Raw genomic sequence first — 72089 nt, 5'->3', positions numbered from 1 at the left:
GGCCTTGTTGGGTGTCCTGACCCACGTTTGAGCTATCATGCTGCAACATTTGGTGCTGTGGGCTTAGAAAATCCAAGATGGCCAAAAAGCCCACATGTGCGCCAGTATCCAGGAGAACCACGCAGTTTGTGCGCACACCAAAATGGTTACCTAACTTGCCACCCACGAGTGTAAAGAAAGATATTTGTTAAAAAAAATCCACTGTTACTGATGTCAAAAAGTTGCTGAAATCGTGCCTCATCGGACCACTTTAAAGATTCAACCCTTTTGTGGGGTTCCACATAACCATTTTACTGTAAGGAGCCCCATCAAAACAATGATAAGCAAGGATTATTTACTACCATGTAAGAACCATTCCTGTTTGGAATGCATTAATCCAAGAAAGATCCCAAAAATTGATGCAGTAGCAACAAAATCCTCAAGGCGGCGCTAGCGGTCTAAACTCTGACAGGGAAACTGCATGTCAGGAGTTGCAGGAGAGGCCTCTACATCAAAGGCTGGGAGTTAATTAAAATCTTAACCACATGCTGTTCCCAGAAGACAATCTGATTTAATTAACAGGCCAAAGGCTGGGAAACCTCTCACCTCCAGAGATTCACACCAGGAGTCAGAATCTCACATGACCTCTTGATTGATAGAAGGCAGACTGGCTGGCAGCCTCCTGGAGACCACACAATAGGCTCTTGCACTTGAATAGAATATGCTGATGTTGACTGTTGACTGTACAGAAAGAGCTCCCAGCAGAAGACACATGTGATCACTGACCCACCCAAGTCTTGGAGGCGGACTCCAACACTCTGAGAACTGAATTGAAAGCAAAAAATACAGTTTATAAAAATACTGATAACTCTTTGTAATCAAATGACAGGAATGTATAACTTTGAGAGCCTTAATTTAAAAAATGTACCGTCGATTGAAGCCCAAACTCCAATTTGTGTGATGTTCTGGGGCAAAACCCCGCCATTTATTGATACTACAGACTCTGTGTTTAAGCTAGAGACATGGGAATTTACACTTAGACTTCCAAGCTAAACAGAGACTACAGAACTTTGAACCAAGAAGGCCCACTGCAAGCAAAAGTATTTGTCAGCAGGCCCAAAAATAATTTGCAGACTATTCACAGCCGGACCCAGCTGTTGATTCTGGCCTAAAACCCTGCGCCAGAAAGATCCAGAAGCAGTGCTGTACCCAGAGAAAGCAGAGCAGTATCCAGAACCAGAGGCCAGAGATCCAGAGTGACCCAGACCGCTGTTAGCAGAACCAGAGAGCTGACCCAGATCACTGTGAAGTGCCGAGACCAGAACCGGAGTCCAGTCCAAAACCTGACCAGATCCGTGGCGAGGCCTATTTCAAAAATATATTGTGAGTACCTAGCAGAACCGCGCAGAACCAATCTCTTAGTTAAAATAATCTAATCCAAACTATTTTAATCTAAGTAGAACTGCCTCCTAACTGTCACTTGTCAATTCTGCAGCCGCATAGCTGTCACTTGTCATTTTCTAGCTGTAAGCTGTAACCTGTCGCTTTGAACTTTTAAAATTTCAAATCCGAAAAACAACCTTCACCAAATCGTTCATAACTCCGTAACCGTTGGTTTAACTTTCCTCTGAAAGCTTAGAATCTTACCTTTCCAACAAGCCTAGATCCGACTTCCTACTCCTTATACTTTCTCCGCAATCACGATTCACGTATTTGCGAGTTTTGCCGCGATTTGCGATTTGACCCGATTTCTTTACTTGTAAAAAGATAGCTGCTTTTGCCTGAACTGCTAAATTTCGTTTGCCTTTTAAGAACCATCCCTGAATCATTGCTACAGTGAGCCTGAACTCATATTAACTAGAAACCACTCACCCTGAACCTCCTGAAGGGAATTAAAACAATTTCCAGCATATTCCTCACTTCATTGCCAGCACATATAAAAGCATTTTGGGCCTGTGTTTCAAACTTCTGTAGTCTAAGCTTGAGGGGGAATTGAACTGAATTCTATTTGATTGCATTTCTAAGAACTGTGTGCTCTCCTCTTCATTTCCTTACATTGCATAAGGGGGGGAGTGGATTGCCAGAGAAAAGTGATTACATTGTTTTGTTGAAATCATATTGAGTATTTTCTGTATTGCATTTTCATTCAACATTGCATCCATCTGAAACTAGATAAAGCATTCTCTACCACCTTATTCTTCTGTTCCTATTCCCAAGCGTGCTACCTCATCCTTTATACTACTCCTGGGTAATCAAATCAGTTTATTAGTAGAACATTACCCATTGTTGTTAACTGCTCATGTTCTGAAGTGTGATATTAATTATTAATTTATTATAAAGTGTGATATATATATATCATTTACATTCTCAAATAAACCGTTTAAACTTGCAAAACAGAACTACTTCTTGGCTCAGTGGGGTCAGGGGGATTCCAAGAGAGGGGTGTTATATAGGGGTAGACATCCAGAACTCATGAACTGGACATAAAGATATAGCAATAAGGGTTTCCATTCAGTATCCCAGACTAGGCATTGACTTAGCTGTAGTGCTTGATTGAATCTTCTTACAGCAGTACTCTAGAGGCACTTTGTGCTGAAATCTTTCTTTTGGAAAACACCCCACCCCCACCTAAGAGAACCCTAATTAAACAACAGTTACCATTAAGGAAGAAACTGCAGAATTACCCACGTCAAGCAAGCTCAGAAACCACTGTAAAAGCAGGAGTTGATAAGGGCCCAAACAAGATAAGGGGAAAAAAAGACTGTATGAAGGCGCAGGGGGGAGGGCACAGTCAGGAGGGTACAACTACAGGGCCCCCTGGACAATTGGATGGCTCCTGCCAAAAGGAATGGTAAATCTACTCTCCCCAGTCAAGCCACCCGCCCCCCCTCCTTCGGAAGCAGTGGCATACAGCAGGTAAAGCGGGCTGCTTGGAGGCCACCTGGCATACGAAACCCTCATTTGGGGAGAGCCTTCAAAAGATAATTCATGACACAACCTCCACAGAATTGGAGTGGGGAGAGATTGGGGCTGTGACAAGCAAAATTAAATTAAATATTTGCCTGCACCACCTACAGCCAAACACAAGACAGTGGAATTGGTACCACTGGCTCGATTAGCCCAATGGATGAGAACAGTGGAGGAACTTTGTCCCTATTCGCATGATAGAATGGGAAATAGGGATAGAGCTGAATATTATAGAGAACTACACTATGTCAAATTTGCGGAGACTAACCCCACTTCCTCAAGTCCATTTCTCAATCGTTCCTGGCTTTTAGAACTATTACTTCTGGTACCAGACTTGAAAACAATCATGTCAAGGGATATTGGGAAGCTGGAGCTCCCTCAATATGACAGTATAACAAACTGGGCATTGGCCAGTTTTGATTAATCTTTTCTAGTAGAAAATGTCTGTAAAAACGCCTTTGCAATTAAGGACTTCGGGTTTGCGATCCTGTTTTTGCATCCACATGCACAAAATATCTTCCCAGCGGTACCATCCCTAAATAATCAGAAGTTGACATCATGGGAAATGAGTGGGGACAGAAAAGGAAATGGGAGCCAGTTGGGGCACTGGTCTCCAATTAAACAATCACACTTCTGACCTCTGGAGGAGGCAGACTATTGGCAGCTAATCTCCTGGAATACCAGGGGTTACCGCTCCTTCCTTAATTATCAGCCTGAACTGGAATTGATAAGGTTGATGACTCGTTTTGAAATGGATGGCTACAACACCTTATTTATTCTATCTAACCACCTGGAGCGGAGCTTCCCAAGGGGAGGATTGTGTATTGGGGCAAAAACGTATTTGAACTTAGCATAATTCCCGACTGTGATCCCCCATTAAAACCTAATATGCAGCTATTCTACAAATCTGTTGCAGGGAATTGGTCCCACATTGGTGGCCATGCTTTAGGACCCCCTGGGTGGGCAGTCAATGAAGGGTCTCAGTAATAGCTTCCCCAAGGGGGTAGTATCCTGGAAGGAGATGTTTACGTGGATTGTGTGTATGACCCCTCGGGGAACATCTGTACGGGGAGGAAGGATGGTCTGGGAAGTAAGGCATGTTTTTCGACAGAGGCACTGGACGAGTTTGAACTCTCACTGCTGGTAGTAGAAGACGGAGAGGCTCAAATGACATGGTTCAATGGGATTTACAATAGTAGTATTGATTTTATATTTGTTAACACATTAATAAGGAGACGTTCCCCTGAATTTGAAATAATTGGTGCCCCAAGTAGTGACCACGCCATGCTTAGTATGAAGTGTAGAGGGAAATTGGTGAGACCCACTATTGCTTGGATAGGTAATCCCATGGTCAATCAACAAAGCAATAGCTTATACTGGTCAAGGGTTAGGATCCAAAGCTTTGGCTATGCAGTTAGTGCGCTGGGCCAGAGAGAAGAGAAAATCTTGGGGGGTTGTGATTGGGAGCTAAAGAGGCTGGTGACTTCTTTGGTTAAGCGCCCCCCATAGATACCCATTGGTTGCCAAACAGTGGCGAGAAGTTAGACCTAGGTTTGACACAGGAATATACAATGCAAAAAGGGACCTAAACTCCCTGATATGGAAAACTAAAAGATGCCTAACCACTTCCTGGGTAGACAAGAGAGAAATACAGGTCCAAATATAAAACCCGGCTCCAGAATTACAAATATGGGTAAAATTGGGCAGGACAAGCGAACCAAAGACAATTTGGCACTTGATTTGTGGGTCCCTTGCTCGCTGCGCTATAGGGAACCAAGCTGCACCTCACTGAGGTGGCCCAACATGGCCGAAACATGTCTGGGCTTGCTTGTGTTTCTGTGCAGAGGGGACCTGGCCTAGCAGCTCGGGCTGGGCTGCTACCATTGGTGGCAGTACCTAACTGATTTGCATATGGCTGGACCCCTTTTGCAATGGTGCAGACAGGCTAAAAACGGTGGTGTGGAAGGATGCCCAGAGCAATGCCAGTGGTACAGATTCATTCAAAACCTTCCAACCATCACTTTTGTGGTCACAGTTTGTCTCACTATGTGAGAGAGGGTATGCCCAGACGTGGGCCCCTTGGTCGCTGCGCCATAGGGAACCAAGCTGCAGCTCACTGAGGAGACCCAACAAGGCCAAATCATGCCTGGGGTTGCTTGTGTTTCCTTGCAGAGGGGACCTGGCATAGCAGTTCGGGCTGGGCTGCTACCATTGGTGGCAGTACCTGACTGATTTGCATTTGGCTGGACCCCTTTTGCAATGGTGCAGACGGGCTAAAAAACGGTGGTGTGGAAGGTTGCCCAGAGCAATGCCAGTGGTACAGATTCATTCAAAACCTTCCACCCATCACTGTTGTGGTCACAGTTTGTCTCACTATTTGAGAGAGGGTATGCCCAGAAGTGGGTCCCATGCTCGCTGCGCCATAGGGAACCAAGCTGCACCTCATTGAGGAGGTCCAGCCAGGCTGAACCATGTCTGGGGTTGCTTGTGTTTCCATGCAGAGGGGACCTGGCTTAGCAGTTCGGGCTGGGCTGCTACCATTGGTGGCAGTACCTGACTGATTTGCATATGGCTGGACCCCATTGACAATTAATGTTGCTATTTAGCCTGACAAATAACATCTTTGTCAGGCTAAATAGTTGATGACACCTTCTATAGACTAAAAATACGGGTTGCTATGGGCGTTAAATACACCCCAGCATTAGCCAACCTCTTTATGGGGATGTTTGAAGATACACATATTTATACAGATGTAACTTTCAGCAACAAGGTCATCATGTGGGCAAGCTACATCGACGACGTACTTCTTATTTTGAATGGAACATCAGATGACCTTGAACAATTCATGACAAGTGTCAGGACGAGGTGGGGGGGTCTGTACTTCCGCTCTCTATATGGCAGAGGAAAGGCACAGAGGACCCCAGCCAAGATTCTCTGATATGGTAACGATGGACGAGCAATCAAGGCCTAGCTTCTCAGGAGGTGATGCAGGCTGGTTCTTAAGTACAGTGTATCCCCAAGCCCCCACAAAGGAATGTCCACACACTGTATTACTGAAAACACAGTCTTTATATAATTAATATTCAAAGGTTATGTACACTTATCACAATAATGCACTTTGTGCTCCGGAAAATCAACAATGGTAAATATCTACAATTCTAAAGTGGTACCACTAATATTCGATTAGAGTGCATCAACAAGGCTGTGAAAATGCCACACGGATCAATAGCAATGAAACCAGCAATAGAGAGAAGAGAGAAAGCAGACGGATGAAACAATAGGCAGACGACTGGTCCTTGCTACTGGACACAGCTCTGAGTGGAGATCCCCCCACCTGGGCAACCTGTAAAATAACAATATATAAAACAAGCCCAGTCCATATATTGTTCAAGAGTCTCGTTCTCTCCTACAATGTTTTACCCCCCCAATGTACCTGGTGGAGTAGATTTCGTCGGCGAGGCGTCGACCGATCCTTCTGGAGTGACTCCCTTTCAGGCAGGAGCCACGGATCGTCGAGAGGCGTCGCGGACTCGGGGTTCGGTGTCGGGGAATCGGCGGCCCTTCTTGAATGTCGCCCCTTTCAAGCGGGAGACACGGGGCGCCGAACGTCCGACCGTGAACCGGGTAGAACGACGTCGATGAGGCAGCAGGCTTTGATCCGAGCGGTGCTCGTCGACGACAGAGCGTTGGCGTCCTGCAAGGAAGAGGCGTGCGGGGCACCTCGGTGACGATAGTTCTGGACCGCAAAGAGATGAAGAAGAACTGTGGCCCAGCGAGGGCGTCGAGTCGTCGGCGTCTCTGCGGCCTTTGGGTGGCGGGAAACCCACCGGTGGATACTCCTCGGCGCGTCGACGGTCAGGCCTTCTCCCACAGGAGACGGCACGGCGATGCAGACGAGAGCGTCCGTTGATCAAGTTAAAGTTCTTAGGCAAACGGGAGCACGGCGGCTCCGGTCGGCGACGGCGGTCGTCGACAGTGGCGGACAACAGTCCGGGCGCTTCGCTTTGGGATTCCTCAGCAGTCCCCGTATCGGGTCGGCAGCCTGTCGTAGGTCTGTCTACCAGGGAGCGTTGGCAAAGGTCAGCTGGGCACGATGGTCCCTGGTAGCTCGGGAAGAGGGCGCCTTACCAGGTCCTCTCTGGGTCAGTCCTTGGAGACACAGCAGCCTTTAGATCGTGAAGGAGAGCCACGGCAATCCTTCTCTTCCAGCAGGGCCTCAAGGTCAAGCGTCAGTTACTCCAGTTACTCGTCGTAGTGGACTTCAGCTTCTGAACGCTTCTGAACAATTTCCAGTGGTGAGAGGTCCCCAGATATACTATTCGGTCTCTCATCCACACTGCTGGCACACACTCAGCAGCCAATCGTACAGAAGGGCATTCATGCAGTCGGTCAGCCAATCAGGCACGCAGGGCATTCAGGCCACTCTTCTCCCGCTCAGACACTTACAACAAGGAATGTGGATTGAGACAAGTACTCAGCCATTCAACTCTACACACTGCATTCAGTCCAGTTTCGGGCAGGGCTGTCTCAGTCTTTGTCTCTCATGGCAGAAACCAGACAGCCACAACACGGAGTGCATATTGGTCACACTCCCCATTCTCCCAGGTCCCACCCACAGGAGGTACCCACAACATACAGTCAGCGGGAAGGCTCCAGTAAGTCTAGCTGGGCCTTCACAACAACACCATATACGGAACTTCCACCCAACAGCCAGTCAGGGGGAAGGGACAGAGTCAGGGCTTCCCAGGACTTTGGGAAAACAAGGTATCAGGGGATAGAAAGCAAGAGGCCACCGGGGCCATCTTGTTTCCTATCAGGAATCAACTGACTCCAATGGCAGGGCCGGGGTACCCCAAAATGGCGGATACCCAGCGCACCTGTCAAATTCAGCATGTAGCTGCCACCAGCCCATACCCTACTCTGTGGGCCACCCACGGGTGCCCAAAAACATACACTAGGGGCTCAGGGTTGTACCCCTACCCATGGGTGCCATAAGGGTATCCCATGGGTCTGTTCACCAAACCAAAAGAGAGAGCTGCACCGCCAGGAGTCCCGCATGGACTTCTGCGCGGAAAACACGACAGAACACACGATAAGAACAGAAAAAAGGACAAGGATACGGAGGCCCTGTCCCTCCGATGCATTTCCAGCATCACAGTCGCCCCCCCCAGACTGAGGTTAGGGTGCCTAATCTCCCACGGGATAGACACCCTCATCCAGACGGTCAACATACCTTCTGGAAAGGCCATCTGCATTATCGTGACTCTTCCCTGGTCTGTGCTCTATGGTGAAGTCTAGCCCTTGCAGGCTAATGGACCACCTGAGCAGTTTCGGATTTTCACCCTTCATCTGCATAAGCCATTTCAGGGGCTTATGATCTGTTTGGACCTTGAAGGTGGACCCCGTAAGGTAGGGCCTAAAACGCCTAAGGCTCCAAACTATACTAAAACATTCCTTTTCAACAGTAGCCCACCTAAGTTCTCTACCCTTGAGTTGTCTACTGATGAATATGATAGGATGTTCTCTCCCTTTGTCATCTAACTGGGACAAGACAGCTCCAATTCCGGTGTCGCAGGCATCCGTCTGGACGATAAAGGGTCGGCTGTAGTCAGGCGCACACAACACAGGTGCCCTACACAGACTTTCTTTCAAGCCATCAAAGGCCCTCTGACAGTCTTCAGTCCAATTAACCTTCCTAGGCTGTTTGGGTGAAGTCAGAGCTGTCAGTGGTGCGGCTATGGTCCCATAGTCCGCCATGAAATTGCGATAATACCCAGTGAGGCCCAAAAAGGCTCTCACCTTGGTTTGAGTAGTGGGAGTCTCCCAGTTCTGTACGTCCTGTACCTTACTGTAAAGAGGCTGGATTTGACCCCCTCCTACCTCATGACCAAGATAGGTAACTTTCCCCTGAGCTATCTGGCACTTGGTAGCCTTGATAGTGAGGTTAGCCCTTTTCAAGGCCTGCAACACTTTATCCAGGTGTGTCAAATGCGCTTCCCAGGTGGAACTGTAGACGGCAATGTCATCTAGGTAGGCCACACAAAAGGCCTCCAGCCCACTGAGCGCATGATTGACCAACCTCTGGAAAGTGGCAGGGGCATTCTTCAACCCAAAAGGCATGACCCTAAACTGGTAGAGTCCCTCTGGTGTGGAGAATGCCGTCTTTTCCTTGGCATGGTCCGTCAGAGCTATTTGCCAATAGCCTGAGGTAAGGTCAAAGGTGCTCACAAATTTGGCAGCACCTATGGTGTCCACGAGCTCATCAGCCCTGGGCAATGGGTGCGCGTCAGTTTTGGTGACGGCATTGACTCCTCGGTAGTCCACACAGAACCTCCAATCTTTGGTACCCGCCTGGGAACTTGCCTTGGGGACAAGGACCACTGGACTGGACCAGGGACTGGTTGAGGGTTCAATTACACCCAGATCCAACATCTTGGCGACCTCAGCCTGGATGTGGTTCTTAACGGTATCTGACATACGGTAGCACCTGCTCTTGACAGGCACGCTGTCACCAGTGTCAATTTCATGCCTACACCAAGGTGTAAGGCCCGGTGTCAGCGAAAACAGAGAGGCATACTGCTGGAGCAAAGCCCGGCAGGCCCTCTGCTGCTCTGTTGTCAAATCGGGAGAGAGCTGTACTCCCTCCACTGAGCCGTCCTGAGGGTTGCTATGCAGCAAATCAGGAAGGGGCTCACTCTCATCCTCTTCTTGCCCTGAAGCTAGCAAGAGACATGAGACCTCTGCTCGCCTGTGGAAAGGCTTGAGCCTGTTGACATGGAATACCTGAGGGGCTACCCCGGAGGCACCCAGGTCAACCAGATAATTGACTTCGCCCATCTTGGAGATTATCCTGAAGGGTCCAGTCCATTTGTCTGCCAACGCTCTAGGCTTGGTAGGCTCCATCACGAGGACTTCCTGTCCCGGAGTCCAATCGACCTGCGAAGCTTTAAGGTCATGCCAATACTTATTCAATTCTTGGCTGGCCTTGAGATTTGCTGTTGCCTGACCCATCATCTGTGTCATCCTCCGTCTGAGGCCTAACACATAGTCCCCCACTTGCTTGGCGGGACCGGGAGGGGTGGCTTCCAAGCCTTCTCGGATCAAGGCGAGGGGCCCCCTCACGGGATGTCCAAAGAGTAACTCAAAGGGGCTGAAACCAACACCCTCTTGAGGTACCTCTCTGTAAGCAAACAGCAGGCATGGCAGGAGGAGATCCCATTTCCTCCTTAGGGGTTCTTCCAAGGCCCCTAACATGCCCTTGAGAGTTTTATTAAATCTCTCAACCAGACCATTGGTCTGGGGGTGGTAAGAGGTGGAGAACTTGTAGGTTACCCCGCACTCTTTCCACATGGTTTTCATGTAACTAGACATGAAGTTGGATCCTCGGTCAGAGACAACCTCCTTGGGGAATCCAACACGGGTGAAAATGCCTAGGAGAGCCCTGGCAACCACCTTGGCAGTAACAGTCCGAAGGGGTATTGCCTCAGGGTACCTGGTGGCATGATCTACCAAGACCAGGATGAACCGATGTCCACCTGAAGTGGGAGGGTCAAGGGGACCGACGATGTCGATGCCCACCCTCTCAAATGGTGTGCCAACCACTGGTAATGGCTGCAGTGGGGCAATGACCCTGCCTCCAGTCTTGCCAGATAACTGACAAGTGGGGCAGGTCCGGCAGTGGGACTCCACTTCCACTCCCATCCGAGGCCAGTAGAAGTGGGCAGAGAGCCTCTGCTTAGTCTTCTTGGTACCAAGATGACCAGCCAAGGGCACCTCATGCGCCAACTGCAGTAGGAAGGGCCTGTAAACCTGGGGTACCACCAACCTCTTGAGGGCACCAGGTTCAGGCTTAGTGGGCTCACTAACAAGGAGCTCACCCTCCCAATAAATCTTGAATGTCCTAGGCACTTCACCTTGTGCCTGGGACAGGGCCTGCGTCCGCAGACCCTCGAGAGAGGGACACTCTCTGTGCCCTTTACAGAAGTCCGCCCGGGAGGGTCCCCCTTCAGCTAACAAGCATTGAAGGTCGGGATGATCCTCCGGGTTGAGAACCTCTCCCACAGGAGAGTCTTCTGTCTCTTCTCCCACAGGAGTTGAGTCCGGGTTTTCCACTGGACCCAGCCCGTCCGGAGCATGGATCCCAATGGGTGCAGCAGGAAGAGAAGGTGCTCCCTCCACAGAGGTGGCCTTCTTGGTCTTCCGCCTTCTTGCCTTAGGCCTCGCCTTTGGCTCGGGTACCTGACTCACAGCCAGACCCGGTGTCACCTGTGACCTAGTGACCGCAGCAGCAGTCATGGGAAGACCATCCGAGATCAACCCCAATTCTACTAGATCATTACCTAACAGAATGTTAGCAGGGACATTGTCCTGAACCAGGACAGGAAGCTTCGCTGTCTTGTCTCCAATCATGAGTGTGACTAAGGCTACAGGCGATAATTTGGGAGGCCCACCAGCTAACCTGGTGGTTCTCAGAGGAGCACTTACATAGTCCTCTGGCTTGAGCAGGGTCCTGTCCACCACTGTCAGGCTTGCCCCAGTGTCTCTCAAACCAGTAGAAGGCTGGCCATTCAAGAGGACACTTCTCAAAAACCTACGGGTGTTCTGCGGGATAGTCGCCAGTACTTCTGCGTACTGGTCCCAGGCCCCAAGGGACACTAAGGAAATCTCTACTGGAGCACCAAATGTGATTCCGGTAGAGGAGGGGAGGACGGTGGCCTCCACCTCAGACACGGGGTAAGGGTAGGTCAGGCTGACAGCCTGTACTCCAAGTGCCTTACCTTTACACTTGGAGTCACCCCTTCGGTGATCCAGAGCCCCACAATCCCAACAAGTGCTAGGAGTGCGAGGTACGGTACTGGAACCACTGGGAGCCTGCTTTGCAGCAGGTGGACCACTACTCTTATTCCCACCCACAGAGGACTTATCCCCACTAGATTTTTGGTTCTTAGGAGAGGAAGGTTTTGTTTTATTCGACTGTGACTGCTTTTGGGACTCCTCAGCTTTCTGAGAGGTCCCCTTTTCTTTGTCCTTGTCCTTCCCACTGGAGTCCTTAGGGGACACCCGGTGGGAGACCCACTTGTCATCCAACCTAGCCAGCTTAAAGGGGTCCAAAATGTTCTGGTCAGCAACATACTGACGCAGCTCTGGCGAATAGGCTTCAGAAAAATGCTCAAAAAACAACAGGTGGGATAATTCAGCAAATGTTTTCACCTTGTACCCATCAATCCACCCCATCATGTTCATGTGCGCAGCACTCACCCAGTCAACCCAAGACACATTCTCTCGTTTCTTAAAATCCCTGAACCTTTTAAGGTATTGGGTAGGTGTCTTGCCAAACTTGGCAATTAAAGCAGACTTCATACACTCATACTGACCCCTTTCTTCCACACTCAGCTTCAGAATACAGTCATATCCAGTTTGAGGCACTCTGCTTAACAAACACTTAGCCCAATCTCTTTTATCCACATCATGAATTGCACACGCCATTTCAAACGCTTCAATCCATTGGAGGATATCTGAACCCTCCAAAAACACACCAACCAAATCCTTCATAAACTTGGTGGCTGGGGACCTGCCACTCTCAATTGGTTTAGCTGAAGTCTCCACTCGAGCTTTCTCTAACTGGATTCTCTGACATTCAGTGTCCTTATCTTTGAGCGCAAGATCCCTATTCTTGAGTTCCACTTGCTGTGCCAGCTCCTCTTTCTTAAGCTCAGCTTCTATTTCCAACTTGCGATATTCAAAGGCCAATTTCATCCTTAATAACTCAAGTTCCATGGAATTGCTGGGGTTTGGAACAGAGGCAGCAGGAATGGTGGCATTCCCAGAAACAGATTCAGCGACAACCCCAGGGGCAGAGTCCGCACTGGTTGCATCCCCCCCTTCATCAAGAGTTTCACCATCAGTCTGGTAGTCCACCAGGGCAGCTATCAGCTCAGCCCTAGACTTATCCACAAAGTCTAACTCCCTGGCTTCACAAGCACTCTGGAGAGCCTCTAAGCTCATCCGAGTCAATTTACCATTCGCAATGGTCTCCATCGCTTGTAATGCAGTTATTTGGAACACACCTAAACCTTAATTCAATAAAGTGCAGATATTTTGTAAGTGGCACGGTTATACACTGATTCTTAAAACCATAAGCATCCCACCGCTGCCACCAAGCTTGTCAGGACGAGGTGGGGGGGTCTGTACTTCTGCTCTCTATATGGCAGAGGAAAGGCACAGAGGACCCCAGCCAAGATTCTCTGATATGGTAACGATGGACGAGCAATCAAGGCCTAGCTTCTCAGGAGGTGATGCAGGCTGGTTCTTAAGTACAGTGTATCCCCAAGCCCCCACAAAGGAATGTCCACACACTGTATTACTGAAAACACAGTCTTTATATAATTAATATTCAAAGGTTATGTACACTTATCACAATAATGCACTTTGTGCTCCGGAAAATCAACAATGGTAAATATCTACAATTCTAAAGTGGTACCACTAATATTCGATTAGAGTGCATCAACAAGGCTGTGAAAATGCCACACGGATCAATAGCAATGAAACCAGCAATAGAGAGAAGAGAGAAAGCAGACGGATGAAACAATAGGCAGACGACTGGTCCTTGGTACTGGACACAGCTCTGAGTGGAGATCCCCCCACCTGGGCAACCTGTAAAATAACGATATATAAAACAAGCCCAGTCCATATATTGTTCAAGAGTCTCGTTCTCTCCTACAATGTTTTACCCCCCCAATGTACCTGGTGGAGTAGAGTTCGTCGGCGAGGCGTGGACCGATCCTTCTGGAGTGACTCCCTTTCAGGCAGGAGCCACGGATCGTCGAGAGGCGTCGCGGACTCGGGGTTCGGTGTCGGGGAATCGGCGGCCCTTCTTGAATGTCGCCCCTTTCAAGCGGGAGACACGGGGCGCCGAACGTCCGACCGTGAACCGGGTAGAACGACGTCGATGAGGCAGCAGGCTTTGATCCGAGCGGTGCTCGTCGACGACAGAGCGTTGGCGTCCTGCAAGGAAGAGGCGTGCGGGGCACCTCGGTGACGATAGTTCTGGACCGCAAAGAGATGAAGAAGAACTGTGGCCCAGCGAGGGCGTCGAGTCGTCGGCGTCTCTGCGGCCTTTGGGTGGCGGGAAACCCACCGGTGGATACTCCTCGGCGCGTCGACGGTCAGGCCTTCTCCCACAGGAGACGGCACGGCGATGCAGACGAGAGCGTCCGTTGATCAAGTTAAAGTTCTTAGGCAAACGGGAGCACGGCGGCTCCGGTCGGCGACGGCGGTCGTCGACAGTGGCGGACAACAGTCCGGGCGCTTCGCTTTGGGATTCCTCAGCAGTCCCCGTATCGGGTCGGCAGCCTGTCGTAGGTCTGTCTACCAGGGAGCGTTGGCAAAGGTCAGCTGTGCACGATGGTCCCTCGTAGCTCGGGAAGAGGGCGCCTTACCAGGTCCTCTCTGGGTCAGTCCTTGGAGACACAGCAGCCTTTAGATCGTGAAGGAGAGCCACGGCAATCCTTCTCTTCCAGCAGGGCCTCAAGGTCAAGCGTCAGTTACTCCAGTTACTCGTCGTAGTGGACTTCAGCTTCTGAACGCTTCTGAACAATTTCCAGTGGTGAGAGGTCCCCAGATATACTATTCGGTCTCTCATCCACACTGCTGGCACACACTCAGCAGCCAATCGTACAGAAGGGCATTCATGCAGTCGGTCAGCCAATCAGGCACGCAGGGCATTCAGGCCACTCTTCTCCCGCTCAGACACTCACAACAAGGAATGTGGATTGAGACAAGTACTCAGCCATTCAACTCTACACACTGCATTCAGTCCAGTTTCGGGCAGGGCTGTCTCAGTCTTTGTCTCTCATGGCAGAAACCAGACAGCCACAACACGGAGTGCATATTGGTCACACTCCCCATTCTCCCAGGTCCCACCCACAGGAGGTACCCACAACATACAGTCAGCGGGAAGGCTCCAGTAAGTCTAGCTGGGCCTTCACAACAACACCATATACGGAACTTCCACCCAACAGCCAGTCAGGGGGAAGGGACAGAGTCAGGGCTTCCCAGGACTTTGGGAAAACAAGGTATCAGGGGATAGAAAGCAAGAGGCCACCGGGGCCATCTTGTTTCCTATCAGGAATCAACTGACTCCAATGGCAGGGCCGGGGTACCCCAAAATGGCGGATACCCAGCGCACATGTCAAATTCAGCATGTAGCTGCCACCAGCCCATACCCTACTCTGTGGGCCACCCACGGGTGCCCAAAAACATACACTAGGGGCTCAGGGTTGTACCCCTACCCATGGGTGCCATAAGGGTATCCCATGGGTCTGTTCACCAAACCAAAAGAGAGAGCTGCACCGCCAGGAGTCCCGCATGGACTTCTGCGCGGAAAACACGACAGAACACACGATAAGAACAGAAAAAAGGACAAGGATACGGAGGCCCTGTCCCTCCGATGCATTTCCAGCATCACAACAAGAGCAAACAATAATAACTTTGGGATCACTTTCACATGTACACACAGCAGTACCAGTATTAACTTTTTAGACCTGACAATTTATGTGGAAAGAGACATGAGGACCGAGACCTTCTGCAAAGAAAGTGAAGTGAATTCCACATTATTAGCAACCAGTTGCCACTTAGATGCGGTTAAACGAAATATCCCCAAAGGCGTGTATATCAGAGCCCGCAGGAATTGCAGCAACAAAGACACGTTCAAAAATGAATGTAACCTACTGTTTAAAAGATTTCGAGAAAGAGGATACAATTCAAAATGCATCAAAACAGCATGCGAAAAGCAAAAAGTATGCCAAGAGAACAAACGCTAACTGTGAGACCAAAACCTGTAAATCAGGAACAAGAGAAAGTGCAATTTATCACCACATTTTGTAGTGACAATGGAATAATTAGAAAAATCCTACGTAAACATTGGCACCTACTATCTTTGGATGAACATATCAGCAAATACATAGACCTTCATCCAAAAATCACCTACAGGCGATCTCGTACTGTGAAAATGAATGTCAGCTCATCTCTACTACCAGTAGAGGATAAAAGCAGTCAGAGAACTTGGTTACAAGACGCAACACCCGGGTTTAGGAAATGTGGCACATGCACCATGTACCAATATGCACATAAACCATTTAATAAAATTAAATAAATTTAGTGATACAAATGGTACAACCATAACTATCAAGGAAAATATCAACTGCAAATCCAAATATATCATATATGCCATTATCTGTGTTTGTGGAAAAATATATATTGGAAGTACAATCCAAGAACTCAGGTTCAGAATACGCGAACACTTATCATCGATTGCCAGCCAAGATGTCACACTGCCCCTAGCAATACACTGGAAAACTTTTCACCAAATGGACGATAAGAGCGATATTAGATTTATTGGTCTGAAAAAAGTAATTTTATGAAGACGTGGAGGAAACAGAGAAAAAGCACTGAGACAAGAAGAAGCACTGACAATTTATAGATTCAGATCAACAGTGGTTAGCCTGAACACGGACAATGAAATGGGGGTTTTTCTGTGAAAAGTGAAGCATTCCCCTATGAGATACTAGTAACTTACTCAGTATGTCAAACTTAAGCCATTTAACCTCAATTTGGACAACTTTGCACATCCCCTTTTTGAACCAAGAGATACATGCTATGTCTTTTAACATGCATACGTCTCTCAATACTCTTTTGTTTTAATTTCAGGTTAGCAATTCAGTATATAATAGACATTGATTAGAACCTAATTTAGCAGTTTTACTCTCGCCATTCATGCTTTTGGAGTAGCTCAACTCCTCTAGAACCTGTGAATAGTTTCTCTTACTAACAACAAACATAGTTTGACGTTTTTTATATTTTCACTCTACCTCAATATTCACTCAGTCGGGCACCTTAGACAACATACCAATACCAGTGCACTAGACACTGCCTGCTCTTTAGGAAATACACACCTATATGTAAGGGAATTAGTCAGTAATAACTGAGAATGCTGGATACTCAACAATACTATAAGACCCTATTATCAAGTAACACGGCCAAGTATTGTGTGAATCTGCCAGAGTTGTGAAGTAAAACTAACAATACATTTGATCATGAATATTTTCAACTCGACTATACAGATTGTGTAGAGCCAGAGTCAGTATCTGGTACTGCTAACTCGAAAATACACGTACATTTTACCCTTATAAGATGGCTGCACGCACTTCTGTAACACAGTGGTGACCAAAAAAGGACTACCGTCACCTAGGGAACGGTAAATACAACAACCTAGTGCGCCCGCGGCACAACTGAAGCCGACGCGAGGAGACTGACAGCCATTCTATGTCTGTTAAGCCCCTCTTTCTCAAGTGAATGAGTTTCCATTACGAGTGGACAGTATTGCGCGTATCTCAGATTCTAAACAAGAAAGATTAGACTTTACCCTGAACTATTTGCACTGCCGATGATATTTTAGAATAAATATCGGCTGAGAGAAAAAGGTAAACTATATCAGCGGGAGTTAGCCGCATATATGACATTTGCTGTAATATGAGCTTTCTACTCACATAGCACGGACGGCGGCTACAGCTTGCGCAGTGCACAAAGAAGTTAAATATTACAGCGGGCCACAGCCGCACGTACGTTTTCATCTCTGTAATACTACTTACCCACTCACCTAACACGGGCAGAAGATGCATTCTGCACCGTGAATCAAGAATGGAAAAACAACCACATGCCATACTATGTCCTTTGTTGCTGTACTATTTACTCACCTATGTAACACGGGTCATGGATAATACACAAATGTCCTTTCCTAATTATTTTTATAGGTGGGATTTAAACCTATAAAACTATTTGTGCATGACTCTACCAAAATCAAGGAAACCTAGTTTTGCAACTATGATTGGGTAAGTCCCCCTGGCGAAGGAGACAATAACTAATACACCTCTCAGTATAATAAGAAAACAAACCCAATGACTAACTTATGTAATCACGTTTTTATTCTTCTCTTTGTTCTTTTTGAAATTTTCCTATTTGTTCCCCAAACAATCCACCCTCATCCCCCCTACTTCTCTGTGACAATGCTACCTTTTGCTCATGTTTCAATGTGATTGTTTTCTTTACTTATTGTCAATGGTCAAATTCTACATTGGACATACCTTTATAATGTTTATCATGGCATTAATATTACATGCATACCCCCTCCCCTTCCCCTTGTCCTTGAACACTGTGATGTCGCGTATGTATATAACAATGTAAAATATATTTTTTGTCTTATTAACAAAATATTTACTATTTGGTTTCTTAAGCCCTGATTGAAAAAGGCATTAGTTTGCTGAAACACGTGTCTCACAAAGGGCAACCCACCTATTTAACCAATAAACACTAAGATGCTCTAAAAAGAAATATCAGTAACGCTTGAAATTATTGTGCGGCGCTGCTTCAATAAGTGAAGGAAGAGACTCTACCTGCCTTTTGGTATTTACAACATGGAGCAAGGGGAATTCTCCGCAAACTTCACTAGCATGTGACACTGGCACCAGCGCAAGGCAGCTTTAAGTTGATAACAAAAGACCCCACCATATACCAGACGGTTCTCTACCTTGCCTTCGTGGATTACACAGCTGCCTTTGACAGTCTTATTAGAGAAAGTGTATGGGAGAAGTTAGAACGGTGGGGCATAGACCCCCTCACTGTTATTTTTTATAAAATCACTGTATTCTGAAACAGAGGTCCGTCTGTCACAGGAAGGAACTCTATCAAAACCTTTCATGACAAATAGAGGGCTTAAACTGGGGTGCCCTTTAGCGCCCATGATTTATTAACTCTATATGGTGGAATGAGCACGGGCACTGGGGAAGGCACATAACCACGCCACCCGCTATGGAACTGAAGCCATTTTCTGTTTAACATACATGGATGAAAGTCATTTTAGACCGGACGGCCATAGGCTTGCCACGTTAATTGGAGACTTTGCATACGTTTGCATCGGAGCAAGGGCTACACCCTAACCGCATAAAAACTAAGCTCCTGATGGTGGGGAGAGGAGCATATGGGGCCCCCTCATTCAGATGCAATTTAGACGGTGTCATTTTGGAGCAAATCTAAGAATAGAAATATCTCGAAATGGTGATCGAGCAAAATTGACACCGTCTCATTTGAGGGAGGGGGTTTCAACCAAGGTCTGGAAGAAATGGCTGCTACTTAAAAAGATCATTGACATACACGGTGGGCACTCGTTGGAGGCAAAGATCAGAGCATACAGGCAGTCGATAGTTCCTAGCACTTTCTATGCTTTAAAAGTGTAGAGGGTCAGCTACATGCCTCTGCAGAAAACCCTGCCCCCTTACCTCCCATAGGTTGGAAACCTGAGATCGTGCCATGTTTGACACCAGCAGTTGTGCCAATACTGCAGCGTATATTTAAAAGAAGATACCCATTGAGATAACCCTATCAAATGTATCCCCAAAGGGATGATAATCTGAGGGAGGAACTCCCTGAAGGAATATGAGAATAGAGCAAAGAAAAAGCCTGTGACATCATAAAGGAATATGAACAACGTCTCAGGATACTGGCTGAAGCAGATGTATAGATCCTACAGTAACTAATGACAAAGTAAAGAGTCAAGTGAATTTTTCAATATGAAAAAGAAGATTACATGTGCACAAAGTGCTACAGATAATCAAATGTTCAATAATTGTACAAACGCTAAAACGCAAGGTAGTCTTAGTCATAGAAGCTGACTATATGTAGTGAATAGAATGCAGCCAAAGCCACCACTGTATAGAAGCTGGACATCGGTATCATGAATTTTAGTAAATCAGTACCCATGAAGATGAAACAGAAAATTGCGTCGCAGTAAGAATAAACTGAATAGTGAAGCTGCATGGTGAGGTTGTCTGGCCTAAAGTCAAGAATGAAGCAGCCAAGGACGGCTATCTATTCTGGAAAGGAGTGAACGTGCGAAGGATGAATCATCTCTAGTTAAGGTGCAAAGAAGGAACACCCAGAGTGTCAAGATTTATTCATTTAAGACATTTAAAAACTGGAAAATGGACCAAATCGTGGTCTCCTGTCACATGAGTCAAGGATGAAAATAGAGTTGAAATTGGAGTCATAGAACAACTATAGTGACTGCCCGCACTCCCATGTATACCCAGAGACAAGGATACTTTGCAAGGCCAAGTACAATGACAATCTTCATGGCAGAAGACTTGGGTGATGAGTGATGCTGGGCTAATTGGGTGGGGAGGTAGAGTCAGTCCCCATCTCCTTGCACTTGGGTCTGAGCTAACTTGCTGCTTAATGAACCGAATGTTCCAGACATGGTACAAGCATGCCAACCAATTGTAGTGGTCCATATAACGAAGGATCTTATGATATGATATGGCATATACACAAGTGTTTCAAGGCGCAATGAGGTCTGGAAGAAGGTGAGGAAATGTAGAATACCTCTAAGGAGGTGCAGCCTGTAGTGTGACTTCTTAAAGACTTCAGAGATGTGAGGAGAGAAGGAAAGTGTGGAGTTGAAGATGACAACTAGGTTTTTTACCTCACAGGTGGGAGCGGGAAGAGGGCCAAGGGAGGCCGGCCAAAGAGTGACAGGAAAGGAGGGAGCAGGTGTGCCGATGAGGAGAATATTGGTCTTACTGGTATTAAGATGGAGATCATTGGTGGCACACCACTCCTGGATAGCAGAAAGGCAGTCAGAGATGAGAGAAGGAGAAGAGGTGGCAGAAGGGAGCCTGAAAATGAGCTGGGTGTCATTCGCATACCACTGAAAGTTGGGGCAGAGAGTGGCAATGCGGTGGGCAAAAATTGCCAGGTATTGGTTGAACAGCCAGGGAAAGTGGTTAGACCCCTGGGGAACACCACAGGTAGAGATAGAGATAGAGGACAGGAAGGAGGCAAGTTGGACCTGGGAGGGTCTATCAGAGAGGAAAGAGGTCAGCCAAGCCAGGGCCTGATCGGTGATACCCAGGTTATCACAGAGACGGTTGGGCAGGATGGCATGGTTGACCGTGTCGAAGGCAGAAGAGAGGTCAAGTATGATGAGGACACAGGGGGTGTTGGAGTGGAGGTTGGAGAGCAGGTCTTCACGGATGTTCAGAAGAGCAGTTTCCGTGCTTCTGACAGCTCTGAAGCCAGACTGATGGTCAAAGAGATAACCAACAGATTCAGTGTGGAGGTTGAGCTGAGAGATGGCCAGCCTTTCCAGGAGTTTCCCCACCAAGGAAGTGATGGAGATTAGATGATAGGTAACTGGGCAGGAAGGGTCAGCAGAATGTTTCTTAAGAAGAGGGTGCACAAGGGAGTGATTCAGGGGGGAGGAGAAGACTCCAGTGGTGAAGGAGTAGTTGCAAAAATCAGCCAGAGCAGGAGCCAGGGTGTCAATGTGGTCCTTGATGGTTTTGGAGGAACATGGGTGAACCTGTTTTGATGAGGCTTTCATAGATCGTACTTGTCTTGAAACCTTGTCAGGGGAGAACAGGGGAAAGGCAGAGAAGGAGGGAGGAGAGATGGCCGCAAAAAGGGCCAGAGGAAGAGCAGAGAGTAGATGGAGGGGGAGAGGAAGAGAGAGAGGACAGGCTGTCTTGAGTTTTAGAGATGAAATGAGAAGTCAGGGCTGTGCAGAGGGCCTCGGAGGGGGCAGGAGAGGTAGAGACTGCAGCAGGATTGGCCAGATCCTTGCAGATTTTGAAGAGTTTGGCCGAGTTGTTAGATGCCGTCGAGATGCGGGTTTGGATGTTGGCTCTCTTCTTGTTGCGGGCAGAGACCCGGTATTGCCTTTGGAATAGGCGGCAGGCCAGTTTGTCAGAGGATGTGCAGGAAGCACACCATTTCCTCTCAGCCACCCTGCACTTGCATTTAATAGTGACAAGGTCTGAGTCGTACCACAAGTTGTACTTGCTTTGGGCTTCAAGCAGATCCTCATGACAATGGCTACTACATCAAGAGTGTCAGATATAGCAAAGTGGAGCATGGAAAGGGCTGTGTCAGGATGTGAGTCAGCCAAAGGGAGAGGGGGGTGAAAGAGTGGTGGCGAAAGCCTCAACTGACACACGCTTCATGGGTCAGATAATTGAGAAGGTAGGTGGCAGTAGTGAAGTTGATTTAGCCTGAGGGGTAGAGAGGGTGAGATGGGAGGAAAGGAGAATGTGATCACTTCAGGAGAAAGGAGTGGTGAGAGGGACAGAAAGGGGGAGGAGTGAAGCGATCAGAGCATCCAGAGTGTGCCCTACAGAGTGAGTCAGGTCAGAGGGGAGAATAGTGAGAGTTGCAGAGGTCAAGAAAGAGTCCAGTGGAAGGACAGGAAGCATCCATCTGATGTTGAAGTCTCCAAGAAGGAGGAGTTGAGTGGTTGAGACCAGGAGGGAAGAGGAGAGGCACACCAATTCAAAGAGGAAGGTGATGGTAGCCACTGTAAGGGAATGGCCAGGTGAGAGAGCGAGCCTGCAGACGAGGCATTCAAAAGAGGAGTAGGCCTGCGTAGGAATGACAGAGGCAGGAATACACTCAGGGAAGATCAGGGCTCCACCCCCCCCTCCAGAACAGTTGGATCTGGGAGCGGAGAGGATCTTGTAGCCACCTGGGAAGTGAGTGTCAAAACCCATGACAGAGCTGTCCATGAATCATGTCTTAGTGAGGCCGAGGACATTGAGATCACGTTACTCCAGGAGGCAGCAGATGTCAGAGGAGTGTTTGACAGCGGAGCAAGAGTTAGTGGCAATATGGAAAAGGTTGCTGTCCTTGAAAGACTTCCGGGGAAGGGTACAGACCAGAGGTGCACCCTGTGGAGGTGTAGAAGCACCCATGGGGGGGGGGCAGAAGAAGAAAGAGGAGATGGCAAGGAAGCCAAGGAGGAGACAGCAGGAGGAGACGAGGAAGCTGTGGAAGGGAGAGTGGGGACAGCAGGAGAAGAAAGGAAATTTATGAGGTGCAGGAGGCATCTCACAAAGAGGAGAAGGTTGGCTTGAGGCCCTTGGACCAAGATGGTGCCATTCCAGTAGACATTAATAATGACCTTAGAGGAGTGAAGGGAGGCCGGGAGGGCCTCCCACCGGGTGCTACCATTAATGGGAGAGGACGAGAAGAGAGAGAGCACAGAGTCCATAGGTCTGGCGAGGGAGCAACAAAGAGGATGTCAGTAAAAGTTTGCCTGGAGGAGGCACTGGTATAGGTGTCAGTGATAGGGAGGCCTGTGTTGGAGACCAGGATGTCCTTTATAAACTTCTTCTTACCAGATTTCATGAGGAGAGCAGGATAGTCAATAGAAAAGCAATAGGAAAAGATGGGAGTGACAGAGAGCACCATAGAGTAGGTAGGGAGAGGAGAGAAGAGGAACGGAGTGGGAAGGGGAGAACACAAGGGAAGGACACAGGCCAGGGCGCAAACAGATGAGACAAGTTGACAATAGGGCAAGATGACTGGCGCTCAGATTACATTTTTTTTTCTCACAATGCAACTTTAAAACCGGAGAAAACACACCTAGGTTTGAGAGTCCTGAATAGATTGGAAAAAAGGCCTAGGGTTCACAATTCAATTTTGAACACTTTTACAATGCAACCCTAAAGCAGGAGAAAGCACACCTAAGTTTGAGAGTCCTGAATAGTGGGGAAAAAAGGCCTATGGTTCACAATGCGATTGCAAATACTTTCAAAATGAAACTTTAAAACAGGAGAACACACACCTAAGTTTGAAAGTCCTGAATATTGGGGGAAAAAAGGCCTAGCGTTTACAATGCAATTTTAAATACTTTCACAAAGCAACTTTACAACAAGAGAAAAAAAAAAACTAAGTTTGAGAGTCCTGAATGGTGGGGAAAAAGGCCTAGGGTTCACAATGCAATTTTAAACACTTTGACAATGCAACTCTAAAACAGGAAAACACACACCTACATTTGAGAGTCCGGAATAGCGGGGAAAAAGGCCTAGGGTTCGAAATGCAATTTTAAATACTTTCACAATGCAACTTTAAAATAGGAGAAAACACACCTAAGTTTGAGAGTCTGCTATATGGATAAGATAGCAGGGTAGAGTGAGGTTCTAAATCTAACCCGGGTCCCTCTTACCTTCCTTAGTCGCTGCTGGTTGACGGCTGGCCACTGGCATCCCCTGCTGACAGGTGTGGACACTAGCTGGAGCCGGCTCTGTTGGAGCTGCCCTTTGCCTGGGGGCCCTTAGCTGCATGGGCTGCTGGCCAGAGGGCTGCCCAGGATGGGCTCCTCAAGAGGGCTCAACTTGGCAACGGGAGGGCCAGGGCGGGTTTGGAGGCGGGAAGAAGGGGTAGAGGGAGAGGGGATTGGAGGACGGGAAGCAGAGGGATAAAACAAAAATAAATAAAACAGAAACAAGCACAGAAGCAGGTTGGGGGGAGGCTTTCACCTACTAATGGTACCGGAGTGCAAGGAGCCTGCAAGAGGAAGTCGAAGCTACGGCAAAGCACTACCAAAGTGCAAGGACCATGCTGGATGGAAGCAGCAATGGGTGTCACAGACCACTGCAGTGGTGTTAGCAGGGCCTACGGGCCAATGGGAGGTGCAGGGCGGGTTGGGAGGTGGGGGAAGGGGTAGAGGGAGAGGGTATTGGAGGACGGGAAGCACAGGGATAAAACAAAAATAAATAAAACAGAAACAAGCACAGAACTGGGTCAGGGGGAGGCTTTCACCTACCAATTGTGCTGGAGTGCAGGGAGCCTCCAAGCGGAAGTCAGGGCTACGTCAGCATACTACCGAAGTGCAAGGACCACGCTATATGGAAGCAGCAATGGCGGTCACAGACCACTGCAGTGGTGTTAGGAGGGCCTACGATCCAATGGGAGGTGCAGGGAGGGTTGGGAGGTGGGAGGAAGGGGAAGAGGGAGAGGGGATTTGAGGACGGGAAGCAGAGGGGTAAAATGAAAATAAGTAAAACTGAAACAATCACGGAAGCGGGTCGGGGGGGAGGCTTTCACCTAGCAATGGTGCTGGAGTGCATGGAGCCTCCAAGAGGAAGTCAGGGCTACGGCAGCGCCCTACCGAAGTGCAAGGACCACGCTGGATGGAAGCAGCAAGGACCTTGGTTTGAAGACCAATGAGAAACCGTGTACTTAATGTTTTTGAAGATTACATGTTTTAGAGGTAGGCATATGTTGTCCACCTGACTGTGGGCAGCCAATTACACTCCTAGTTCCTATAGAATATGTACTTAGATGTTCTCCTTAAGCCTATCACAATCCCCAGTAGGTTTTTCATTATTTGCCACGTAGTATTACATCACCTCTGATATATTTTGAGTATATAATCATGTTTTTATTAAAAGATCCCTGAGAGTAATTGAGCATACGTCCGTTGATGTTTGTTGTAACTTCCTGTTTTAGATAATTAAACAGTACTTGGCCATCTTCCAGAGTTGGTTCAGTTATTTGGAATCTGAGTGATTTTGTGAACCCATCCATTGCATGCACGTTCCTAAAGGGCCCTAAACTCACATGGTAAAAGAGGATGGTTCAAAAAGATCCAAACTAGTTTGTCTCCAGAGTGTTGGACGATTGGGCATCCTCCGCCATTAGCTGGAAGATCACAGAGTTTCCTGTGGAGAGCGACCCATAGAAATAAAACTTGACAGAAGAACCAAGATGGTGGGCAGGTCCCCCTTTGAAAAAATCCCTGCCCAGTTTCCACAGGCACTCTGCGGACGGAAGGCGAAGTGGTTGGATTGGAGGAGGAGTCGATACCAAAAGCCTTACATCGATTAATGATTGGTGAGTAGACTAAGGGGAATGGAAAATAAAGGGATGGGATTGTAATGATTTTGAGTAATGGGAAATAATTGTAGCGACAAGAGAGACCGCCTAGGAAAACCTGATTCAAGGGAGTGAGAAGTAGAAATTTCAAATCGCAATCGCAAATAAAACGTGTGATCAGGGTTACGTAACGTGATGTCTCAAACCCTGTAGAGGGTACACAATAAAGGCAAGGGAAGAGGTGATCACAGTGTTTGCAATGTTTAATGTTTGAACAGGCTGAATTTTGTTTGTTGAGTAAAATATCGACGAGCGATAGATTGTGAAAAATGGAAAAAGTTAAAGAGCAACACTGATTGAGTTATAACAAAGTGATTGGCGCCAATCAAGAGGATTGATACGCCAATCAAGAAAATAGATAGGCCATTGAAATAAGAGGATTGAGCAGCGATTGCTGGTGCTTGCTCATATTTCTTGTTTTAAAACATTCGAAAGTGGTGATTTAAGCCAAGGTAAAAGGTTTATTTAACAGTCTGGTAAGTATCGACAGTCAATTAAGACTTGTCATTATGGGGGATACTCCTTTTATGTACCTGTGCAAGAAACTGCCAAAACATATGCCCAAGCTCAAACAGTATAGGGCGGAATGGATAAAGGGCAAAGCAGAAAAAAGGTTCATGCCATGGCCATAAGGGTGATCATTTTCAAGAGCGGTATAGCAACTCATGACCACATACTTGCACACTGCAAACACAGGGAAGAAATTAGAGAAAAGATTGGCAATTTTGAGCTCTGCAAGATGTATCAAGAGGAAAGAGAAGACCCGCCACCTGAGGAGTGGATGCTTAACCAGCACAAGGGAGAAGGCGTTGAGCCCTCAGCTCCCCGTACTTTGCTTACGGCAAAGGGTGTAGCTACAGTAGAGATAGAAGTATATCCTTTAAAGGAATTGAAAGCAGTGGCAGGGTATAGTTATCCAATGTATGAACCCCCAGTTTACAGTAGTGATGATAGTCCGGAAGAGAATAAGAGAAAAGAAGAGATTTATAAGATTATACAAGACAAGGAAGAAAAGAGTGAGCAGTCGAATTTGTTGACAGAAATAGACAGGGAGATTAAGAGATGGAAGCGATAAAAGGATGTCTGGCGAGGTAGCGCTCGTGCAGAACAAATGGATGCGAGGACAGATATTACTCAAGATAGATGGTATCGGGGAAGATAGGCAAAGAGAAGATAAGGAACGAGAGAAGAGATTAAAATAAGATGAGCAGAAAAGGAAAAGCAGGCATCGACAAGAGCAGATATATCAGGAAGAAGAAGAGAAAATAACAGAATGAGCGGGAGAACAAAGAAAGTACGATAATAGACAAAGAGTGATAGAAGAAAGAGACAAAAAGGAAAGAAAGAGAGAGGAGGAAGAAGCACAATGACTAAGGGACAAAAGATTACAGAGACAAAGGAAAGAGGAGGAAAGAAGGGAAGGAGTAAGGAGGAGAGTAACGAAGGCAAGAGGAAGAAATAATTAGAAGGGATGCAAGAAAGCAAAAGGAAGTAGATGAAGAAATAGACGGAAAAGGAGAAAGCGAGGTCTCGATGGCAGTCTCATTTGCAAAGAACAAATAAGGCTGAGCACAGAAATACGATGGGACACAGTGGAGCAGATTCTTCCAATAAAGGAAGCAATGCCAGCAGCATCTAGAGTAGCACTAGAAGAAGAGAGATTTGATGTGGAAAGCATTGGAGAAAGGATCGATAAGGTCGATCAACAGTTAAGATGAGGTAGCGAGTATGGAACTCAAGGGAACACTGATCGATCCCCAGTACCTCAATCAACCTGTTCAGTGATGAAAGTCAAGAATTGTCTTTGAGCAGACTGAACTAAGATAAGGGAGAAGAGGATGACAGTCACACCAGTTGGGGACTAGACATGTCAGACGAGGAAAGAGAGTCCGGTCTTGGGGCAGAAGGAGGGAGCCTGTGCGCCCCTGAAGGAAGTCTGCCAATGGATAAGGAAGTGAGATGGTTGATTTAGAACAACCTAAAGATATAATGCCAGATCTTATAGCATATCCTGAGCGTCCCTCGGGACAATCACATAGGGAGAAGGGAGAGTCTCCACCATATGTAACTAGGTTAAGGTCATCACCGACAAGGAGACAGGCAGGGATGATTATTCATGCATTGGATAGACCAATAGTGGGATCTAACTCTGGGATGGGGTTTACACAGTTTCCCTTATTGGTGAAAGGGGATCAAGACTACAATACATTCCATGGCCACAGATGGACAAGTAGCATTTTAAATGCTAGCTCCCTAGTTTGACTTGGGTCGCTGGGAAATTAATATACGAATTAGAGAAAATGACAGGAGGAAATGCACTGGCCTTAGTGGACATAAAAGGTCTCCTAGCAGCCATTCTTGGAGAGATGGCTGATGACATATGGAGGAGAGCGGGATATTCAAGTGGGACTGCACAGAACACAGGCACGTGGAGCACCATTTAATAACTGTAGAGCAGACGTTCGGAGGGCTCTCAGAGTACAGTATCCCGACACATCAGATATGGGTGCAATTATTGAAGGGAGATGAAAACCCTATTGCTTACATTCAGGATATTCAGGAGAAATGACTGCTTGAAACCCTCCAACTGTGGGAAAAGACAGTGGCATTATTTATTTTCTTTTTCATTTGTTTTTATTAGAGTTTGTTGCATAAAAGATAACAGCATTACACAGAAAATGAACTGACATTTGTATTTGTATCGTCGGAAAGGACATTCTTTGATAATCCAATCGCACATTTTCAACATTAGCCTTACAAACTTTCGGCACAAAATTAACCCCACTGTGACATAGCAGTATTTTCCAACAATTCTTTTAACTTTTGGGCCAGGGGTTCGACCGATAAGGCGAAAAGAATGGCCGAGAGTGGGCATCCCTGCCGGGTACCGCGTTTGAGCTCGAACCACCTCGAGTACGCCCCGTTAACGGCTACTGATGCTTTAGGGGAGGTATAGACTGCCTGTATACCCCTTCTGAGTTTTGGTCCTATCCCCACTGTGCGCAGGACTGCGGCTAGGAAGCCCCATTCTACTATTTTCAGCGTCTATAGAGAGTAAGGCGGGGTCGTCGCACTTAGTTTGGGAGGCAGAAATTAAATGGAGCATCTTCCTCATAGTATCTGCTCCTTGTCGCCCAATTATAAATCCGACCTGGTCGGGGTGGATAAGGTGGGTCATATGGGTCTCCAATCTGGCGGCAAGTACCCTCGTGTACATTTTGGCGTCCAAATTAAGTAAGGTTATGGGGCGATAGGACCCGAATTGCTTGGGATCTCTGCCTTCCTTGGGGATGACCGTTATAAGTGCACGGACGAAAGAGTCTGGGGCAACCCCCAATTCAAGAATTTCATTGAACAACTCGGCTAGGAATGGAGTAAGGAGGGTGCTGAAAGTTTTATAGAAGCCGGCTGTGTATCCGTCTTCGCCAGGGGATTTGCCTAGCGTTAGTCTATTGATCGCTTCTTGTATTTCTTTCTCTGTTATGGGGGATTCGAGTAGGGCCGAGTCTGTGGGTGCAACCCTGGAGAGACCGATGTCGGCCAGGTAATTGTCTATCTCACTGGAGTTAGGATCATTTTCGGAGGTGTAAAGGGATTCATAAAAGTCAGCAAACAATTCAGGAATAGAGGGTTTGGGTTGTTCCTGAGTAGGGTCAGCTTGTGTTAGCTCTGTTACCCTATGGTCCGCCGGTTGAAGCCTAAGTCTAGCTGCCAGTAGTGCATCGGCTTTATCTCCTTTTTCATAACATTTTTGTTTCAGTAGATGCAGCCTGCGCACTATCTGGTCATGCTCTAAGTGACAGAGTTCTTCCCGTTTTATTTTGGCCTCCTGGATCTTACTGGGGTTCGTGGTGTTACCTTCTCTGGCCTCTTTATCTAGCCGGCATATTTCGCCCCTGAGCCTGTTTTCAATGAGCGCTCTTTCCCTTTTCTTCCTGGCTCCCTCCCGTATGACGATTCCCCTCCAAGTTGCCTTTGCTGCTTCCCATACTCCCTGTTTAGGGACTTCTCCAGTATTGTTGGTTTTAAAATATTCTCTGATCTCTGCTTCCAATTCATCCTTAAAGACCTGGTCTCTCCACAGGGCCTCATTACATCTCCACCCCCCCCCCCTAGTCGACAAATCCTCCCAGCGAATATCAGTTAAAACCATGTCGTGATCGGACCAGGTTATTGGACTGGTTTCTGAGTGTGATGTGGCGTTATACAAGTCTTGTGAGAGATAAATATAATCTATGCGAGTGAAGGTGTTGTGGGGGGCCGAATAGAAGGTGTATCCCCTATCCTCGGGGTGCAATTCTCTCCACACATCAGTCAGCACATATACTTGCATCATACGAGCATAATCATTGCGATCCCCTCTTGTTTCATCATCTGCGGTTGGGTTGCCCGCCTTTTGGTCTAAGTCCCGATTCGCCCAGAGGTTAAAGTCTCCTCCCAGTATAATGTGACCAGTAGCCTCTAGCATTATTTTTGGGATGGTTGAGGAAAGAAACCTGAGCTGTCCCAGATTGGGAGAGTAGATTGTGGCCAGCGTTACTTCAACCCCCCCCAATAGTCCCAGTCAACAACAGGGCCCAATCTTCTTCATCCGACCAGCTTTTAATGACTTGGAATTCAATCCCCTTTTTGATAAGAATCCCCACACCCCCCTTGCGCAGTACCCCCGAGCCCCAGAATTCTATTCCACAATTTTTCCCCAAGACAGGTCTCTCTTCCCCTCTCATATATTTAGTTTCTGGAAGAAACAGAATGTCAATTTTGGCCCTCTGGATTTCCCTGGAAACCAATGATCTCTTAGTCGGGGAGTTGAGTCCCTTAACATTAAGTGTCCCCACTCTCAGGGGGCCTTGTGTGTTGCCGTCAGGGTTGGCCATCTATACACAACATGAAGGCATTCGCATTAGTAAGCCACCCTACCCCAGGCATCGCTTCTTCTACCTGCACTAGTGTTTTACCCTTCCCAGCGGTGCTTAGGGAATTTGTGTCATATTTTATCTCCCTTACGTCTTAACTTGAAATGCCTCCCCCCTCGCATTCCCCCCCCTGTACAACGGCGTCCGCGCGGGTCCAGTTGTTCGCACTGAACCGGCTACGAACCACCAGCAGGAACCGTTACCTCACGGTCCCTTTACTAACAATAACTAGCACATGGGTCTGAGCCCTCATTACGTCCCCCCTCCTTTCAAACCTTAACTTACAGCAGTTGAGCATAAGTCTTGCACTGGGTGAAAAGTATGCCCCTTTTTGAAGCATTAGCATCACATAAGGTCTTTTGGTGCATCTCTGGTATATTTGGTTCATTTGCGCCCCTCCGGGGAAACATTGCCTCTCCGATATTTCCTCGATCCCTTAACTTTCTGTCTCTTGGGGCCTTGGGGCCTCCATTCTCTCCCTTCATTCGGTGATGCGTCTCCATCGTTCCTCTTTTAATTCGCCTCCACTAGTTCAAATATGCATGCCTTTATTTATCGCTCAGATCGCAGCCTGATCCTCGCACCATTGTGTTCAAAGGTGAGGGAGAAGGGGTAACCCCATCTGTACCGGGTGTCTCGTTCCTTTTGTCAGGGGGCCACACATCCTCCTCAGGGCGAGTGTCATAGCAGACAGGTCCTGATATATCGTTATTTGTGCTCCATTAAGAGTGATGACACCTCCGCGCCTCGCTTTCTCAAGGATCTTGGCCTTGTCCTGGTATCTGTGGAAGCGGGCGAGGACCGACCTCGGTCCTCCCGCTGGGCCGCCGGCCCTGTGGATCCGTTCTGTCCTTGGTTCATCGATCTCGTCGTCAGCAACCAAGATCTTAATAATATCATGGAGTGTTGATCTTAGGCCTTCCTCTGTCTCCCCGTCTTGTTCCGGGATTCCAAAGAAGCAAAGGTTGTTTCGTCGCTCCCGGTTTTCCAAGTCGTCCATCTTCAACCTGTAGTCCTCCTCCCTCCGCTCGAGTTCCGTTATCCTATGTTCCAGTTGTGTCTTCATGGTGTCTATCGAGGTTTGGTTTTTTTCCACTCCGTCCAGTCTATCCTCGATCTTGTCCATGCGTTGAGTGATCCTATCGATTTTGCTGCCTATGTTGGCCCCCATATTCTTTATCTCTGCCAATAATGCTGCAACATCGTCTTTCGTGGCGGCTGTGTCCCCCTGTGTTGCTGCTTGAGTTGCCATTTCGAGGGTAGTAATTTTGCCGGAGGAGGGTGCGTAGGCGTACGTAGCTAGTTTTTCTCTTGCTTGCATATATTCCAATGTCCCAGCCCTGTGTGTAATGGGAGTGGGGTTTGGACTCACTGGTTGCGCCGTGTGTGCACTGGTAGCTTGTTTGTGGTGCTCCCACACAGCGATTCCCGGCCTTAGGGAGCTGGCTGGATGCCCTAGTTCGGTCGTGAAAAGTTTGCTACCTGAGGTGGCACACGCCCCTGGTACGGGGGCGCAACCCTCAGTCCTGGTAGCTTTCCCATGAATTGAGAAGTTTGGTGTAAGAGCTCTCGATCTGGCTGAGTAGAGGGACCGTCTGGTCGGAGTTTTTCAGCGGGGGCAGGAGGGCCTCAGTAGTCAGTACCTGCGGCCCTGATGCGACTATGATTGCAGAGCGCGGGAACTGTGTATAAAGTGTCTACCTTACGCCATATGATGTGCCCCTATTCCACTCAGTTGTCGTGTGTAGGTTCCTCGAGGGCTCTCCTGGGGGGAAGGCAGCCGCACCTTCGGGCGCACGAACACTGAACTTCGTTCACTTTAGCGGGCACTAGGCCTTGTCACCTTGCCGGGGTGTGTCGCCCGTAGGCCTTCGGCAGTAGTATGGGGTTATGCTGGCTGCTCAAAAGGAGGCCCCGCTCCGCGTGGTATGTCCTGATTCCGTCCGGTTATCATGCACAGGTTCTTCAGGGGCGCTCCTGGGTGCGTGGGTACTCCATTTAACTCGCCCGGGTGAGTTCTGGGCCTTGGCTCCCTGCCGGAGAGTGTCGTTTGAGGGCCTGGTGCGCTACGCGGCCCTCAGCAGGAGTAGGGGGAGGGGGAGGAGTAGGCCTCGTTGCGCCAGGGTTGTTCTGGAGGCTTGAAATAATGCTGTTGCGGTTAGTGCCATAGCGCGGAACAGTTTTACGGGCTCCCGTGGTCAGAAGGAGAGGGACGGTCGCCTGCCTTGTCCAGTTGAAGGGGGCCCGTCCGGATCCAGCCCACGCGGCCGCCAGCGCCGAGGCAATTCTCAGCTCGCAGAGCCCGGCTGGTCAGACTGGTTGGGGCGAACACGAGTTCTGGAAGGGTTCTCCTGGGAGCGCAGAGCAGAGGCCCAGGGCAGTGTCTCCCGCCAGGGTCGGTGTTCGCTTCGTCGGAGGAGGCCGTGCGGGTCAGCTTTCCTCTCGAGCGTAGGCCAGCAGGGCTTCACTTCAACCACGTAGCTGCGCAGGTCATGGCCAGGGGCTCCTGACGTCTTTGCCTTTTTCTAAGCGAGGGCACCTCCGATTTTAGTCGGGTTTTTTCCTGGGTGGGGGGATCACCTTCCCACACCTTATGCTCTGTCGCCAGCTCAGGGGGGGCCGCAAAGTGTGGGCTCAGGACCACTTTCAGGACCTCGGGTGCGGAGCTCACACGGAGAGCAGGCTCATCCGTGCACCCCCTGGTGGCCGATCCAGTGGCATTATTTTATCATTTTTTATGTCAGGCGTTACCTGAGCCAGTACAGAGGCAGATGAAGAAACAAGTAGGGATGGACGTGAAGCTATGGGCTGAGATACAGTTCACAATAGTACATCATTGTCTGTTATTAGAAAAGAAAAACAAGAAGAAAGATGAGAATAGGAAAATCTAGGAAGCTAAGTGAGAATTGTCAAAATGTGCAATACAAGCGGCGGTACAAACAAGCAGAGAAGGATTCCGAATGCAGGAAGCAATGGGTGCATCGCAGGCAATGAGGCAGAGGTATGGGTTATAGAGAAAGATGAGGTGGATTTCAGAATAACTGTTAGGGAGAATTCTCCAAATGTGCTAATTTTCCTTACCTTTTGAGACCCCCAGCAACTTTGCTGGATTTCTGGGATTTAATTTTTTACCTCGGAAGAGTGTGAGCCTTTTTTTTCTCACTCTTCCACGTATTTTGTGTGCGTTTTTCTTTTGTGTTCTTTGCCAATGGAGTTTTTAAAGCAACTCCAGTGGCATCATCGTTTTCTATGTGTCACACAGCACCTTCAGTGCATTGGCACAGGGGTGTCTTTCAGACTCCCCAAGGTTAAATACCTTCCCTGAGACTGACTACTATCTCCCAGGGCAAGTAATTTAAATTGACTTTACTAGTCTCTTTAAATTTACTGACCCAGGACACCCTATCTTACTATAAAGTGCTGGGGGGTTGCTTAGCTTCCCCTGAGTCAAAACACTCATGTAACAGTAAAATGTTACATTTTCCTATTTTAAATGGCTGGTGGCAGTGGTTTAGATCAACTACCGTGATTTTTCGTGACCACTAACAACGGTAGCTAAAAATCAGGGATAGCTATGTTTTTCAATATGACGCCCCAGACCTATCTGTAAAAACTGACTCCAGTCTTCTTTTTTCGCCATTTATTTTAGGAAAAGTCCTTCTTATGTGTAACTCTGCGCACCAAACCAGGTTTGGTCCCTTTGTGTGTGCCCTTTGACGGGCTTCAGTGCTGAAGCCCTCCTCTGGTGCCAGAGTTTCTGGGGTGGACAGGATGTGAAGGAGGTGCCCGAAACTCCCTGTGCTTAGTCTCCTAGGAGACCTGAATGCACTCTAATCTGATTGGCTGGCTGACTGTCCGGCAAGGACAGCCACCCTGCTGGGTGAGTGGCAGCCAGGCTGAATGAATGGGGGGAAAACTGTTTAAAAGCAGGTCTCTGGGACTTGGAAAGCAGAGTCAACCACTGGAACGAAAGAACCAAAGAGGAGAGGAAGGAAGAGGACTGCTGCAACTCCTGGACGACCGGTGAAGCCCTGCTGCAGGTCCGAATTGCCTGAAACTCCGACAACAGAGAAGCCCTTCAAGGTTAACTTCTTCCCTTGAGTTTGGTGGGAACAACCAACTCACAAGCCACCTGGACACCGTCCTATTCTGGTCGAATTTTCTTCAGAGTTCTGTTGAAAACCAACTAGCCAGAGGGAAGGAAACCAGGGGGGACTTTAAGGCACTGACACCTTAAAGTGACGTCTTGCTACAGCTTTTGGCCTCTTCCCTGTGCAGTGCAGGAACCTCCCGACGTCCTCCTTCTTGTCCCCACGACTGAAGCACAGGAACAGCGAGATCTGCTCGAACTGCCAGGAACTGCCTCAGCTACAGCTTTCTTCATTTAAAAAGGTATTGTGCAAACGCGGTCCGTAAATCTTTTTTTGCCATAGAGAAAGTGCGTGAAACTTTCCTCAACTACGAAGGCTTGTCATTCCCTAAACATTTTGTCAAACTTTTCGCCTAGCCAAATTCTTTAAAAATCTGTGGCAAAGACTTAACTGTTAAATACCAGAATTGTGCTATCCTATGCAAAAGACTCTGAACCATTGACTTTGGCCCAGGCCTGTTGAGAAGAATTGCTGGTTGTATTTAACTGAAAACCTTTGCCCTGCGTATGAATGTATTTGGGCTGTCTATTCTCAGAACCTTGTCTTTTCCTCCCTTTTCTAAGTATCTGAAGTGCCATTTTGCTCCTACTTCATTTTTTAGCTAAACTTGTTCAGTTACTTACTGGTTGGATTTTTGTGGTGTATTAGTGTGTGATATTGAACTGCTTATGCTGGTGTAATGTTTTATAAATGATTGAGTAAATAAATGTATATTCTTTTACTAAGAAACCTTGAGTAAGTGTTTACTTGAATCACTGTATTGGTTGGTCCTTTGTGTAACTTGTTCTACTGCTCACTTAAACTCTTGAGATAAGTCTGGCTGCTCAGCCATCACCACCACTTTACTGTGTAGCACAGGCTTGTACCAAAGGTGAGATTGTGCTTACAATTGTAGTCCTAATTGCCTGTAGTGTCCCTAAAGGGTACTGCAGGTGATTCTGCCTAACAATAACCAAGGTGGGTATACAAATATACAGAATGAGAACCAGAGTACTCAGGGAGGATATAATCAATGAGGAATTAACAGAAGAGTTCCCCACATATTGGAATTGTGGAATGACAGGACATATTGTGTGCACATGTGGGAGCCAAGGGAGTGTACAAAATGGCCAAGTTTCCAGAGGGGGACAGCTTATCCTCCGCCATATAGCACACATACCAGAGAGGGCTGTCCCACAGATCACACATCTCATCAGACACAAGCACCACAAGTACAACAGGTACAGCAGCAGGGACAAATACAAATGAATCCACCACAAGGGCAGTCACAACAAGCCCCTATGCAGACACAACAGTATGCAAACACAGGACAAGTATTGACACCCAGAATAGGAGGTGTCACTGTGGTAGGAGGAAATCCTTTCACAGGGAGGGGGGATGCGGATGTATCCACAATAGGACAGCTCACAGGGTGACTTGATGCGTTCAGTACTATCTGTGACTCCAGACAGGGTATGCGAATACAGAGAAAGTTAACACCAAAGGATTACCTTTCTTTGAGGAATGCGGCGGCCTGGCAGCCAATTGCCGCAGCCCGTGCCACCATGGCACCAGCAGCAGTCAGTGACTGTACAAAACACTGGGAGGGAGCTGCAGGGCTGGGCGGGGCCATGCCTGCCTCAGTAATTTGTATTACACAGGCCAGCAGGATAACATGTGTCCTTTGTTCAGAAACAGCCCCCTGGCAGGTCCTCAGTCTGTCATTGGAGAGAGGCGTGCGGGTGAGTAGCAGTCTTTGTTTTTTAACCCTTCTTGTTGTTCACCACCCGGTGTGAGCCGTGGCAGCCGTGAGGACTGACTACTGTGACTGGGCAGAATTGTTGAATTAGATCTGTTTGGATGCACTGGCCGCATTTGATGGCTTAAATGTCCATTGTACTTTAATCACGGATTTGTGTTTCATGAACATTATCCTATATTTTTCAGGATGGCATTAAGATGTTTTGTGACCGAATCTGGTGTTAAACCATTGCTGCCCCTCTCCACAGACACACACATGCACATTGCTTTTTGCGTGCAGTTTCTCCAGAAATCTCTCCATAGATTTACTGTTGTAGTTCTGAATTTTGTTCATTCATATGTCAAAAACAACAGTTCTAATGATTGCATCGCTAAGTGCTTGAGGGTAGATTCACAAAATAGTTGTGTCCACATGTGTTAGCCCCCTTCATAGGGCCGCTTCACGCCCACCAAAGGACCACACAGGAGCCATTGTGTACTCCAACCTTCTCTTTATTCCTCCATAACGTTTCTGCCCTTTCCCTTTCCTTGCTCCTCCCTTTCCTCCTGCCTCCCGCTCCCTCCCACAGTCCTGGGCTCCCCTCTTAAAGGGGCTCTGTCCCTTTTCCCACTTACAACGCCTCCCCTTGCTTAACATGAGACTTCCAGGGTCACATTTGCTCGATGAGACGTTGGGGTCTCTTTGTGGCTTGGTGGGGCCTGCCTGGTTGCTTGTGGGTCTCTTCCACGCTCTCTCGTTGCAGTGTTTCATAAGTCTTTGCTCTCTCCTTTTCCTTCCTCTCGATCGCTTCTCCTTTGATTGGTTCCTGCTCTTCAAAGTATAGCTCGTGGAGGAGGGAGTCCTTTGGCGTCATTTTGCCGTAGTTCTCTGTCATAGTTGTCACCTGCTCTCTGTCCCTTGTTGCTAGGATGGGGTCTGCGCGGTTCGTCTGTCCTCTGGCTTTGTTTTCTTCTCCCGCATCTTGCTCGGGCACGTGGTCCCTCTTGTGGGTTACTCCGAATGACCTATAGTGAATGCTGATGAGTGCATGCTGTAGTGCTGTCCGGTGGCTGGGACGGCTGTTCCCTATGGCGGGACTCGATATCATGCGGATGGCGTCAGACACTCTGCGGCCTCCTTGGGTTGGGTCGCGTCGTGACTGACCTTTTGGCTGTATTGCCTGTGCAGTCCTCCATTGGCCGGAATGGTCCTGGGGTTTGTCTAGGGGGTGTTCTTCCGCCCCTGTCTGGTACAGTTGCCTTGTACCAACTTTTCCTGTCGCTTCCGCATTCCCCCCCCCTGTACGATATCTTGAAGGGTACTGGGTGGTTGCGAGACTCATAGTTCTCTCGCAGGACGGGTGAGGTTCGTGTGCCAAGTGCTGGTCCGTCCTCTTTTGGGTGGGTCAACCCAGGATGGAGGGGGTGTGCATGCCCGTGATGTCTAGAAGGGCTGGTGTTAACTGTCTCTGTGTTTTTCCTGGTGTCTGACCGTGCCATCAGTAAATTCAGGTATCTTTCCTGGGCAGGGAGTGTGGGTTGATATGCAGCACTTGCGGGTGCTTGTGTTCTGCATTTTGCTTGAAGGTGACCTACCTGGCCACAGCGCCAGCATGTTCATCCCAAGGCTGAATATGGTTGTCCGTGTGTGTGTTACCAGCCCCACCTGTGGCATTGCTCTTGGCTTGGGGTTTGTTGCCGGTGTCTTCTGAGTTTTTGCTGTCTCCAGGGTCGAGTGGGCTTCTACTGTTGCGGTTGCCTTTCCGTGAGGGCCGCGATGGGGTTGCGTTCAACTTGCCTCTCAATGGTGGCCTCCTGTGCGTCAACTCTCTCGTATGTTTTTGCCAGATTTAGTATTTTCGCTAGGGGTAGGGGCTTTATGAGAAGGTGTTTTCTGAATGTTGACGAGGTGCACCCTTCTATGATCCTTAGTCTTATAGCTTCTTCATCATTGAAGTTGGCGAAGTCGCAGTCTCCTATCTTCTGCTGGAGACGTATGATGAACTCTCCAATAGATTTGTGTGGACGCTGCCTGTGTTGGTTGAGTGCAAGGCGTTCGTAGTCTTTGTTGGATCCTACTATGAGTTTGTCGTTGACTGCCTCGAGGAGACGTTGGTACGTGGTTTTGTCTGTAGCTGGGATTGTCTTGATGATGTCCTTTACCTCTATTCCTACCAAGTTTCTAAATATGCTGAGTTTGTTTGGCGGGTCTTTGTTCCCAATTGCACCTAGAAAGTCCTCAAATTCTTTGACCCATTCCTCCCAACGTGTTCCTTGGTTGTGGTGCGGGATCAAGGCAAATGGGTTGGGCCTTCTCATGACGGTGGCATATGATGTGGGGCCCAAGTCTGCTAGGGCTTGCGCACTTGCGTCGGCATCTGCTTGCGGTAGGTCAGTCACGGTGGCCGGTGTTTAGTTTGGGTATGGAGTCGTGGTGCACTTGCGTGCGGTCTTTGGCAGCAGGTTGATGTGTTTTGGTGCTCTGGTTTGTATGGGTGGCGTTGCTTTTACTTTTGCTGTTGCCGGTCCTGTCTGGTATGGGTCTTCTCTGCTGCTGGTACGCATGAGTTTGGGCAGCTTTCCATGTCTGTCTTCTCTTTATTTCCTGTGCGTGTCCTTGTGGTGGTGTTGGTGCGGCTGGGCACGGGTGCCACTGTGTTTTCGTGTCCCTCTCGTTGCTTTCCCCGTCTCGTATTGCGTTGGTCAGGGTGGCTTGGTGTTGGCAGGGTGGGTGCACTTTCGTGCTGGCTCTGGTAGTGGTGCTGCCCTCGTTATGCTAGTGCCAGATGGGACAACTGGCAATTTGGCAGGCTCTTGTGTATACCAAGAGCGTTCAATGCCAGTTTGGGCGCTGTGGTCACTTGTTTGGTGTGCTAGGATGTGGCTCTCCTTCTAAGCAGCTTCAGCTGGCTAGTTTGGTAGGGTGAGACAACTTTGAGGTTTGTAGTTGCCTTTATCAGTGGCGTTCTGGCACCGTTTGTTTTGTACCACCGTGCCTTGTTTTCACTTTTTTTTTGTTTTTAGTGGGTGTCACTGGTGGGAGCTGCGGGGTTAATTCTGGTGGGTTAGAACTTCGCTGCTTTGTAATGTCACGTTGTGGGAGAAACGGGGTTTCCCTCCTTTTATTTTGAGTGTCACTGGGTGAGAGATGCGGGGTTAACCTCGTTCGGTTTTACTGTGTTCCTTTCAATTGTCACGATGTGGAGACACAGGGTTCCCTTCACTTCCAGCCCCCGACCCAGCTCCTTACTTCAGGTGTTATGACCGCAGAGGTCGGGTGATTCCTCTCGTCCTCCGCGGGTGGGATGGATCAGCTGGGCAGCCGGGTCTGCAGCGCGGTCACAGGCGTCGCAGCCGCGGTCTTCTCCTCACTTCCCTGGAGGCTCCGCAGCTGCTGGGCTTCCTTCATGGGCACACGGGCCGCACTCTGGATGTTGGGCGCACGGGCCCACTGGCGGTCCCCTTCAGGTCGTTGCGCTGCTGTAGGGCACACGGGCCTCTACCCCCTCGCAGGGCACATGGGCCTCTCCTAAGGTGTGGGGTGCACGGACCCTCCGGCAGGGCGCACAGGCCGCTGCACTATTGCAGGGCACACAGGCCCACTGAAGCTGCTGGGTGCATGGGCCCACTCACTCTGGGCGCACAGCCCGCTGCAGGGCTCACGGGCCCACCTCCTACTGCCGGGCGCGCTGGCCCACCGACGTTTCGAGCTCACAGGCTCAGTACAGGGCACACCGTCTTCTGCCGGGTCGGGTCCACCGCACCCTCCTTTTTTGCTGGGCTCCTTCATACTTCTGGGCTCACCTTTGCCATGGCACTGCTGGGGCTCGTTTCCCTTCGTCGCCAGTTGTTAGCCCCCTTCATAGGGCCGCTTCACGCCCACCAAAGGACCACACAGCAGCCATTGTGTACTCCAACCTTCTCTTTATTCCTCCATAACGTTTTTGGCCTTTCCCTTTCCTTGCTCCTCCCTTTCCTCCTGCCTCCCGCTCCCTCCCATAGTCCTGGGCTCCCCTCTTAAAGGGGCTCTGTCCCTTTTCCCACTTACAACAACATGTATGATGAGCTAAGAGCACACGCAAGTGGAGAAAACTCTAGCATTCTGCAGCGAGACTATCTAAAGTGAATCGGCATGCACACAGTGCTGTCTGCACACAAAGATTGACTGATGTCAATTAGGGTGCTTGTGGCATGTGGGCCGGGGACGTGCTGGGGTCTGGCACTGGCACAGCTCACGCTCCAATCCTGTGTTTACTGAGGGAATGCATTGCAACTGTCACAGTGCCTGTTGCCTTTCCCTGGCGCCTGATCTGACCTGTTGCTGACCAGGCCTGGGAATGTTCCACACTGGCAGACTTATTTACAGGTTACAGGAAACATTACCCTACCCAAAATGAAATCCCTCATGCTTTCCATGAGGGGAACTTCTGATACACTTGAGCCGATTAACATTACCCGACGTCGGCAGAGACTGATTTAAGCCCCATAATTACCTGGGCCCAGTGACTGTTCCAATGTTGGGAACGTCCTGTCACATGAACATACAGAATAACAACAATGATAATAGTTTGCTCATATATAGCGATTCATCCCAAAACAATTCAGCTTCTCAGCACTGTCGGAACAGGTGCAATTATTAGTACCCCATTTTGAGGGGTGCTTGACTTATTAACCTCGGAATGGTGGAAGGTTATTCGGCCCTGCCACATGTCCAATCTTGAGTTCCGGCTGTTTTCATGAACAGGGACACTGCTTTACTTGTGTAGCTCTCCACACCAATGCTATGGCTGTCCGGTCACATGCCAACCCTTCCTTTATCTATGAAGTCACCTTTGTGAATCTCGGACTTCTGAAGTTGAATTCGGGCTAAGTTTTCGTGAAGGGACTCTTTACTAATACTATTCAATGTTATATGCTGTTAAGAGATGGCATGTGCTTTCTATTTTGCTACCTCGAGTTGGGTGCACAGAAAACTTGTCACAGTTTCTGAATGGTACCCTCAGAGCAGTCACGAGGGTGAGGACGCCCCTTCACCGTCACCAAGTGCTGTTTGCAATGATTTGCTGGTTGTTGTCCTCCTCCAAATCATTGTTGACACTCACAACAGTCCTTTGTCTTTGTCCCTGCGTGCTCTTTGTTGTGATCTTTGGAAAAGTAAGACCTGCACATGTTTTCAAAGATGACATTACAAGTGCCCGTTCACGCAGCCCCAGCACACTTTGCACAAGCAGTTCAGGAGACAGGCAAACATTCATGCATTTTCAAATGTGAAAAGTACTGCCGGACCGCAATCTCCAGTGGACATTCCCCATACAGAAAAGAAAGACATGTGCCAGAAAGCTAATTGCATTGCACACTAGCGGAACTTTGTGAAAGAATTTCAAATTCTGCTTTTTGTAATGTGCATTTTAAAAAAAAATGCAATTTTCCATGCCAACCTTTTTTTTTTCCTTTTATGGAGCATCCCCCCCACCCACTCCAAGTGCTTTTTGGCTTACCGATCTCCCCCGTCCTGGCCTTTTCCCACTGACCCCATCCCTCTAGATGTTTTGGGGTATTGGATTAAGAAATCCAGTTTTGTAATCGGGGAGTTTTTTCAATTGCAGCCAAATATGTCGCACAATTGTGCTGCCCTCTTAAACTGAACCTCTCTCCGGAACATAATTGAAGACTTTGGGGTGCATTGCAGTTTCCCCTTTAGACTTTCGACACTCGATTCCAGCTACAGGCTAGGCTGTATAAGCTTTCCGTTACGTGTACAGTTCACAAGTCACGAAATAAACATTGTGCTAGTCAAGTGCAGTCACGGACCATTAACTTAACAACTGCTTTATCAACAGGCTTTATTCAATTGATTATTTGTGTTTTGTATTTCACATGAATACAGCGGTTAAAAAAACAAAATGGCATTCCAGAGAATGAAGGCCATTTGACGACTTTGGAAGCATAACACAACCAATCGCAGTGCGGACTGTCTTTAAATATGGCTCACATATCAATTTTCCATTATGCGTATGAGGTGCTTTTTTTAACTAGAATATGATTATTTATTTATTTATTTGTTGGGGGCGTGTTGCGAGGCCATATGCCCAAAAACAGTTGCACCATTTCAAAGACAGTTTTCCTTTGGTAGGTCTGCAGCTGCAGCGCTGCAAGATGCCTGTTGTCTAATAACCACAATGCATTGGTGTGTGTTTTGCTTTTTCTGTTATTTCACTCGGTAATAGACTGCGCCGTTCTGAAGACTGCTGCATTACAGGTCAACAGACTATTGCAGTTTCATGTGGCAGTGGCTGTCTCGTCGTTAACCTTAGAAAGCTGCAAATGCATGCGTGTGGAATACCAAAAGCATGCATCCATTTAATTCATCTGAGCAGGGGGATTTGTAATTATGGGGATAGGTTCAAGTGTTTGACTTGTGAGCCCATGAGTGTATACAAATATATAGATTTGGGAACTTTCACTGGCTACAAAAGTAAAAGACAAATGGACAGTAGTAAGCTAAAACCTGGATGAATGGAGTCAAGACATTGACATTTTAATATCATGCCTCTCTATGCATTACTGCTGCCTGTATCACATTGCATGCAGCGGGCAGATACTTTATTGGCTGTGCAGCCCTGGGCTCAGTGAACTAAACAGCAGGCATTCTTGGCATCACATTAAGAGTGTTTGGCTAAAGCACATTTTCTATTTCTGAGAATTTATGCTACTTGCAGTCGCTGGAGATAACAAGCACAGCAGTGTGATTTTGATCAATATCACGTTCTATTCATGTTATAATGCCATGCAATATAGTAATTGTAATGGGTTATTTATAACGCACTTAATACCCAGAGGTTTCTAAACATGGACCTGAGTATAGAACCTGTGTTTCTCCGCCTGGTCTTGCATTCAAGACGAGCACATTGCCCCTGAGCTATCCTCCCGAGACAGTATTTATAGATCATGCAATAAACCAGTGGTGTACAAGTCTGGCTCCTGACCCTGAAAACATATCAGGATTTGAGGATAGCCACGTAATGTGTAAAAGATTTTCCATTTGGATGCATTGGTTGCAAATTTATCTCATGAATATTAATTAACCATTTAAACACGGGATTCACTGATATTCATAGAGAACATACTTACATACTAACATACTTCACGAACTGGCCCCATAACATACAGATCTTTTGCGGCCCCGCTGGACCACGCAGATGCAGAGAAAGATAACACCAAAGTGTTACCTTTCTTTGATGAATGCAGCTGGCCGACGGCCAACTGCCTTGGCCCGCAACACCATGGCACCAGCAGTACAGTAGCATTTTCTGTAAAGTCGTGAATGGGCGCGATTCACGGATGTTGGTTTGAGGGCCACTTTTTTGAGGCGAGGGGTGGCCCACTTTTTTGATGTGAGGGGTGAGGCACTTTTTCTTGGGTGTCCGGGTCTATTTCTTGTCCCAGTCCGACCCTGACACCAGACCCCCAAGAGGAATCAAGGGTCAATGTGACAATAGGAGACAAATCCTTTTACTTTCTTGTAGACACTGGAGCAACTTGTTTGTGTATACGAGAAGGACAATATACAATGTCAGGTATTGCCATGAATGCTCAAGGGTTCTCTAGACCTATGAGTTGAGTTCCTTTTACTGATAAATTACCAGTCTCCATAGGAGAATGTGACATGTCCATTCCTTTGTTATATTCGCGACAGACACCGGTTAATGTTTTGGGAAGAGATTTAAAGACGAAACTTAACATCTACTGATCAAGGAATAGTGTGTTCCACTCCAAGAATACACTATTTAAACGTGGGAACGTTCATACCAGCGTTTACAAGGCAAGTGGCTCTGCAAAGCATTACAGTAGATCCAGAGATTTTTCTATATGTAGTAAGCATCTTCTTGACATGGTTACCCAACCTGTTAGGAAAGATTGTGAGGATACCTGATGATTTTTTGTTTAGACTACAAATACCAAAGGCTGAAATGGGTGGACACGGTTGTAAGTCAAAGGATCGACTACAAAGGATCGAATGGTCAAAGGATCGACACAAAAGGACCGAAAACAAAAGGATCGAATTTTATTTTATTTTTTTTACATTTTTTTTTGGGGGGGTTCCCTCCACCAACCCCCGTTTTTGTGGTAAAACCCACTTTTATTCCCTAAACGAAAACCCCCAAAAAATATATAATTTTTAAAAAAATTGGATCCTTTTGTTTTCGGCCCTTTGTAGTCGATCCTTTGTCTTTCGATCCTTTGACTGTCGATCCTTTAACTGGACACCGGTGGACACACTATCCCTATAGAGTTGGAAGTAGCCATAGTACGAAGGGAAATGGCAGTGCTCAAAGGTGTAGACGATGAGTGTAAACCATGCAGAATAGTGATAGCCCTTGAGGAAGAGTACAGGTTGACTGACATAACTGATGATGATATGTTCGGGGAAGACCAAAGTGATGATGAAGTGGTGTTCTTCAAGAGCATTACATAATGCATATGGATAGAGAAAAGGGAAGTCCCACAGCAAAGGGCGATAATGTGTCAAAAACCAGCTTTTTTTCAGGAGGCTCTTGAAAAGGTGCCAAGTGCCTAATGTACCACAGACGTAGGTTTATTGAAGGGGATAGGAGAGGTTAAAATAAAGCTTAAACCAGGAGCGATTTTACCTCGAGCAAAACAGTACCCAATGTCTCGAGAAGCTGATGAAGGCATATTTCAGACAATTTCAGCACTAATGGATAAGGGGATCCTGGTGCCATCAGAATCATCGAGTAATACTGTGGTGTATCTGATAAAAAAAATCTAAAGAGGCGTTGTGGAGATTTATCCAGGATATGAGACCTCTTAACCAGATTGTAGATGCTGAGTTTCCTTTAGTTCCCAATCTGGCGACAATATTGTGAGGTATCCGAGTGGAAGCTCGATATTTCACTGTGATCGATTTCAAAAATGTGTTTTTCTCAATCCCATTGCACATGGATTACATTTCGCCAAAAGAGAGTAAAAAGTACTAGGCTGCCTCAAGGGTACTGTGAGTCCCCATTGATCTTTAACAGAGTCCTACAGATGGATTTAGGCAATACTGATCTCAAAAGCACAGTGATACAGTACGTAGATGACATATTGATTTGCAGCACCACAGAAGATGAGTGCAGACAGGACTCTATCCGATTAATTACTATTCTAGCAGACAAGGGATACAAGGTAAACAAGGAGAAGTCACAATACTGCCAAGAAGAGGTGTTATACATAGGTCAGTTGATTTCGCATAAAGGATAGAAAGTGACACCTGAGATAGCTGAGGCAATTATGAAAACCTCAAAACCAAACACAGTGAGACAGATGCAATAGTTTTTGGGTTTGTGCAACTGTGTAAGAGCCTGGGTGTTTTATTATAGCACATACACAAGACCACTTCTGCAAGCATTAAAGAAGGCGCAAGTTAGTAAAACAAAACTAGTATGGACTGAAGAAATATAGTAAGGATTTGAAGAGTTGAAAAAAGCAATTTGCACAGCCTTTGTTTTAGGAATTCCCAATTATGCTGGATAATTCTATTAGTTTTCGCACACAAGTAAGACAGTCATGACAGCAATGCGTACACAAAGAACCACATTTGGGTACAAACCTTTGGCATATTACAGTGGGATTTTAGACCCAGTTATGAGAGGACACTTCCCTTGCGAACAATCTTTGGCAGCTGACGTGTTCCCAATCAAGTGGTCCAAAAGTATTGGTATGGGCTGCTCTGTGACCCTCTTCGTGGAGCATGCTCTATTTGCTATCCTAGAGAAACCCAAGGCACATTGACATCCCAAAGAGCTTCAGTTTATAAGGTAATGATTTTTAACCCAGCAATTAAAATCGTAAGATGTAAAATAGTGAACCCTGCTACGTTCATAGCTGAGAAAGGAGAAGAAGGTGATCATGTGCATGAATCTGCTCTAATTAGGTTGAATTTTATGATGATATACCCTGTGTGAAGGAGAATGCTTTATTGATGGTTCTTTGAAAATTGATCAGATTATTCGAGAAAAAGCATTCAGGCGTATAAGTAGTAAGACACAGATGAAATATGAGAGTTTGAAGTAGTAGCAGGTGCAAGGCTGCCATCGCATTTTTCAGCGAATGCAGCAGAAACATGAAGGGCAGGAAGTGATGGTGTACAGTGACTCTGCCTGCATGACGTCAACCGTACACGCAGGGTTTTCATGCTGGAAAAGGAGGGGCTACCTCTGTGCGGATGACTCTACAGCACAGCATGCATCCTTATTGCATAGGCTCATTAAGGCACTACAACTCCCAGTAGTCATAGCAGTCATTAAATGCGTAGCACATACTAAGCAAACAGATTTTTTTCTCTTGCAGGAACAAAGCCACAGATGTTGAAGCCAAAAGGGTTGCATATTCTACTGAAATGTTGTGTTTTGGTACTGAAAGTATTAAAGAAAATTCAGTTACAATGATGTTAGTACAAGAAGGGTTTACAAAGTTGTCAACAACCCAATTAATAGAGATTCAAGGAAGTGCACCACATGAAGATAAAGAATTATGGAAATGAAGGGGGTGTTCTTTATCCTCCATGTAAGCATTATGGTGACAAGAGAGCACTGGAAAGCCAGTGATGCCAGTAACCTCATTAAAAGTCACACTTGAGCAGATGCATTACCCTGCGCATGCAACTAGAGAAAGTCTTGCTTCTAATATTGCAGAAGACTGGTTCCTTCCTAATTTGTTGGACTGTGAATGGTGAATTGCATCGTGTGTCAAAGTTTACTGCTGGGCATACACTGAGAATGATTAGAGGAGTAATACCTCAACCAAATGGTCCATTTCAGCATTTACATATTGACTATGTCGATATGCTGCAGACATGCAATAGATAAAGGCATCCATTAGTGGTGGTGTATCCCTTTTCTAGGTGGATCAAAGCAAGTCAGTGTACACAACCTAATGCCACTTGCGCAGCAATGTTTTAAGTGTGTGATGTGTTCCTAAGGTGGGGTGTGTGTGAAGTGCTAGATCTGATAATGAGCCGCATTTTGTCAATGAGTTATTTGAACAGATAGGGCTTTTATTAAACATAAAGCACACATTTTCTTCTGCTTATCACCCGCAAGAGTACAGACTATGTGAGAGACTCAATGGCCTCCTCAAAGAAAGGATTGCCAAGATTCAATTGACTTTGAAAAAGGGATGGCTGTATTGCCTACCCCTAGCCTTATATGCCCTTCGGAATCAGACAGGATCAGACCAACACCTCACCCCGCACAAACTAGTGACAGGGCATTGAATGAGAACCCCCCTTAAACCTCCATCTAGGAATAAAAGTTATGCCCAGAGTGTAGCTAAAATATTAGGTGATGAGATCCATGATTATTTGACATGTATGACCTCTAGTATTTCTTTAATTTCAGATCAAGCCAAGCGCCATGGGGGTCGGTCTAAGAACACAGAAGAAGACCATTCGGCAACCAATTCAAGTGAACTATTACCACCACCTAAGTTATATGTTGAGGGCCTAGTGTTGATAAACTGTTTTACCAGGAAGTGGCATGTGCCACGTTTTCATGGCCCTTTTATTATCAAAGAAGAGTCCCCTTCTGCTGCCAAGGTAAAAGGTAGAAGAGCTTGGCTGCACATGGGTGATGTGAAGATTTATAAAGGCAAGACCTTCCCTCCTACTGTTACTGATCCAGAAGCAAGGCAAGAAGAAGAATTCCTGCCTGTGTGGACCGATTATTTTACTAAAAATAAGGATGATAATGCAACAAGTGATTAACATATACTTTGTTTGGACTGGAATTCAATAGACACTCCTTATAGATATTTTAGCAGAGAGTGCAAAGACTTGCAGAGAATCCCAGGAATTTTGAAATGAAGTTTTAGAAACACATATTGAAGCAGAAAATAATTCATCAGAGTTATGCCTAAACCTCAGTTCTTGATCAGAAATTTGAAACAATATCTGTATCCAGATTCATTTCATGGAGAATATTTGTTTTAAGTGATCAGACATATGGTACCTGCCGATAGTGACAATCATCGGCTTGAGCTTGCTGTCTTTGTGTTCATACTTCAGTCCTACCCTGCTCTTCTTAGAAGAGATGTTAATATTCACACTGTCTTGCAGGATCCTAAAAATGGTCCAGTGATAAGAAGGCTCCTTATTGCTATAATTGAACAAATGTTACAGTTGCAAATATAAAAGAAGATTGATTGTATTAAAAATTATTAATTAAGAAAATGGCATGGTTGTAGAGAATGAACAAATTCAACAAAAAGTAGGGTGGTGCGAGAGATGGATGCCCATATTCTTATGTATAATTTATATTTGCATGATTGTTCTCATTGTCTTTCTGGTCCTCATCTTCCACAGTCTCTATCATCTTAGTACTTCTGCTGAATGAATGGTCCCTCTGGTTCACCCAACTATGAAAACAATACATGACAAGATTCATGATTACTATAAGTATTTTGGGAGAAAGAAAAGAGATGCAGAGAAGATAAATAAATAGATTTCTTTATGAACTACGCCTATGACACACAGCTGGTGATGGAGTCGTAATCATGAAATTGATGCCCGTAAACTTGAAACATTTATAACATCATAGAGGCTTGGATGGCATCCAGCTGGATGTGTCTAAATGGGAATAAAACAGAGTTAATTAATTTTGGATCACGACAGGCCCGCGTCAAATTAAGTAAAGAATACAAGACTTTACAGATCAGAAACTCTTCCATAAGGGTCATTGAAAAATTGAAGACCCTGGGTATCCTCCTTGAAGCATCCATGGGGGCAGTTGGATGTGTCTAAATGGGAACAAAACAGAGTTAATGAATTTTGGATCACGACAGGTCCGCGTCAAATTAAGTAAAGAATACAAGACTTTACAGATCAGAAACTCTTCCATATGGATCCTTGAAAAAGTAAAGACCCTGGGTATCCTCCTTGAAGCATCCAGAGGGGCAGAATCACATGTAAGTAATATGAACAAAACTGCCAATACTACTTACGACTGCTAAGTAACATTAGGCCTTTGTTGAATGAGGAAAATAGTGCCACCATAGCCAGGTCTACGATTCTGTCTAGGCTGGACTATGGGAACACTCTACTGCTGGGAGCAAAACAAAGGGTGCATTGCTAGGTGTACGAATATTCTGAACAGTGCAGTAAGGATTGTCAAGAAGAAAACCAAGAGGGAGCATTTTAATGTAGACAGAAAATCACAAATTACCTTCAAGGCCAGGACCATAGTCCACCGATGCCTTCATGGCAGGTCCCCTGCCTATTTGAGAGAACAGATAACCCACTACTACCCAGGTTGATCACTGAGATCTGAATCTGATGGCCAAATTGTCTGCCCTCCCTTTAAGTGTTCAAGCTGGCTCGGCAGGTCATTTCCAGTAAGAGCCACCCAAATATGGAATGGATTATTAAAGGCAATCAGACCTGAGAGCAACTATATACATGTTAGGAAAGTGCTAAAGACAGCTATCTTTAGATAATCTCAGCAGATTCCTTGGAGAGTCAATGAATTAGTCAATTGTCCTGTCATCGTTTTGTCATCCTTGTCTAAATGTGTGCACCCTGATGCCTGTGGGCTTCATTGCAATATAAATAAATAAATGAATAAACCAATACCTATCTAGATAACACAGTTCACCTGGGTAATAACATGTGGTACCAACACATGAAAAAAGTGGGGGGAAAAGCATCTAAGGAGGGTTGCAACTTCTGCTCCCTCATCCCCTATTCCATGAACACAGTAAGGACTTTCATTGGAAGAGAGGTTCCAGAGCACAATGCAAAGTGCCTCTGTCAACTTGCAACATTTACTACTCGAGGACAATTTCAAGGAAGTTGGCCGACTTTGCTATGGAGATCAAAAAGGTTGTTTCCATACCAGGATGACTACATCAAGACACTGCAAATGGAAAAAGAACCTGGATGAACGAGCAAGATGCTTGTGTATCCTGCTGCAGGACAGAATGAAGTGATCATTGAAGAAATAAAGAGAATGAATTGCCCTGATGTGACAGAAATAGCCAGATCACCTGAATGTTGGGAACAAACTCAATTATTGATCTATGGACGAGTGAATTCCAAGAAGGGATGGGAAGAAGGAATGATGTCCTGTGCGGCGCATCTGTTGAAAACAGATTACATACAAGAAGTATAGAAGGTGACTGATGGATGCTTAAAGTCATGGGCCAAGCACTCCAAACTGTTGACATGTGTAGAAGACGAACCTGGTCCAGTAGTTGTAATCCCATTGGTTAATGCAACACTAGGCTTCCGAAGACACAGAAAGAATCATGTGGGATATAACAAAGAATACAAAATCACAATTGATGATCCTAGGATCGGAGAAGGGACAGCCGTCTAATGGATCGATATTGGGCTTGTGGATCTAGAGCCTATATGAGGTTACCCAAGGATTGGGGTGGAGTATGTTCCTTGGTGTTCATACATGTTCCAGCATTAGTGATTTCTCAAAGCAAACTGAACATTGGTGAATTCCCAAAGGTGGTTGCCCATTTGAGAAAAAGAAGATTGCTTGAACTGCTCCGACGGACAAAAAGAGAACATTATTTCTCTGCCAACTCGATAACAGCTTATGACTCCATTCCTGTGGAGCACAGGTTGTTTAACAATAGAGCTGGAATACTGACGACTATATTCATGCCAGGGATCCAAACAGTTGCAGATGCTAAGTGGTTACAGATCACTAGGTGGGACCTTTTACAGACAAACAATGCTACCATAAATGGATTGAACACCATTAAGGAAGAGCTGAGGGCCATATAACTGGTGACCCTCCAGAACCAACATGTCCTTGATATGATCACAGCGATGGAAGGAGGAGTTTGTGTAAAAATTGGGGCCATCATGTTGCACATTTCATACCTTCTCACAATGAGCAAATGGAAACTTGACAGAGGCCATAATCGTGTTGACAGACCTGCATAACAAGATGAAAGACGAGACAGATGACAGTTGGTTTGCCTCCTTGTTCTCATCGATTCCCCAGTGGTTGGCGAATATATTCAAAATTCTTGGAGTAATATTGGTGCTGGTGATGTTTGGATTCTGTGTCATCTGGATAGTGGTTGCCCAATGCAAGACAAATGGCAAAGAAAGTGGTGGGAATGAAGATCATGATCGATATCAAACCTGAACCTAACGCCAAGGAGCTGAATGATGAAGCTGTCAGGAAGCACACACAGGCCAGCATTGTAGCATCTGAAGGAACAAAGTTTCTGTATCCGAAGAATCATAAGAAGTACATGGGAGAATGGGTTTATTGTACCCTCAATGGACAATGTAACTACATGACCTGGAGTGTAGATGAACATGTAAATTCAGCCGGCAGCCTGAGGGGGGTGATGAAGATATGTACACCAAAGAAAAATGTCTTCAAGAGAAAATATCAGGATGTGGAAACAATTGAGGAGGTGGGGGGAATGTAGAGGAACAGTTGCATGCCTCTGCAGGAAACCCTGCCCTCTTACCTCCCATATGTTGGAAGCCTGAGATTGTGCCGTGTTTTACACCAGTAGTTGTGCCGATACCGCAGCTCATTTCCGAAAGAAGATACCCATTGAGAAAACCCTATAGAATTTATCCCCAAACGGACGATAATCTAAGTGAGGAACTCCCTGTAGGCATATAAGAAAAGAGCAAACAAAAAAGCCTGCGATATCATCAGAGAATATGAACAACGTCACAGGATAATGGCCGAAGTTGATGTATGGATACTACAGAAACTAATGATGAAGTATAGAGTCAAGCAAACTTTTTAAATATGAAAAAGAAGATTACACGTGCACAAAGTGCTACAGATAATCAACTGTTTAATTGTACAGACGCTGAAACGAAGGTAGACTAAGTCATCATAGAAGCTGGCTATGTGTAGTGAATTGAATGTAGGCAAAGCCGCCACGTTATAGAAGCTGGACATGGTATCATGAATTTTAGTAAGCCAGGAACCATGAAGAAGAAAGGGAAAATTTTGTTGCAGTAAGAATAAACTGAATAGTTAAGCTGCACAGCGAGGTTATCTAACCTGAAGTTAAGACTAAAGCAGCCAAGGTCGGCTATCTATTCTGGAAAGGAGTAAACGTTTGAAGGATGAATCATCTTTAGTTAAGGTACAAAGAATGAACACCAACAGTGCCAGGTTTTATTGATTTAAGACATTTTATTCATTTAAGACTGCAAAATGGACCAAATCATGGTCTCCTGTCACTTGAGACAAGGATGAAAATAGAGTCGAACTTGGAGTACTAGGATAAAAATAGTGAGTGCCCGCACTCCCATATATTCTCATAGACAAGGATACTTTGCAAGGGAAAGTTCAAAGAGAATATTCATGGCAGAAGGCTCGGGTGATGAGAGATGCTGGGCTAATTTGGTGGGGATGTAGAGTCAGGCGAATCACTTAATAATGTCCCCTTAATAAAAATCGTACTACAAAATGTCGCTGCGAAAAATGCATCTAACACAGTTTTATTTGCCAGATGAACATGTTTAGTGAACATGTTTATTCATTTCATTTACACACGCGTTTATGCATTTCATAAATTTCCGGGCTGATTGAAAGATAAACAACGGGATCAGGAAGTAAGGTGACAAACCCCTTTTAATAAACTAAAGAAACCGGCACTAGATTGTAAAGCGAACTGGCCCGCAAAATTAACGGTCTTAACGAAAGGCAAACACTCTGCAGAGAAGCGTGAAAAACACTCACCCAGAACGTGACCATAATTGCCAGCCTCATAGCAGGTGGCAACTATCGAGGACACCACATACCCTACACAGTATCAGGGAAAGGGTTAATAAATAGTGTGACAGGAGACAGACCCCTGGAAGAGTGCAGTGCCTGAAAGCAGACAAATAATACACTGAAAGTTTAATCTATTATTTCTTTTGCATTTGCTATTTCTTTTCCCTAGTTTTGACAAATGTGAAGGACATCAAAGAATACTTGGCAGGTTAGTGAAACAAGTATACTGCACTAGTTAAAGGGAATATAAACTTGAGAGGACCACACCAAAAGAAACATTTCAAAAAACATTTTTTTTTTTTAACCAAACGACATTAACAAGGCCAAATCACAGCAAATGTTTGTAATGGCAACATTATCTCAGGGATATTTTTACATGGAACTGATTCAGGCCCCATCTCCTTGCACCTGGGTCTGGGCTTATGTGCTGCTAAATTAACTGAATGTTCCAGACATGGCACAAGTGTGCCCACCAATTGTAGTGGTCATATAATGTACGACCTTATAGTTTGAAGACCAATGAGAAACTGTGTACTTGAAAATTACATGTTTTAGATGTAGGCATATATTGTCCACCTGACAGTGGGCAGCCAATTACAATCCTAGTTCCTATATAATGTGTACTTCATGTTCCCCTTAAGCCTATCTCCCTGCATCTCTGCAGCCCTAGAAACTCTTCATTGACTCCCGGTTGCTGCACAGATTAAATTCGAAACCCTCTGCATCATCCACAAGGCTGTCTGGGGCTGGGGACCATGCTATATGCAACTTGCTACTACTAAATATTCGCCCTCTAGAACTCTACATTGCTCTGGAATCAACTCTCTGTGTGTGGAGCGTTTTGCTAAACAGAGGGTCGGGGACTGATCTCTTGCTTCTGATGACTCCCTCTTGTGGAAAAAGCTCCCCCTTCCTCTTAGTCTTGTGCCGGACCTCCTCAAATTCCAGAACATCCTCAAGACTTTCCTTTTCATTTCCTCCTTCCCTTCCCCCCTCCTCTGCTAACCTCACAGTCGCTGTGATTCGTGACCAGGGCCCTTCTGTTTCCTCGGGGTCCTGGACTCTCACACCCAATCGCTGCAGCTTCTGCTCACACACAGCACTTGCCTCGGCACCCACTGGCCTACGCCATTATAGACTTGCACTTACCTGCTTATTGCAGCTCAAGGCTCCCTCACACTTACTATAATTGGCACATACATCTGCTGCTCACCCACGATCACGGACCCTCCAGCACCTACCTACACTCTCTCTTCCCCTTCTTCTCTCTCTGCACTTACACATTCTGAATACTCACAAGGCATAGTAGGTTTGTCTTTATCCTCAATTGTATATATTGTTTTTCAATCCCATGTTCCCTCCCTGTTGCCATGTGGTCTTTGAAACACAATTTACTTGTTGTAGAAGCACCTAATAAATGCACAATAAATGAATGAATAAATAAATAAATAAATGAGTGATGTCACCAGTGATGTCATAGATGAAGTAATTAGTGATATCACCAGTGGTGTCATCAGTGATGTCATCATTGTGGTCAAAGGCTGCGCAGCAGAGGGCACAATGTTGTTTTTTTCAGTAAGTTCTCACCTTAATGTCTGTGCAACTAAAGTGTTTTCCTTGAATTTCAATGATTTTTTGCAATGTATTCCTCACCTTAACGGTCTTGCAACTAAAGCTATATTCATTGAATTTCAAGGGATTTGTTATTCAATTTTTTTTTTATGCTATGGCCAGTGACCACAGCCTTTGGCCGTGTAAACTGTATATTTTCGAACACTACCAGACCACCAGCTATGGTCTTTGTGCATGCAAAACAAGTGGCTTCATCATGTTTGACACACATCAATGATTGTCCAAATACTGTGTCCTCAGAAAAGTGTTTGGAAGCGGTTACTATTCGAACACTGTGGGCATGATTTACAACTCGTTTTTATTGGGATTTTCCCATTGAAGAATGGTTTCGTAAATCAGGTCCTTTATATCTTTCAGCATGCTTCTACACTTTATATCTTTGCAAACTCGTTTTGCAGCACAATGTGAAACGATTCTGATTACACATAACAGCCGCCTACATTCAAGCACACCACTACATGGAAACATAATGTAATTGCGCTAAATTAGACTCGACAATTGCACAAAAATCCTGCTCTCCGAGGTATTGGCAAGGTTGTGGGCAAGTGTGATCAATGCATCCAGAATCCAAAATAAATACGAGTGAAATTCACAATATTTTTCAAGCGATAAAAGACAGCCGACACATGTTTCGTACATCTCGCACTTTCTTACTTTTGTTAAACCATTTTACATTCTGGGTATTTATTTCAAAATATCATATTCTATTCACTGCATACAGCTGGTTGGCTGTGCGCTTCCCTGGCCTGTGTAACATCAAATCATGGCGCGGCTGCAGGAAAGCGAAATTGCTTGAGAAGATGATATTTCAGTCTTTAGAAAGTAGCTGCCGCCTGGCTTTCATCAACTAAATTAGGCCGATGAATTACAAAATGTGAGCACTTTCAATTATAAACAGGATGACTCGCAATCGTTTTGCATTTTGAATCGTCAACTTTAGCCATGATTGAAGTAAGGAGGGATATTTTTCAAATCAACTCTTCATTGGCATGCAAAGGCGGGAGTCTGCCTTCTCATTAACAGCCAATTATGGGCCCGATTCATGGAATAATTGCCCGGTTCAAAGTGAATTTGCACTGCTGAAAAGTAACTTTGCAATACCGACACAAACCCTGATTCATGGAACCGTGCAAAGTGTGTTTTTGTGGGGCAACGTCCGGGCAAAGTCAGTGCATAGTCATTTTTACAGTACAAAATGACTTTGCCCAGACTTTGCACGGCAAAAATACACTTTGCACAGTTCCATGAATCAGGGTTTGTGTCAGTAGTGCAAAGTCACTTTTCAGCAGTGCAAATTCACTTAGAACAGGGCAAATATTTCATGAATCAGGCACTTTGTGAATTACTCCCAGGCATCAGTCTTTGATTTTACCAGGCATTTGTTAGGTTGATCTCGCCCCCAATATCTGACCCCATCCAACATAGGTTTTCCACCAGGCTTGAAAGCTAATACAAAGAACTTCCAGGATATATCAACAGGTGGAATGAATTTAAGGAAGAACTTTGCAATTTGCATGCAGATGACCTATAATTCAGAAGAATGTTCTTATTGATGGAATGCAGGTGGGTGAGTGAAAGCGCTACAGTAGATGAATTAATAGTGAATTGTGAGAAAGAAGCATTTGAATATTCCATGAATGGACACCTACACTCATTGGATTTCAAAAGATCATTTAAAAGGCAACCACAGACTCTAGGGCCATCGTTGCCAGTGGTTCCCACATTCCACTCCCAAAGGAGTATTCCTAAGGCTTATGAAGCTGATTGCTGAAGCTGGTTCGGACGCTTAATTGCAGAGCACGACTACATGCTAAATGTGTTTTATGTATTGCACTCCTAGTGTTCCCGCACTACCTGGTGAAAGTAGAATAACAAAAAGGGCAAAAGTGCCCTTAGTCGCTGAGTGCAAGAATATGTTATTTCAATGTATTTTTGCATCAGGGCTTGCCCTGGTTCAAAAAAGTATTAGAAGTATATGTTTATTGCAAAGGTGCAATATGGTTCCCGAATACTCATCGCACTTGCATTAGTGCAAAGTATTTGTAATACCTCCACACTAGGCTTCAAGTTAGTATTTCATACTCACAGGTGTACAACACCTACAGTGTTACTCGTAACTGTCTGTTGTTTGTGAACGAGGATGTTTAAAGATGAGTGCACTCTCCCGATCCACAACAGTACACTATCAGTAACACACTTGTTGTACTTTGTGCACGCTCTTGTCGGTAGATAGAGATAGAAAGAGTCACTTCTGATCATAGGTTGAGGTGGCATTACAATAACCATAGTTGAAAAGTGTGAGGACCTTTTCTCTGTTCCTTATGTATATCCAATAGAAAGATAGATGTGGTTTCTTTAAGGTTCAGTCCATTTTGCAGTGAAAAGCAAAAAAGCATTCAATGCAGCAGGAGAGAGATATAGTGGTAGGTCACACATGTGCACAACAAAATGTATGCTGAAAAACATCAGTCTATTCACGACGAACTGTGCAAAATGAAATTCTGAATTCACCTGTCTTTCAATGCCCAGGCAGAGTCACGTCTAATGTGAGAGGGAAGAGGGTTTCAAAATATGTATCTATTACCGGAGAATAGTACATCTCCAGCCCAGAAGTCTAAAGAGACTGAAAGCATTACATGCAGGCCCTTTTAAAACTGTGTATGCATCTGCGCCCCATGAGGAAGACACATGCCGGCTAGGAACCCGCCTGGAAAATAACTTTGAGAAGCTGATCAAGTCCCAAGGATAGAGAATCCTGTAAAGAATAAAAGGAATTAAGATACATGGCACTCACAAGTTGGCCAGAGAAAGAAGGTCCCATCACATGAATAAATGTGGAGTGAGAAAACACCATGAGAAAATACATGATACTTTAAAGAAACAGTATGAAAATGAAATTCTCATCTTCCCTAGGTGTAAAGCAAGATTCAGAATTCCGAAGGAAAGTCAAAGGGGTAGTTAAGTGATTTGAGTATCGTGTTTAGGAAATTATTGCATGCACAAAGTATTCAATACATTCTCTTACCATTAATGAAAAAAGTGTGTTGGCACTCGACAATTACACTTATTTTCAGCTTTACAACACTGGAATGGCAGAGCTGACTCTAAATGTCCACAATAGCTCTATCCACTCCTTTCAAGCCCTACATTCACATGTTTCTGTCCAAGTGGCCTCTATGTGTCAGACATTACTCTGGGGCTGTATTTGATCATATGACACATGCAGAAGATGGAATTCTTCCTGGAATTTTCCTGGATACGGTTTCTCCAGTCACCATCAACATTTGATGGTGTCAACGAATCACCTTCATTACTCCGTGTGATTCAAATCCTCACCATAATGCTACTCTATTTGCATGGTTAGAATATTACTCATATAGATATGACGGTCCTCTCCTGAACTTTTCTTCTGCTTGTTCTGTCACTAATACTTGCTCCTTTTGCCATATCATAGAGGTTTAAATCGTCGACAATCGCCAAATCACTGACTGTACGCCATTGTTTAGCATAACCTGCTGTATCCTTGGATCCTTGGATTTAATCCAGATCGCATGATACACTGCCCGAAGTAGGAAGGTTGAATAATCCCCTTACATGGGTGTACCATTTTGAATAAATAACTTAATGATAATATAACATTGTATGCAATAAAAAGAAACAAAAATGTCATTAATGGTAATGTTAGACGGGTAGTAAAACATTACAGATAAACAAATTACGTAACCATAGACAATCCACTGTTGGCTTTTTTTCACTTTACCACTCTAAAATGGCTGCTCATTAATATTCTCAACAGGGTATAACACATTTACATAGAAGTAGATGGTAAATTAATGCTGCAGGGGCTTTGAATACTGAAGATAGACAACAGGCATACCCATAAAAAATGCACTGTTGCCCTCATGGACATTCTACTATACCCTACTAAAATGACAGTTTGCTGATATTAATTAAAAGATACAAAATAGTTTGACAGAAATATAAAAATGTTTTTCTTGCTATTTAACAGTGGCACGCATAATGACGGTGTGAAAACACAACAAACAGCACATGCAACATGTCTGTTTCCGTACCAGTTAGATAAGATGAAAGTTCCTCTCTGTGAATTTGCATATCCAAAATGAAGGCATACTAGAATGTACCTGTGAATAGAATAGTTAAGTGTGTGCCTTAATTTCAGATACACTGAATAAGTGAGGACAAAATACGAAAAACGTTGTGTTTTTTAATGTACATAATTAATAATTCAACAAATATTTTTTCATGATTACTAGATGAAAGAATCTTCGATTTAGAATTGTTTATATTGATCCTTTGATGATGTTTGTTTGTGTTTATTGTCCTACCCTTTCTTTTTATGTTACTTGTCTCTTATGTTATGGTGAATATGAATTCTATGGTTATAAATAAATGTAGCCCCGATGAACATCAATGATCACAAGCGTGTAGAGTAATAATGGTGATTAATTGGTTGCCCACTGAAGGTTTAGCCATTACAATCTCACTATCATACAGTTTGAGGTTAAGCAAAATATCAACCACCATATGAGAATATGTTGCACGCCACTCAAGCAATGTCATCTTCAAACCCATTCCTTCATCCTTTAGCTCTTTTACAATTTGTTGACACACAATTGTACTTGAGAGACATTTATGCATAACATTCTTTTTTCAGCCATATTCCCAGCGCATCTCCAAAACTCACCCAACAAAGCCTTCTGAGAAGCAATTCATCATTTCACCTCTGGGTGGCTATTTGCCATTTAATGGGGGGGAGGGGCATGAGCAAATCGTTGTCACAAGCGCACTGCGTGAACTAGGCAGCAATTCTCTGTAATAGTGGTGGGTGCAGGGTTGAGTGCATGCCTGGTGTACCTGGTGTAGAATATGAACCAGGATGCAAACTTGATGTATCCCTCATCAACTTGCTGACCCCTAAATTAACTTGTCCCCAGTGTTTTATCTGCAACACCATTGTTATTTCTAATTTGTTCAGTACACAGTATAAATAAACAGTGTTTTTTTATTTTGATGTATGTTCTGCTTTTTGTTGAATGCATTTCAATATACTAGGGTGGCCTTTAAAAAAGTAACAGCAGGTAAAGCTCACAGAAGCTCTTGAACCACAGAGGACAAGTGCAGGTTGAAATACTAAGGGTTTGGGGGTACACTTTACAGTGTTTGTCACTGCAGAGGATACTGTACAGTACCTGACAATTAGACCTATGTCAGACCGGTGTACTCATCCATAACTAAAGCACTGTAGACTACAGTAAATTCAGCAGAGCCTGCTTGCCGAGACAACAGATCTTGCATCATGGTAGAGGGTGAAATGTATGTCAGCCAATATTACAAAAGTTGTTATAACAATTGTTACTGTACTAGTAATTACAAAACAAACCACAAAGAACCATAACAGCCAACAGTTGCTTGCTGGACAGCACTTGTTTAATGTCATGCTACTAGTGGGAAATGCACATGAAATTCAAGAGGTTTGTCATTCAAGTGCCCAGATGTGTCAAAAGTGATTTTCAGCTGAATCTGATTACCTATGATACCCTTGCATACCCTTTAATTTCCCAAAAGTTAATAATTGAAGAGCAAAGAGCTATGTTTATCCTGGAAGATTTGAATCTACGTCCTTAAGGTAAACCCCTGTCTAAGCATGGGGGCACTTTTAATAGAAACAAGTAACCTTCATTTCGAGAAACGTCAAGAGCCCGACGAATAAATGCACAATAAGTCAGCAGATGACAAGAGGTGGATGATAAGGGAAGGGTTGTGGAATATGAAATAGATTGTGAAGATATGGTTGATGTTTAGCAACTCCATGAACTTGAGTAAAATGTACATTCCCAATTGCGCCAATCGAGTAAATTGTTGTTAAACTTCAGTTGGTGAGAGCCAAAATAATGTATTCCACACTTGATGATAATAATTAAAGGTTTTTTAATTTGCAAAAAAACCTTTGTACTCTCTACACGTGTTTCACCCTTTTTAAAGATCAAAAGGGATCCCCAGGAGATAAACCAACCTCTTGATTAATACATACTCCTTTCAGCATGCATACATTTACCTATCAGAGGTCAATAGTAATATCATTATGAATCAAATTCAGCAAATAAACCAGACACAAAAACAGACAGGTACTGCCTGTGCATGATGATAAACTGGGGTAGGGTTACACTTAGACCTGTGGGGGGCATTACAAAACATTAATATACACATTTACACTTCTATTGTATGTGGGCCTATTGTATGCATGCAGAAGCCACGGAAGCACATTTTGAAGATGCAACCTGCAGGCCACAAGATGTTTCAAACTATAACTCCCATCAGCCCTTCCCATTGAACCTCCCTGGTAATGCTGATGGGAGTGGAAGTCCAAAGGTTTTGATGGGTGTACAGAAAGAAAGGACATTGCTTACCTGAAATTAGTACCCAGTGAGGGATAATGAGATAGTAAAATTCAATCTCATTGGCCCTCGATGGGGCGTTACCCCACCGGCAATCCATCTCGCCACAATGTTCTTTACTTCCCCAGCGGGGGGGCAGGGGTTGTGGCAGCCACTCAGCCAATGAGGCTGCTCGGAATGGGGTAATCCCCTCTCCGAGCCACTACACAGCTGGAGGCTACCATCTTCCCCTGCCGGGGATCGAGGTAAGTGTTGTTCCTCTACCCCATGCCCCCTTCCCACAATCCAAAGAAATCCCTCCGCACCCTCCCAACCCCACTTACCTTCTTTTCTGTTCATTTTGGGAGCAGACGCACTGGGAACACCTCTGTGTTCATTTCTTTTGTTTACTTTATTTGCTATTTTTTGAATGGCTGCCATGGAAAGGGAGAAGGGACTACTTTCCATGGCAGCCATTTTGTTTGTTTACTTTTGTCATTCATTTTCAATGGCCGCCATGCCCCGGTGAGCATTTTTTACAATTTTATTTTTCTGTTCTGAAACGCGGAGCGTTCCTGAACAAAAACATACGCTCTTAGTACCTCTGTCTTATGGGCTGGGGTACTCATAGCAATAGGCCCCTCTCAGGGGGGGCATTACCACTTCAGGCAATGCCCCATGGCCTGTAACTATGGGCCCCAGGGCATTTCTTAAAGTGGTAATGCCCCACTGCTTGGGGCCTATTGCTTAATTGGGAAACGTTATGCATATGAACGCCTGCATACCATGCAAATGGCAGTGGTGCGTGATAAAAATCAACATAACACAACATAACAGATGCATACGAAGATCAGGGAAGCAGTTTTAAAGAAGCTACCTACAATTTGCAGGATGTTTTGAACCACAACTCACATCATTCCATTCCAGTAAATACGTGCGGCTCAGAGGTAGATTGGAAAAGAAAAAGGTCACAAAAATTGACATCAATAAAGATTATTAATGACAAAGTTCATCATGAAAGCTGCCATCCTCGAAACTGCTATACAGAAAAGAGAAAGAAAACGAATTTGTATCTCACGGTTATGACCACCGCACATGCCGAGATATTGTGTATAGCTTATATTGGGATTGCTTTTTGTTTTCCATGAAATATACTTAGAACTATTTCCTTGTCTGAGTTGTCAGAGGGATAATTGTAAATGTGACATACATTGAATAAAGGATAATCTGTGAAAATTACTTCTAAAGAGTGTACTTATCAGGTGTCTCAGGCAACCTTAGTAAGCGTGCTAGACAGAGGCATTGCTAGGATGGCGGGGCTGAGGGGGCAATAGCTCTGGGTCTTTTGGTTGGAGTCCCGGATAGAAGCACAGGGACTACAACCCAAAGGCTAGTTAGCCCTAAGTCCCAACATTAGCGTAGCGCTGGATCTTTTCCAGACCTAGCAACACCCCTGCTGCTGGACACCATTATATTCTGTGGATCAGTTTAGTAATTATTTGAGAGATTTTCTTGCTCCCTGCCTCCCACATTTTTTCTTTGAGTGTTGACTGCGTCATGGAAGTTGCAGAATCCCGACATTTGTTAGCAGAATGAGTCCTGGCTCAGGGGAAATCCAGAGCTATTACCTGCAAAGTCAACCGAAGTAAGATTTCTCCCATTTGCTTGTAGATAAGTAAAAGGGTTCAATATATCCCTTGGCAGAACCTTATGAAATAGAAAAAAAGACAAATTAAAAAAGTCACAGATGGGACAGAAGTAATACAGTATTATCAGCCACTTGGTCCAAGTCTGTATGGCTAAACACCATACCCACTGACCCTTCATGTAAGGTATAATGCCTGCCAGCCAGTGGGTGGAATGAGTTGCCTTGACATTATTCTGTGACTATCTAAGCGTCTCCAGCATCTGTGCTCAGGCTGCGGCAGGTTTCCTCATGTTTGAGTGGTACTGCTTCCATCTTGCTGAAAAACATCAGTCTATTCACGACGAACTGTGCAAAATGAAATTCTGAATTCACCTGTCTTTCAATGCCCAGGCAGAGTCAAGTCTAATGTGAGAGGGAAGAGGGTTTTAAAATATGTATCTATTACCGGAGAATAGTACATCTCCAGCCCAGAAGTCTAAAGAGACTGAAAGCATTACATGCAGGCCCTTTTAAAACTGTGTATGCATCTGCGCCCCATGAGGAAGACACATGCCGGCTAGGAACCCGCCTGGAAAATAACTTTGAGAAGCTGATCAAGTCCCAAGGATAGAGAATCCAGTAAAGAATAAAAGGAATTAAGATACATGGCACTCACAAGTTGGCCAGAGAAAGAAGGTCCCATCACCATATCTGTGTGGTGCCATCACTCCCCAACAACCAAACTCCAAATTCAAATGAAAGGAAAATAAATAATCTTGTTAAGTAAGCAGGTTGCCATGAACCTTCTGCACTCAACCCAACACTCACATGAAACTTACAGCATACTATATGGTTGGTGGTTCCTAAAATGTTGGAAAACCCTGGTAATAGTTCAATTACAATCTAATTGGGTAAGTGGGTTGGAAGAGTCAGTCTATTTTCTGATGAGCCGCCAGAAGAATATGACTTGCGCTATCATTGCACAACCTTCTCATACCTCCTGCTATCAACAAGTAGCATAACACAAAATGTGGGGGCTCCGTTGTGAGCCATGCTGAGAGCCACCCCATGCTTGGCCACAATGCATGGGCTGCGCCACACTCCAGCCCAGCCTGCACCACCCTGGATGCACAATGCACATGATGATCATGCTGCTACAAGAGCATGCACCACACACTGCACTAGGTGAAAGATGTAATTATGTGTTTTTAATCAAACCTTTAATCTTTCAGCTACTGTAGAAACAAGGTGACTTTGCCTGGCGTCTGAGTTCTGACACACAAATGCACCAGCCAACTTTGTAGCCAGTGCTATTATGTAGAGTAATGATACCATAAGAGAAAATGTTCATGCTGGCTCTGCCAGCATATGCCAGTATCCCCCTGCCTGGAAATTCTCTTGGTGGCTTTGCCCTTAACGCCAGTACAAACCTGCCACCACAGGAAAAAATCATGTTATTGCTAATGCACAAATGCTTGCCCAACCCCCACCCCACCATGTAAGAATACTTTTCATGGTGATCTTGCCCTCAACCCCAGTACAATGTGCAATGTCTCAGTAAGAAAATATCTATTTTCAGACTGCACACGTGCCCCCCTCCCCATTTAAGAACATGTTGGCTTTGCCCCTTATGTGAGTAAACCATGCCTTGCTATGCAAGAAAATATTCAGTCCGCCTGACCCATTTTGCTATACACACCCCACCTCAAACCCTCCTCCATTTAAGAACATTCATCAAGTTGGTTTTATCTCTTCATTCATCATTCATCAAGTTGGTAGATCTCTTTCTTTGGCTGGGGCCTCCCTTTGCAACAGCCTCCCTGCTGCTCTGAAATTTGAGGAGAACCATCTCCGGTTCCGGAAGCACCCTAAGACCTTCCTCTTTTCCTCTGTCTTTGCCCCTTTCTCCTCTGCTGATCTGTTTCTCTCTCAGCACTGTACAACTGGCCACCCTCTGTCCTCCGGGCCCGGGTACCTGCTCACACTGACACCTGCCTGAACTGCCTAGGGCCCCCCTTGCACTGGGGTCTGTATCTGTACCCATACAATCCCCCACCCGCTTTTCTTCTGCACTTATCAGACATACCTTGACTGCTTAACCCAGCACCTGCCACTTGTTGGCTGCACTACCACTGTTTATCGCCTTTGTTTATTTATTTAGTTTATTTATTTTTATGTATCTGTTTCTCCTCTGTTCAGCACTTTCCGCTTCTCCTCCCTTCCATGAACTTTTCCCCTTTCCCCTTTCACATGCACTTGCGTGTTCTCAGTGTCACTGGGCCTAGTAAGATCGATGTTTGAGTCTCCCCTGTTCCCCTCCCTTGCCTTGTCGCGCTCTGAAACACTTTGGTACGAGCGTGATTGTTAGGCAGAATCATATGCAGCACCCTTTGGGAACACTACACACAATTAAGACTGCAAGTGTAAGTACAATTTCACCTTTGGTACAAGCCTGCACTACGCAGTAAAGTGGTAGCGATGAGCAGCCAGACTTATCTCAAGAATTACGTGAGCAGTAGAACAAGTTACACAAAGGACCAACAATTACAGTGATTCAAACAGACACTTACTCAAGGTTTCTTGGTAAAAGAATATACATTTATTTACACAGTAAGTTTGAAAACATTACACTAGTAAGAGCAGCTCAATATCACACACTAATAAAGCACAAATACACAAACGATAAGTAAATGAACAAGTTTAGCTCCCCTGAAGTGGGAGCAAAATGGCACTTCAGATACTTTCAAAAGGGGTAAAAGGGTATAAGAATTAATAGCACAAATACTTGCATAGGCAGGGCAAAGGGTTTCAGTAAACTACAATCAGCAATTCATTTCTTAAGTCTGGGCCAAAGTCAATGGTTCAGAGTCTTTGTATTGGATAGCACAGTTCTGGTAGAAAACAATTAAGTCTTTGCCACAGGTTTAAGTTCCACAAACATTCGCAATGGCCAAAATGATTTCCGGACCGTGTTTGCACAGTACCTTTAAATTGAAGAAGAGCTGTAGCGGAGGCATTTGTTCCTGGAAGTTCGAGCATATCTCGCTGTTCCTGAGCTTCAGTCGTGGGGACAAGAAGTAGGACATCTGTAGGTTCCTGCACTGCCCAGGGATGAGGCCAAAAGCTTAGCAAGACATCGGTTTAAGATGTGAGTACCTTAAAGTCCACAAGCTGGTTTCCTTCCCTCTGGCTATGCGGTTTTCCACAGCACTCTGTAAAAAAATTCGACCAGATGGGGACGGTGTCCTGGTGGCTTGTGAGTTGGTTGTTCCCACCAAACTCAAGGGAAGAAGTTAACTTTGAAGGGCTTCTCTGTCGATGGATTTCAGGAAATTCGGACCTGCAGCAGGGCTTCACCGCCGTCCAGGAATTGCAGCAGTCCTCTTCCTTCAGCTTGCCTTCAGTTCTTTCGTTCCAGTGGTCGACTCTGCTTTCCAAGACCCAGTGACCTGCTTTTAAACAGTTTTCCCCCATTAATTCCAGGCTGGCTGTCACTCAAACAGCAGGGTGTCTGTCCTTGCCGGATAGCCAGCCAGGCAATCACGCCAGAGTGCCTTCAGGTCTCCTAGGAAACTAAGCACAGGGAGTTTCGTGCACCTCCCTCACATCCTGTCCATCCCAGACACTCGGGCGCCAGAGGAGGGCTTCAGCACAGAAGCCCGCCAAAGGCCAACGAACAAAGGGACCAAACCTGGTTTGGCGCGCAGAGAAAAACACAAGAAGAACCTTTCCTAAAAGAAATGTAGAAAAAAGTCGACCAGAGTCTGTTTTTACAGATAGGTCTGGGGCGCCATATTGAAAAACATGGCTGACCCGATTTTTAGCTACCGTTATTAGCGGTCGGGAAAAATCACAGTAGTTTGATCTAAACCATTGCCACTAGCCATTTTAAGTAGGAAAGGGTCACATTTGACTGTTAGATGAGTGTTTTGACTCAGAGGAAGCTAGGCAACCCCTCCAGCACTCTATAGTAAGATAGTGTGTGCTGGGTCTGTAAATGTAAAGAGACTAATAAAGTCAATTTAACTTTACATGCTCTGGGAGAAGATAGTCAGTCCCAGAGAAGGTATTTAAACCTTGGGAAGTCTGAAAGACATCCCTGTGCCACTGCACTGAAGGCGCTGTGTGACACACAGAAAAAGATGATGCCTATGGAGTTGTTTTAAAACTCCATAACCAAAGAACACAAAAGTAAAACACATTGAACATGAAAAGTTAAAATCCCCAAAATATAGCAAAAGAGCATGAGGACTCAAAGGTATAGGGAATTTATCACAGAAATCTCCCTAACATCGATATACATAAAATATCAATCAGGGGCAGCTGGGGTTACCTCGCAGTGCCCAAACCAGAGCTCCTCCCCTGGGTGAGAAAGGCACGCCTAGGCCTTTGAGGGGTAGGTGCAAAGACCCTGAGCTCGGGCAAACATTCAATTAAGACCCACTGCAGCTCCCAAAACCGCCTGGATGCCATTTGGGTGAGCTAGCAAATGGGAATGGAAAAGACTTTTGCAATCTGGGACTTGAAGTCCAAAGACAATTATTTGTGCAAATCCAAAGGTGTCCGAGCCCAGATGAGGGAGACCGGTGTGAGAGGTAAAGCATTATTGAACTTTAAACTGAAAGATATAGAGTAGTGGAGTGGTGCAGCGAAAGGAGATTGCCCACTCGAAAAGTCTCCACAAAATGTTTGTCTTTTGTGAAGCAGAAAGAATTGAATGAAAGAAACTAGATCTAAGAAATGAACTTTGAATCGTGAAACTATTAGCTTTGATCCCAGCAGAGGGAAAACCTGGAAGAAACAGTTGGCTGTAAAGTTTTTCTGTACTTTTTCTGTATTTTTCTGTATTTAAAACTACATGAACCAAGCTTTGGTGTAGAAGGGAAAAGTGATACGTAAGCAAAAGTCAAAGTAGTCCTGCTGAGGTACTTGGAGAAATCCTCGCACATTCTAAAGACTTCAACAGTGAAAGCAAAGTGAAGAGAGGCTTGAGCCCAACTGATGGAGACCTACATTAAATTGTGATTGAGAGGTCCGAGACCGACTGAGGGAGACCTGCATCAACCTTTGATACCTTGAGAGGTGCGAGCGCAACAGAGGGAGACCTACATGAAATTTTGTTGAACTGTGAAAGAGCTGTGAATGCACTTTTGGTGAGCTGAGAACGAGTGACTTTATCGTTAAAGTTCAAGTGGGCCCTGCTCCACGGTTTGAACTGCAGTATCATGCTCACCATCCAAAGTGTAATTCCAAACCACTGCGTTCTACCTGAACCTGTGCTATACAACGTAAGGAAGGGAGTTAGATTTGGATAACACGGACATCCTGATATTTCTTTTGAAGACACTGATATTTTGCTTTTTGAACTACACACCGCATTTTAACATTTGTTGGATTAGAGTAAGGGCAGTAATTAGCTTTATTTAGTATAGGCCATTTTTATTTGACATAGACTGACTAGGACTGTATTTTATTTTATTTTGATGAACAAGCATTCTCCCATCTTAGCTGAAGGGCAAGATGGGAGTTTTCCAACCCCATTGAACATTTTAATAAAGGTTTTGAACTTGCAGCTCTTGTGTCTGACATACGTTTCATACCATGCCTCCCCCACCGTGTCCAGAAACACTTTTGAAAGCTCCTCCGCAGTGTGCAGTAACGGTAGTTTCCTTATTATGGGAACAATCCATTCTTTTAACTTCTTTTCCTGGTGTGATTGTTCGTACTTTATGCTCTAGCAAGATAGAGAATGCAATAAAAAATGGTCTGACCTATGACAAGGGGGAAATGATGGGTTTACTTATGTTAGCATTATGAAATTATGAGAAGCCCACCAGTTCAAAGTATTGCCTTTGATATGAGTTGGTTCCCCAATTTACTGTAGCAAGCATAAGCCAGCAAGAAAACCCTCAAGTTCCTTGGCCCCTAGGTCTGTCTTGACACCCTTTCAAAGGTAAAAGTGTCCTAATAATATCCATTTTGATGTTTGTTTCACCAGCGGGAGTATAAGGATGCTCAGTTGGGCCACAAATTCAGACATTGCAGCCGAGGTCCTATATATGAGCATCATATTAAATGTTGTTGTGGCATCAGTCCTCAATTTTATACTGAGAGTTTCACATCCCGTTGGGCCTGCTACCTCTGATTTCTAGATATCTAGGCTGTTTTTATAAATGAAAGCCACACCTCCTCCCCCTTGGTTCATCCTATTTATATACTGTATGGAATAGTCCTTAGGAGTCGCAAGTAAGATCAATGGCCCTGCTGCCTCGTGTAACCAAGTCTTGGTTAGGGCCCACATATCAATATCATATTCAATAAAATACTCAGCCACTTCAACTGAATGTTTCACCAAGGATCTGGTATTGAGCAATACCATCTTAAGGTCATTATTCAATATACAGTTCACTTGCTTAACCTGTGCATTATCCATGCTCACATCAATGTTAACACTAGTATCAGGAGAGAAAGAGAGCTCCTCATTGACATCTAACTGTAAGCCACTGCGCTCCTGAGTCCTGAGTCCTGAGGGTAGGCTGGGGCAAAATATGTGTGCTCCCTGGAACCAGGTTCAGGAGGTGCGACATCCTGTTCTCTTTATCAGCCTGAATCGCCTCTTTCCCCATAAGCGAATCTGCCAATGCCACGCCTTCCAGCAGACGCATAATGCTTTGTACCGAGCATAAAGGCACACTTACCTAAGATCACAGAACAGCAGAGCGTCAGTACTGACAGGGCCTGCACGGACCAGCAAAGACCAACTTTCTGCAGTCGCATAGCCATTGTCGCACCTGCTGTAAAGAAAAGCAGACTAGGACTACAACTTCAATGGGAGTTGCAGTTCAAGGATCCCCTTCACTCAGAGGGAGAGTCAGGACGTACTCTGGTGTGTCTGGCTGAGACACTCGCAAAGAAACCAGCCAAGAAAGCCCTCAATCAGAGGAAAATCACCCAAAATTGTATAAAATAATTAAACAAATCTGGACAATTTGTTTTTTAAAGCGCTAAATCGCAATAAACACAATGATTAAGCACAAATCTAACCTCCATTGCTTCTTCCAAAAGGTCCCAATCTTTGTATCTCACCCTCAAGTTCAAAGTACTGATTTCTGGATGAAGAATGAGCACCCCCTCTTGCGAAAGCAAATCCTCTCTTTGGGGAAGATGAACTGGAGGGCAGATGGCAATTTCTAGAAGGTCCATGCACCACGTTCTCCTGGCCCAATCCAGAGCAATTTGGATCATGGATTTCCCGATCTTCCTCAACCCCCTGAAAAACGTACAGTAGTGGAAATTCCCAGTCCACCACTAACAAGTCCCCTAGAGCTCCTCTTTGGTGGAAATTCCCTGGGGCAGAACTGCTCACACTTCCAATTAACACTGGTCGTGAAAAGATTCACTTGAGGGGTTCCCCAAATGGTGAAGCCCTCCAGAAAGTTTCCTAAGCTAGCTCTCACTCGTGGAAGATCGTGCTCTGCCTAATCAAAGCATCCTCGGTTGTGTTTTCTTCTCCAGCTAGATGCACGGCCACTAAGAGAGATTCCTTATTTAGTGCCCTGAACCAGATCTGCATTGCCTCTCTGCACAGGTGCAGGGACCCCACACCCCTCTCTTGTTGAGGTAGTGCATGGCCACAGGTTGTTGGTCATTATCAGGAATTTGCTTATCCTTATAGAGGACATGAAGGCCATCAGCCTTAGTCTGATTGCTCTCAGCTCTAAAAGGTTGATGTGAAGTCTGGACTCTGACAGAGACCAGTGTCCGGTGACTGAAAGATCCTTCATGTGCGCTCCCCATCCTGTTAGGGAGCCATCTGTCACAATTGTCATCTCTGGCCATGGTTGCCAAAAATGTTCTCCTCTCATAACATCCTCCCGGCAGGCCCACCACATGAGATTCTGGGTAACCTTTGTCGGGACCTGAAGAAGGTCTGTTATTCTGCTGGAGAATTGAGACCACTGGTATCTGAGAACCCACCGAAGGGATCCCATTCTCAGATGGGCTTCTGGCACCCGAAAAATGAAGGATGCTATGAGACCGAGCAACCTTAGCAAGTCAAGGTCCGGGAGATGTTGGGCACTGTGAAATGTTTGGACCATCTGCAAGAGATGTTGAGCCCTCAACTCGGGTGACGATGCTTCTCATGAGGCTGAATCCAGGACTTCTCAAATAAATATAAGTTTCTGTGATGGTTTCAAGTGGGACTTCTTGAGTTTAGTGAGAAGTCCAGCTCGTTGAGGAAGTGGCAAGTGCAACTGAGAGGATTCTGAGCCTGCGCCGGAGAACAAGCCCTGATCAACCAGTCATTCAGGTAAAGGTAGATGTGAATCCATTCCCTCCTTATACTTGCTGCCACCATTTCCATAAGCTTGGTGAAGACCCTTGGGCAAAGGTGAGCCCGAATGGCAGAACCCGAAACTGATAGTGAGAACCGGCAACTATGAACCTCAGATATTTCCTGTGCTTCTGCTGTATGGGCACATGAAAGTAAGCATCCTGAAGGTCCAATGGCACCAAGTATCTGTCAAAGAGTTACTATCTTGAACTTTTTCTTCCTGAGGAACTTCAAATATCTCAAGTCCAAGATGGCTCGCATTACTACGTCCGTTTTGGGCATTAGGAAATTGGGAGATTACCAACCCTGGTTTCTCTACGCTGCAGGTACCAGCTCTATTGCACCTTTCTCCAACAGAATGAGGATTTTCTGTTGGAGGAGTGGGTCTGAATCCAATGAAGATCGGCCCCTTACGTGACAATCTGGGGGTTTCTTTATGAATGGGAGGCAGTAACCGTAGGCCACTGTTTGTAGCACCCATGCATCAAAGTTATGCCTCGCCACTCTGAAGATGTTGCAACAACCTGCCTTCTACCACAGACTTCTGGGAGAGGGAGTCAAAGAGATTCTGCTGACCCAGCCACGTCAGAGGGCAAATCAGATGTTGTTGATCGAGGAGTTCTACCCCCTCTCCATCTGGACCCACATGGTGTCCTTCTCTGACCTCTTTGAGAGTATTGTCCTCTCCCTCTTGAAATCGAGGTGTAAAAACAAAAAGGACGTCCTCTCCACCCTTGTGCAGAAGGGTGTGAAGGTTGTCTTATTGAAACACCCAGCAATTTTGCTGCTGCTCTAGATCTCCTAACTGCAATCAGCTTTTTTGCTGACC

The sequence above is a fragment of the Ambystoma mexicanum genome, chromosome 5q (genome assembly GCF_040938575.1).
Source record: "Ambystoma mexicanum isolate Mex_15411 chromosome 5q, UKY_AmexF1_1, whole genome shotgun sequence".
Classification (NCBI taxonomy): domain Eukaryota; kingdom Metazoa; phylum Chordata; class Amphibia; order Caudata; family Ambystomatidae; genus Ambystoma; species Ambystoma mexicanum.
This window is presented reverse-complemented; position numbering follows the sequence as displayed.